The following is a 52,723-nucleotide window of genomic DNA, read 5'->3' on the forward strand; positions in this document are numbered from 1 at the left end:
GAACCGTGCTGTCATTTACCTGCTTCATACAGCTCACTCTCACCTGGATGTTTGTGGTGGAACTGTGAGAATCATGTTAATAATCATATTAAAGCTTTTCTGTTGAGTGAGGAGCTGTTACTTTCTCCTGGACTTCTGCCTATAGGCTCGAATAGGCTCACGTTGGTTCCACTTCGGAGCTCCCACTGTGATGTGATGTTATTAACACAGGGTCGTCAGAGGGTCTGGACTGTCTGAACCCTGACACTGCTTACAAGGAAGAGATGAGCAGACTCTACTTTCTGATCTTTCAATGTGTATGCAGCAAGAGGTCAATGTGTGTTAATGAAGGCCATCCACAGACTGTGGTCTGCAGGGAGAGCAGCATCTGTGTTCGAGATGCCAGCCAGATCAATCAACTCCTTCTCATCACTTATCAGATTCTGGGGACTTGATTATTTTCTGTCAAATGGTAAAGGTCACAGCACGGGATCAAAGTTTTGGCCTAATTAAGCCGAGCATCATCAACCAAATTATCCTCACAAGGGATGGAGCTTAGTGACTCTTGGCTATAACTCTTGTGTGTTGAATTAGTGCAGCGTTTGTTCTAAGCCTGTCTGCTTAGAATGGTCTGTACTCTTGGCCTTTGATAATTCTAGTTGCAGCTTTCTCTCTGGAACTGTAATAGTGACCTGCAGTAATTGAGCCACAGCAAGTAAAGACTGGAAGTACTTAGTCCACAGAACCTGACGTAAAGACTGGAAGTACTCAGTCCACAGAACCTGGCATAAAGACTGGAAGTACTCAGTCTACAGAACCTTAAGAAAAGACCGGCAGTACTCAGTCTACAGAACCTGGCATAAAGACTGGAAGTACTCAGTCTACAGAACCTTAAGAAAAGACCGGCAGTACTCAGTCTACAGAACCTGGCATAAAAACTGGAAGTACTCAGTCTACAGAACCTTAAGAAAAGACCGGCAGTACTCAGTCTACAGAACCTGAAGGGGCACAAAGGGGTCGGAACAAATCACACACCTGCTACATATTTATGCGCATGAAATAAATATATTCTGCCAATCGAGTGTTACAATCTCATTTAACAGTGACATTATCTATGGATTATTATTTTGCAGCTTTGCTGGCTGAAATTGACGTTGCATAAAACAAACAAACAAAAAGGTAATTTTGATGCGTGACAATTATGTCCAAAGACACTGGATCCAACATCCCCCATGATGCAACCATGACTGGTCATTTAAATCAAGCCACTGTCCCAACTTGTGACTGTCCGCTGCAATTCACTTTCAGTTTGGTTTTTTTTTCGGGTCCTGGTGCTTTCAGCCTGAGTTCCCCATCAGTGGTGTTTGTGCTCCACTTCTCCACTCCACTTAGTTGACCGTGGTAAAAGACCTGGGCTCCAGGCTCTGTTTTAGAATGGACATCCACACCAGTCCAGTGACCAGGAACATCAGACCCACAGAGAGGAATAGGGGTCCCAGCAGGTAGGGGACATTACCCACCTGGGTGAAGAAGAGCAAGGACAGTACTGTGCCAGATCCAAACAACAGCATGCCAACACTGATGACCACCATGGCCCTACAGGTGAGGGACCAGCCGGATGGAGGCACAGCATCCTGATAGGGAGGCGAGTCCCCGTCCTGGAGAGGGAGGAGTAGGGAGGATGCTTCGAACTCCTCCCTGTCCTGAGAGGAAGGATCGCTGTACGTGGTGACCTCTGTGGAAAGCATCGTGACACTGGATGGCACTGCTGGGGTGAGATGCCACAAATAACACCACAGGCTAAGATACAACAGATACAACCACTTTGGTGTTAATAGAGAAAATATCTGAAAATCTAACTTAACCTTAAATTCAGGTGCAGTAAAAAAAATATGGTTTATTGATTTATATATTTAAGAAAAACATATAAATCAACAGGGAAACTAAAATACAGTTTTCTTCTCTTGAAAAATATTAAGTTTCTGCAAAATGAAACTATATGTACAAGAATCTTCAATTGAATTTAACCTTATACAACAGCAAATTCTCTATGAATATTCTGCATCGCCTCAGTCTGACAGACAGGGAACAGATTTTTGTCTGGACTTTGTGAATTGTTCTGGATGCTCAGTTCAGAACCTCCCTCTCTGATTCAGTGGAATTACATCATATATAATATACATGGAGGAAAATTCGAATTAAAGTTGTCTCCATCTTACCTAAAGCCTTTCTGTGTATGTCCCTGTTAGACGCTGACCGCAGACTGACTGGACAGCTGCTCACATTGAAGCCATGCCCCCGCCACTGAGCTCACCCTCCACCCACCATCCTCATCCCCTCACCCATCATACTCCAACCACCATCTATTCTGCTGCATTCACCTTCATTTGAATTCAACTAAATTCATCGTATTACTTACACGTGTGCTAAAACCCTTGATTTGAATCAGTTACGAGCCATTAACACAGTGATGTTGGTGTGTGGGCTTGAAGTGAGACGTGAACACATGTGCTTCATACTCAACTGTGAACTGAAGTGAGTTGTGGTGGGAGTACTTTTGGAACTTAAAGATGAGGAGGGATGCCTTAGCATAATTATTACAATAATTGAGCAAGCCCATTTCATTAGTCGCTGCAGTGCAGGGATTAGACACCACCTGCTGGTGGATTCTCTCCATGATGAAATCATCTGGGGCAAATGAGTGAATATCATGAAAAGGTTTGAACCTTCAGTTCTGTTAAATATTCAGAAGTCTCCATTTATCTTCAATGTTCAGCCTGATGCAACACTAACAGCACATGATGTAAGTAAAGCAACAGTGCCACACCGATACTGGAGCTGGACAGAGAATGTTTAAAAAAATGATTTATTTGAAGAATTGTGAGTTGGATATTGAGTGGATGGGACACAATGCTCCCTGATAGACAAACTATAATAATGACATGGTTTTAAATGACAGTCGTTGTTTTGTATATATATATATAAAACTATACTCTACTATATATACTAAATGCAAATAAAAACAGTGAGTATCTTTGTCTTTTTGTCTGATGAGGATCTATAATGAACAGAAATAAGTGCTGCCCATAGATGCACTGTATGAAAGTGTGTGAGTGGGTGAATATAAAACTATACAGTGAAGTGCTGAGTGGTCATCAAGACTAATAAAGCACTAAATCAACACAGACCATTTACAGAAGCTGAATAAATGTCTGACTGTTTCTGCTGCCAGAGCAGAGAAGCAGCTGTCGTGATGACAATAAGCTTCAAAGCATCAACGCTGTCAGAAACTGTCAGAATCAAAGGACTCCATTGCAGTAATTCAGACGCTGGGTGATAAATGCATGAATGAGGGGTTCTGCCACAGAGTTGGGGAGCGGGCCGGAGTCTGGAGATGTTTTTGAGATGAAAGAAAGCAGATTTCGTGACAGATTTGATGTGAGATTGGAAAGAGAGGATGGAGTCGTGAATGACAGCCAGGTTCTGAACCTCTGGGGATGTGCGTATGGAACAGCTGTCAACGATGAGCACCAACCCTCCAGAGCTTTTGAGTTAGTGAAGGTTAAATGACATCCAGATTTTTATGGCGTGCTGGCAGTTGACTGACTGGGGGAGGGCTGAGTGGATGGATTAGTGCTTACAAATGGGTGACGTAAACGTGGGATTGGACGTTAAGACCATTTTGACGGATGATGCGACCAAGCGGGAGCATGTAGATGGTGAAAAGAAGGGGGTCAAGCTCTGAGTCTGGATGCGTTATGTCAAACTTAACCTGGTAATAAGTGAACCAGCTTCGTATTTCTGAGGTTTGGTTTGTATGATATGGTGAATCCTCTAAGGGTCCACGCATGAACTTTTCTTTTGCTCACTGACGTAGTCGACCGGCTCATTTCAGATTTCATGGTCTTCCTTTAGAAAGCAACCAAGTGTTAATGTTGGCAGACAAACCACCTTCGATATCGTGGACAGAGTTGTACATATTATGTTCTTCACTTGTGTGGCCACCTCTTCATTCCTCATATTGACAGAAAACTCCACCTCTATCGAAATGACGTGTTAGCTGTTTCACACTAATATTAAATGAAAAATAATGCAGCTGCTTGAGAAATATTAAATTGTTACTTTTGAAACATTGCGCTCTGGTCAGTACGTGTTAAATGGCTGTATCTACCACACACTTCTTTCTATATTGACGTAACCCTGTTCAGATTAACGCTGAGACTTGACACTTTAATGTAGTAACCATTATTTTATTTCAAACTTTATGTGCTGAGGCTCAGGGGCTGAAAACAGAAAAATATGTAATGGTCCCAATACTGGAAGGTCTCTTGTAGAAATACTACAAGTTGTATTTAAAAAATAAAATCCTTTTTATGTTAAGCAGTAGTTTAAGAATAAAACAACCAACATGTGCCCAGATAATCCTTAAAATGAAAGCTCCATCACTACTACTACATCATTCATTAGAACCTCTTGACAGCCATCTGCTAGAACGTGCTCTGTGAAGGAACACACTTAGGTTTCCCAATTTATTATTTTATTGTCATAATTGTTTGCTTTGATAACATTTGAAGACGCTCAAGCACACTGCCAGAACGCCACGAGAAACCAAAACTGGGTAAAAGCAAAGAGAAACATGTACACCCAAGATAAACATTTGGTTTCAACTGGGTAGGTTCTCTCAAACAATTTATTTTGCAGTTTTCTTCTGAAAATCATTGTTATACTCAGCCAGCAAAAATCCTGGTCCACATCTGTTTACAGATATAACTTCTGCCATTTCATTTATGAAAAAAAAAAAAAAAAAACTAGAAGAAAAATATGTAATGATGTGTAGACCAGAGTTGGGGTGGGAGAGGTGGAGGGAGGTGCTAACCCAGAAATGGCATAGCTGAGCTCTCAATATGAGAAAGCCGACTCGTGTGGACTTCATCTTGGTTTGCTTTAAAAACAGGTTTTCTTTTTCAAGTTTTTTTTGTTTTCTGAAGCTGATCTTCGGCACGCGGAAAGGGGGGCGTGACAGGGAGGTGTCCTCGCCGCTGACAACAATGTGGGCGGGTTTCGACCAAGCTCTGCCCGTTTCCTTCTCATCAGGACTCTCGGACAGCTCTGTCCTCTTCAGTCCCGCTCAGCGACCAGCTTCAGCACCTTACCGATGGCGATGGTCTTACCTGAGAAGCAAGCACATAACAATCACATTTCTGTTCACCAATACATCAATGTTAAATAATTGTGGATCCCCTTTAAGTAAAGGTGAAAATACCTACAACTCAAGATGCTGAACCCCGAATTTCCCCTCATATAAACAAAAGTGCTGCTAATAGATAGACTGTATGAATGTGTGTGTGAATGGGTGAATGGCAAACTGTACTGTTAAGTCCTGTGAGTGGTCATCAAGACTAGAAAAGCTCTATATAAATACAAACCGTTTCCTTCTCTGTCAGTGGCAGATGCTTCTAACTTAGTCGTCTAACTAATCCATCTGTTGCCTGATATACAGACAGCTGTTCACTGGTGCTTTGCTGAATTAAATAGAATCCACATGTTGTGGACAGAGATAACTTCTCCTAAAACAAAGAAAGCTCTCAGATCTGTGTGGAGTAGGGTCGGCCATCGTTTAGGTTTTACCGATACCGGTGCAGACACTTGCAGTGACGTTTATGTAATCAGAACAACTATTTCAGGACTGGTAGTGAGTCTTTTCAGTCTGTCCCTCTTGAAGACGTCTCAATCAGCTACTCTGATCTTTGATTCATTTACCAAATTGTAATGATATAAAATTTCCAGAAGGTAGACATCATACACTTCATGCATGCCAATCAAATCCACTTGCAACAGGATAAAGCTGCACACAGATAAAAGATCCATCTCAGGCTTTTAAGGACATTGAATCATTCTAATTAAAATACTGAATATTGTTATTTTAAGCTCTTGACAAAATACATGACACCACAGTTGTGCTGGGTAGTTTCTTCACTGGTTGCAATTTGAACACTGTAACCAGCGCACTTTCATATGTACTTCCCTTTATTTTATCTGTTGATTCCATTTTATCTTATTGTATAAGTATTTACGATTTGACTGTGTATGTATTTTTAGTATACTTACACAATGTAAGGCTTTTTTTTACTTTCCAGTATGTCGGATAGATCATAGCCATTTGTTTTATGGAAGTTTATATTACCATTTTGAAGAAATTAACATTTGAAGCTATAGAGACTGGTATAAATCACATTAATGATAATGAGCCCAACGGTGTAAAGATGGTGCTGATTATTATTGGTTATTAGCTTTGTGTTTATTCGGAAGGAATCTGAATTGGATACTTTGTAGAACTTGCAGATAAACTGTAGCAGGAGAGAAACGGCAGAGTGATAGCACCTGATGCCACACCAGATTTCAAACCACCCCCCGGGTGTGCAAGTGCAAAGTACCTTCGTCCCGTAAGGTAAATCGTCCCATCTGAGGAAAGTCTTTAAAGGTCTCGAGGCAAATGGTTCCTGCTGTGCGCAGACGGGCAATGCAGACCTGGTCCTGTTTGACGAATCGTGGTCGTGTCTTACTCTTCTCTCCTGACTTCTTGTCCACCAGACAGATTAAGGCCTGCAGGGGAGCAAAGAGTTCCAGGATACCATCACATAATGGACACGGGTAAGATTAAATATCACATTGACTAAGTGGTAACCACAGCTTCATGTGTTATTAAATGACAGCATTCTCAATCTACTACATATATTGAAATAATATATGAAACAACAGAAACAAACAATGCAGCTAAACTTTTGTTCAAGCAGTTCCTCAACAAATTACCATCTATAATAGTAATGTTGGGCAGCATCCACACTAGCAGGTTAAAAACCATCTCCATCCAGACAAGGGTTTTAACTCTGTATCAGCAAATCTCAATCTAACACCAGTCACATGACAGCAATGTGTTTGTTTCTGCTCCTCCAGACTATGGACAAGCAACGTTTCCACAAGCCTCTGTTTTAGAGGTTCAGAATCTCTGGAGTAGTGTGGAGGCCAGGTGGAAATGTAGCAGAAATGATGCTTTCCAAAACTACAACCTCATTAGATCTTACCGTGATTTGCACTTCTTCAATGCAGGTGTGAATGTGAAGGACTGCGTTGTAACCTGGACAGATGATGGATTTGTGTTCAATGATGACGATCTGAAGAGAAAAGAAAGCGTGATGAGAAGACATCCCAAAACAACATGTCACTTTAATGAGCACTACACCAGCCAGCTCAGTGTGTGCCCTGATGGCCACTGAGGAGTCCACTGCAGGTATTAACACAGAGGCATTGTGGGCAGGATGAAGAGGGTGTGCTCAAACATGCCATTTGAACTCCCTTCTGGGCGATATGACTCTTACAAACAGGACACGGCCCTCACAAGCTGCCCACACACAGTCACCGCCTTGGTCATGTCTTGGCTGGGGCATCACCAAGTGTGATGAAGAATTGTTACGAAGTGGACCGAGATCTTTACTTTGGTGGGCCACTGGGGTCATTGTGGCAAATTACACGTTTGTCTTTTTTGTTTTATTTGGTTTTCAGGCTCTGAGAAATGAATCAATTCAGAGGGTTGTGATGAGCCTTCTGGGTGTCATGGGCACACTTAATGAGCACAAGTTGTCATTGAGTGGGACTAAGTCACAGCTCTCAGATGAAATTGCCTCACAAGCTTATTAGACCTTCGAACGTAGCTTAGCCAAAGCAAATACAGTGCAGATATGAGGCTGGGTGATGTCACCAGGTATCTGTTCTTTGCTTGGCTGAAGATGGATTCTAGAACACTTTAAAGTTGAACTGGGTGAGAGTGTAGATTTTCACCTATACTGTTCCTTGTAACTACAGGTAAACACATGCTAAGCTAGACAACTGTAAATGACATCAGAAGAAAACATCAAGAGTGCATGTTTAGCTTTGATTTCCATCAACATAAAATGAGTACATTTGAATCATGGAGCTCTAGTCTGCTCATGGATACGCTGTCTGACACTGTTGGTTGGTTACTCCTTACACATTTGTGTCTATAACATTTCAAAACATTGTGTAATCATTTCCCACAGCCCAAGGTGATGTATTGAAAGAGCTTCTTTTATTGATATTTGAGAGCCTGGAACAAGGTCTTCTGTCAATGAGCTTACTGATTAATCCCCTAATTATTAATTATTGCCAATTAGTGTGGATCAGTGAGAGTGGAGCTGCTATGTAGACTGACCTGGGCGTCAAAGGTGCGCCCTGAGTGGCAGAGGTTCTCAGCATTACATAGGATAAAGCCCGGCAGGATCTCCTCCTCCTCAATGCCCTTCAGCCGCAACTTGAGGTTTTCCCCCGGCCCAGCATCGTCCGTTTCCACATCATCCGACAGGAGACTCAATACCTCCACAACATGCTGCAAGAGCAGAGAGAATAGGGGTAGAAACATGGGATAGGACCAGGAGAGAAATTGTTTCTTTAATCAGAGCAGACAGAGCAGTAGTTTCAGTAGAGAACAACCAGACAGACTCATCTCTTCATTGCAGCGTGCAAGCATTTTTTGCAGAAACAGTGGCGACAGACCAATGTTCTCAGACACATGTGTTGAGAGCAGAAAAACACCTACTAACCAATTATTTTGATGCTGTATTTGGTATCTGTTATTTTATTCTATAAAAAAGTAACTTGTGACAATAAGCAATTACTCATTTTCAGTAACTTTCAAAAAACTCAGTGGTATTTTAACAGTGTGGTCCAAACGTTTTGGGCTTTCACTGTGTGCATGATGATTGGTTCAGTATGTGGACACACATGAATGAAGCAGTGACAAAGAAGTCATCGCTAATAGAAAATATGCTTGTTTTAGCTGTCAGTATGAGGCACTTTCCTTCTGATGGTTTCTATAAAGTTTCCATTAACACTCTTCCAGCAGATGGAAGAAAAGGATTGTGGGACATCTTACCCTGTTTGGCATCATGACCAGCTGCTGTGCTTTACCGATGGAGCCCGACTCTAGTTTGCCCAGAATCACTGTGCCCATGTCCTGTTGAGACAGAGTGACAGAGAGCAGGTGAGAAGAACAATCGATAACATGGTTACAGCTCGGCCTCCAAGAACAATCAGCTGACATTTCCACTGCAAATAAAACTCATTTAGCTTCATGTCTGCACCTTACTAGAACAACATGGCAGGAAATTACTTAAGTCAACTGTCAGCTGTTCACAGTGTGAATGTAAACTGAGTGTCTCAGTTGGGACTCAGAAAATATCATCCAATAAAAGACACTTCGTCACCTCTGAGCAGTTGACTGGTGTCAAAACAAACAGTGCCAACTCCAAGGGAGTCTATTTTTAACAAAGGGGCTGTAAATGGGCTCATTTTACAATCAGAGTACTGATAATAACAATATATAACATACTTCACTCATTCAAGACATATGTGGGTGCAATTAGTTCATATCACCTATACCCAGGCATTGAAATCTTTTCTAACCACTGGTATTTGAGAATCTACAGTTACCCAGAGGTACTCCTTTTAATGCAGACTTTCCTTTGGACAACACTGCGACTTAAGAGGGGGTAACTAGATTCTTACCTTGTATTTGTCTACAATGGGCAATCTGACAGGGCCATCGCTGGATCTGTTGAAATTTGGCAAACTGTCCAAGTGTGGAATGAATGGTAAACCTCTGCAATGACATCAAATATGGACAGTAGTTAGTGGGGAAGGATGGTAAGAGCATTGGTTTGAATATACGATTCTCACGGTGTCGGCAGAGACCTGCTGAGAACAGGCAAAGGGACTTACGTGTACCAGGAGCACATATCAGTGGGCTCCTTCAGGTTTGCTCCTGTCAGCCCGGAGCATGGCATGAAATGAATGTCTTTCTTTGGGTTGAAGCCCACCTTCTTCAAAAATGGCACCAGTTTCTCCTTACACTCTTCATACCTGAGGGCACGGACAACAGGGGAGACGTCAACATCATCTTCACTGGAGGCAGCGCCAACATTCAGACAGACTTAACACATAATATTAGATGAAGCAGGTGTAGTTTTTACCAGTTAACCTTTAAAGACATGGGTGAGATGTTTGTGTTAATGTGTGGTAGTGACAGGAAGTGTATTTACATGAACGGAAAGAGAACTTTGATCAGATCATAAAATGGTTTGATACCAGCATATGCTCTGTCAGCCCTCTTTACTAACTTCAGCCAACCGTCCCTCATCACTTTAATACAATTTAATCTAATTTACAATCTTCAGTAAAAATAATCCATGTGCTGTGTGGACCCCTGTGCACATACAGACCACAATAGGTGACTGTGTGAATATCTGCCCTGCATGCACACTGCTCATGCCAGTGGAGGGATCAGCAGGGCTTCACACATAAATTAAACTGTTATTATCCATCTCCTCACCTCTCAAGGCTCCAGTTGACTGTAGGGTCATCCATTTTATTCACCAGAACTATCAGGTGCTTGACGCCAGCCGTTTTGGCCAGCATGGCATGCTCCCGTGTTTGGCCACCTTTCTCAAAACCAGTTTCAAACTCGCCTTTCCTTGCAGAGATCACCTGAGGTAGAGCACATTCGTTCAGATTTAGTTTAAAACATATGACACTAAGTGTCAGAGAAAATCATATCTGAAAAACAGATGTTAAAAAACATCTTAACAAGATGTTATAGGTTAGACAAAGAAAACTGTTCGTGGACATTTAGTTTAATAGCAAGTGCTTTTCATGCTCTTTAGTCACAGGAACCATCTGCATGTCCATCTCCCAACACCAACCAAAAAAGTAAATATCAGCCTCGCTGATTTGTCAACTCTTGTCAAAATGGAGTTGCTTTAGGGGCTAATTAATTCATGAACTTCTGTTTCTATGGCTACTAGTGAAGTGTTAAACTGATGTTCCACTGTAACTCAACAATTCAACACGCCTGTATATGTGGTAAACTCACCAGAACAGCCAGGTCTGCTTGTGATGCACCTCCAATCATGTTAGGCACAAAGCTTTTGTGGCCTGGAGCGTCTAGGATAGTAAAGTGCTTTTTGTCTGTCTCAAAGTACGCTCGGCCCACCTCCACCGTCTTGCCTTTGTCTCTCTCCTCTTGATTGGTGTCCAAAGCCCAAGACAAATACCTGAGACAAAAAAAAAGTTTCAGTCTATTGAGAAACACACGCACGCACAAATGGTTCCTGGCAAAAAAATAACAAAACTCACAGATTTATTACATTTATATTAACTTTACTTATGCAGCACCTTTCTTCAACTTTAGTTACAAAGAGCGAAACTATTTTCAATGAAATCTATTCAGTACAGTAATACGTCCACTCACCAGGTTTCTCGGTTCTTTTCCTTGGCTTCTCTCTCGTACTTTTCTAAGGTTCTCTTGTCTACCATGCCTGTTAGATACCTGTTGGAGAGGAAGGGGAAATGCATATCAGCAGGTCAAAGGTCTGATGCAGTTAATATACCCTCATGAGAAAATGCAGAGAACACAAAAACACTCACATGATTTGTCCGCCAATGGTGGACTTTCCAGCATCTGGAGAGGAAGCACAGAGATTATATTTTAGCCAGAACCACAACATCATTGAGTGGTGTTGTATTTGTCTCAGTGGTGACACTGATTGTTCATGAGACGAATGCACAGAGTCCAAGCCTCCAGCACAAGTATGAAAGAGGGAGGTGTTGTCTCCTCGTCAGTCAGAGCCTGCAGTGACCACAAAGTGAAGCATATCCACGACTTGAGGTGTTCTGTAATTCAATGCAACTCCCTTTACTTCTGCAGGTCAGTGAGATACTTATGGAGGAGAATCAATTGGTTTTTTTCTTGCTAAAACGGTCACCTCTGAGCTGCTGTCCTAAGACTGTGATTGGCAGTATTAGCATGGACTGTTCATATGATGCCTAATGCTCACACTTTGGCCAAAATGTCATTTTATCATGTAGTGAACATAGTTTATGTTGAGTGACAACAGACCACAATATTAATGAATGCACTTCAGACCTGCTGGAAGTTCCATTGCTTGTGAGTTACTGTGAAGTTCAGGTGTAATCGGCTGTTGACAGATATCAATGTCTGAGTAAATGAACAATGGACTTAGAACTTAAATCACGGCAGCTGCAAGAGCTGAGCCTGACTGAAACAGTGCGCTGCTTTGCTTCTTCTGTTTTCTGCTGTAACAAACATGGCTGAGCATTCAGGCTGCTTCTATGTAAAGTGCCTTGAGATAATGTATATTATGATGGCGCTATACAAATAAAGTTGAATTGAACATTTTGCATGTGATTACATTTGTGTTTGTGGTTCATTTTGTTATCAAGAACATTTTGACTACACAGCTACACATGCATTTCTTTAAAACCGCTCCTGTAAACATAGTTATCCGTTGACTGAACTACAAAAGACAATTGTTTGCACTCACCTACGTGTCCGATGAATACAACATTGATGTGTTCCCTTTTGGGGGCATCTGGCTGTGGAGGTGGAGCCTTGGGCACTGGCATTTCCTCTTCCTCCTCCATCGTCTCTGGAGCCGTCTCCTCCGTTGTTGCTGCCACTGCTGGTCCCCGGTCCCCGCCTCCTGGCTCTTCGTCATTTGGCTCAGCTTCTTTCTGGTCCCATCGCTCCTCTATGGTCATATCTGTGTCACCGTTCTCCACTGGAGCTGTTCAATCACAAAGATGCACACTATTAAGCATTTTTTCCAATCATATTATACACACATTACAGCAACTTAACTGGGTTAAAATACACAGAGGGTTTAATATATTATCATCCAACTTAATAACCCAGACCCAGCATTAAAGGTCCAGTGTGTAAGATTTAGGTGAAAGGGATCTATTGGCAGAAATGTAATGTAAAATAATCCTCATGATGTTTTCACTAGTTTGTTTCATCTAAATTGTATGAATTATAGTTTTCTTTACCCCAGAAAAGACCCTTTATATTTAAATACTTTATATTTACATGGAGGGGACCCTCTCTACAGAGGCCACCATGTTTTTTACATAAGTCCAGACTGGACAAACTAAACACCTTTTGAGTTTTTATGACAACTGAAGCTACCACAGGTTCTTTTTCATGTTTGGAAGGAGAGGGTGAGGTGAGGGGTGTTCAGCTGCAACATGACACTTCAACACTAGATATCACTAAATTCTACACACTGTACCTTTAAAGCATGTTTTAGAGAATCAGACTATACCATATGCCAATATTTTTTGAGAGTGCATGATGTGCAGGTTGTTTGGGTGCCTTTCTGGCACTGGTACTGCGTTGAAAGAAGAACTTAGTTTTTACAATTCATTCAGCATTTCAGTTTGGTTTCAAAGATTAAACAAACTCAGTGCTCCATGCTTAAAATGCAAACCAGGCTTCCAGAAAACACACCATCACATGATTTTCAAAAAGCTTCATCATATTACATCAAGCTACATCATAAACATGGTAACTCATAGGACGCCACAATAAAATAGATGTTGGAAGTTAATTTAAAAATGCATATAAGTTATATAGTGTCTTGTGATTAAAAGGTCAAAAGACCTGATGACACTAAGGTACACAACTGAAGACATGTCCTAAAGATCCGCTTACATCAACTGGTGGTAGGCAGTAATTAGTGCGGGAGAACATCTTATCCTATATTATAAAATATGTATCTGGTTGAATTTTATATTTATTTATAATTACTATATTTATGGTTTTACAGTAATATATCAAGCCTCAATTACATTTCTTTGTCATAACAGTAAATCTTCACATAGAAAGTAAACAGAGTGCTAGTCACCTTTGCATGATGTTAATTTTAAACAGAACCACAGAAACATTTTCAGTAAAAAAATAAGGAAATAAGGGGTAAAGCCACCATAGTGCTGCAACAGTATTTGATGGGTTATGGACCCTAATTCCATAGGCAGATATCATTCGATATGCCAATATATTCATACTGATGGGAAACATACATTATGCATTGTGTGAAATTTAGATTCCAGAAAATATCACCTATCCAATGCTGGGATCTACACCCCACACGGGAAACACTTTGTGGGAAGACACACAATTCCTTTGTATTGTTTGTGATTCAGACAGAGGCATCTCTGACTCGATGAGGTGGCATCTTATAAATGGCCTTTGGTTGAATTTTGAGGATTGTTATCCTGCTAAATAATGAGATGTTCTCCATTGAGTTTTAATGCATTTTGGCAAATCTGAGCACAGAATGCTGTTTACCTCTGCATTCATTCTGCTGCAATCCCAGTGTTCCGGTTCCATTGGAGCCACAACTATTAACATGTTTGACAGATGCGACGGTGTCAGCCTTGGGTCATTAACTCTTCCTCTTTTAATCCATACTTCCATCCTTTTTCCATTATTTTGATGGATGATTTTCTCACATCAGTCCTAAAAACTTTGCTCAGAACTTCACTGGTTTCTGCTATTGTGTTTTTTTTAACTGCAGCATGGACCCTGTTTGTGGGGTTTAGTTTATGTCTGATGTCTTCTAATCCTCTGAGGTTCTGATTGTGAACCTCTCATTTGATCACTGACGAGGAAATCTTCTCAACTTGCTGCACAGTCACACAGGACTTTTCCTTCACCATACAATGATTTTCTGCTCGACACAGTCGACCGGCTCATTTCAGATTTCATAGTTTTCTTTTAGAAAGCAACCAACTGTTACTGTTGTCAAACAAACCACCTTTGATATCATGGACAGACTTCTGTGTTTTTGAGCTTCAACTTCCTCACATGCCTGGACACCTCTTTTTGAAATGCTCCCCTCCGGCAACCACAAAAACAGTTTCTTCCCCACCGCAGCCGGACTCGTCAACAAGGCCCGTGACCCCCGCTGACACAAACTCTTCCCCCCTCCCACGGACATGATATGTTATATTAACATCCCTCTACCGTAAATCCTTCTCTGTACATTATTCAGGATAATGTGTTTACAATACGAGTATTTAATATATATTTACTTTATTGTTCTTTTTTTTTAAATTATTGACCGCTATGCACCTAGCAACACCAAGTGGAATTCCTCGTATGTACCCTGTTACTTACTTGGCAATAAAGAAGATCTTGATTCCTCTGACAGAAAAATCTATCTAGATGATGTGTCAGCTATTTTCCACTATTGTTAAAAGTAAATAATTTAGCTCCTCCAGAAACTTTGGTGGAAAAGTGTCCAATTACTTTGGAACAATTTAGCAACATTTAGCAATGTAATATCCATTATTTTATATCCAGTTGAACGTCCTGAACTCCAGAAGCTAAACTACAAAAATATGTAACAGACCAAATACTTCAGGTGTGTGGATTTATTATCACGACAGTAACAAGGTTCTGATTCAATACATCATTGATTCAGTTACAATACTAATTATTTGGGATATGAAAGATACTCAGAGACATATTGCTGAGAGTTGTACAAGGAGCCATCTAACCTGGTGATATTAAAATATTAAAGTTTGTATTGAGAACTGACCCAAAAGCAGTTTAAATTGTATTCAATGTGACCAGTGCTTTCTTTAGTGAAGAGAGTGCAGAGACAGCAGAACTGTGCCAAGTCAACAACCTTGAATAAATAAACAAACCTAATATGCGAACCACGTGAACACACATGTAGTGTTTTATAAACTACTTGAACTTTTACATGGAATCAGCAGGCAGCCAATGTGAATTAGACAAACTGGACTGAGTGTCAGCGTCACTAAAACCTCAATAAAACACACTGAACTGGGATTGTCTCAACAATCTTCTGCGCAGCTCTAGTGGTTGTGATTATACAAAAACACACAACAGTGTGAGACACCGTGATTCGTAAGCATACCTGTTTGGCATGGTCACTTCCCTGAAACGTCTGTGTCAGTAAAACAGAAGGTGGCTTTAGTTCATTAATGAGACCAAAAGCCTCATTTTCATTGAAGCTTCACATGTGTTTGCATATGAAATTTAAAAAGGCTCAATTTTTCCAAAGAAAAATTGAATTGTGATTTCTATGGCTGAACCAAAGCTTTGAGGCTTTAGCTGTTGCCAAGGTAATCAATGTCCCAATCCTAACTTTTTCCCCTTCAAATTGGGGACACAGCTTTTGTCAATTGGAACAGCTGCCCGAGTTAACAGGTTTTTAGTCTGTCTACCCATGGCTGCCAGAATCAACAGAGAGAAACTTATGGGTCTTCACTGGGGCTGTCACCTTTCCTAAATTGGAACAAATTTGATATGAGGCGCAATTCATTAAAATGCCAAAAATCTACTTGGAAATAAACCCTGATCTGATTCAAAGGTAGCACATGACAGAAACTAACACAACTGCCATTGATGTTGATTCGCTGGTGTGTGTGAGAGGTGCTCTGTACAGAACATGCTCTGTATGAATGTGTGTGTGTATCTGTGAGTTTGAGCTGTAAAGTGGTTGTTAAAAAACAGCTACTCATGTTTAACATTAACAATATTTCTTTAAAAAGGAAATATGTCGGCAAAAGATGAAACCTTTCATAAAGCAGAATTGTTTTTGTTTGCTATTGTATTGATTATCTCACATTTATCTTGTGACAAAATGGCAGGTGCTGACCTGCAGGTGTAATACAACTCCCCTAAAATGACGCCGATACAGTAATATGATTGTAATGTGCATCTTGTATATGTGTACCTTGTATTGTTTTTAATGTTACAGCCCACTGCCCATATCTTAAAGGCAACACAGACCTTTAGTGAATCAACCAGATGTTACCTTCCTGCATCACATAAAGTTTTTTTAAATAAGAAACTCTTTTACAGTTTGAGGTTGATTAAGAATGACCCAGGTATGAGGTTTTACCAGCTGCTGTTCAGATTTGAACAAGGGCTTTAGAAGATTTAACCACCTTTAACCAGTCACATGACTAAATGTTCTTGAAATGATCCCTATACAGTGTCTTTTGCAGAAACCTGCCCGATGTGTGCACAGCCAACAAGCTGTAGGACCCAGTCTGCTTCCTATTCTACTTTCCCATGTTTCCACATAACAAGTGTCAACCCAAGACTACAGCCATTTGTCCTGGTATTTCTGTTTAAATAAATGACCTTATAAGCAGCAGCTAGCAGAATTGCTGTATGTATTGCTACACTTGATGACAAATGTTCATGTAATGTTACCACTGTTTAATATTTTACTGTTGGCTGTACACAAGATGTCTTAGAGTAATATACTCACATTTCACCAGTTCACAACTCAGCTGAACGTTGTGTTTATTGTAGTGCTATCTCCCGCTGAAATAATGCCATGTCTGTTTCAAGTGATAATGAAGCACTGTCCCTGTGTATGTGACACAGCATCACCCACACAACCTGGGACTAAACAGAAGACAGACTGATGCTGATCTATAACAAAATTCGCTATTCACACTGTGAACTCAGTTTTAAGAGGCACCCTGTGGCATAGGTAGATGCACAAAGCCAATACTACAAGTCAACACAGAGAGCTGCAGGAACTCATGATGTGAGAGTCACTTTGGGCTTTGTTAACCGTCTCTGTTCAGTGTGAGCCTGCACGAGTCAGGACAATGAGGTGAGCAGCAACAGCGTGTGTGTGTGTGTGTGTGTGTGTGTGTGTGTGTGTGTGTGTGTGTGTGTGTGTGTGTGTGTGTGTGTGTGTGTGTGACCCATGGCACAGAGGGAACCCAGCTACAACACAGACTCCATACATACCAGTGCTCTCAGACACCTCCATGGTGGATATTTTCTCAACAGCAACTGGAAAAGAGAATGACTGAGTTCAAGTTAATTTGCATTAAGTCTGACCACATGCTAATTCCTGTCAAAACTAAGTGGGAGTTTATAAAGTGACCGTGGAAACAAATCTAAAAGTTTATGTCTCATACGCTGGTTTCCCTCGTCATACTTCAGACGCTCCTTTAAGTCAAGACTTGAGAGATTGTATGGAAACATCAGAGTCTGTTACACATGTCCAGGACTTCACTACTTTGTCCCTGTCAAGCAGCTCTACATTGTGGATCACTAGGTTCCATAAGGAGACAGTGTCCATGAGCAGTCTGTAAGTAGTGGGAACTCTAGTAACCAGCGGTGTGTTGAATAAGATCAGGGGATATGGGACCAGCTACTGTAAAGAACGGTTTCCAAAGGTGACACAGCCGCCAACCTCGTCCAGGTCCCTCGTCCACCCTCACCCGCAGTTCGATGACACATCTCGCTCCTCTCTTAACCAACAGTGCGTCAGAACATCCACGTCACACACACTGACGTCCCCTCTAATTTCCACCAAACTCAGGGTCAGCTTTAATCACCGGGTGAAGTTCGTTTGTTTATCAGCGACCTCGTGGAGGTCTGCGATGTATCACTTCATTTACCGTGGGTGAGACACAGCAGCTGCACATTGTGAGCCATCACTTGAGCCCCGTGCGGCACAGGAGACCGCACTACTCACGAACATGCTAGGCGGCTACCGGTTCTAACAAGCTAACGCCGGCTGTGTTGACTTTGTGCACAGTTATGACAGAGCTCCACAAGGCAAAAGAACACCAGTCTGCTTCAGAAACACTCAGTAAGGTTAGCTGGAGGTGCAGGTTGTGGTCAGAGACTCGCAGCATGTGCCGCACTGTGTCGTTTTCTGCCACGGGAAACATCAGCTAGCGGCTAGTTTGTGGCGCTTCGAGGAACGCGTGTCTCTAAAGTAGCTAGTGAGCTAGCGACTGCGCTGCCCGAGCGGCACTTAGCGGCTAGCTAGCTGCTAGCTAACGTAGCCCCCCCCCAACGTGACTGGGAACTTACCAGCGGAATCGAGATTTTCCGAGGTAGCTTTCGTGGCGAATGTCGGAACGAATTCGGCGGCGTTGACATTGGGCACAAACGGCTTCGCGTTCACATTGAGATTCGTGAGGGCTTCTTCAAGTCGCCTGTCGATCGTGGCCTCCACATCGTCCTCTTGTTCCCAGGAATCAGGGGCAGTGTCTCTCGGGTCCATCGTGGGTCTTGGGTTTTCACTTCTCTGAGAGGTTCGAGCGCCGCAGTTGACGGTGTACCGTGGTGTCCGCCCGAAACCCGACGCTAAGCTCACACCTCGGAGTGTTCGAGAGCCTCCAAGCCTCGCTGGGACGTTGTCTGTCGGTCTCAGGTGAAGCGGGGACACCGGCTTCTATCGCCACGGACGCCAGAGAGGATCTTCGACTCAGCACTCCCAGAGACGGTCCGCGTGAGCTAATGCGCCCCGGCAGTCGACGTGCTCGCCGCGCTGGCCTCTGGGATATGAAGTCCAATTCAAAAGGAGAGCGCGCTCGCTTGGGAACAGGAGAACTACAACTCCCTGCGAGCGGTGCTCGGCGCTGTACGTCAGTGGTTTGTGACCTTTTCAGGAACCGCAGATTCCATTCACGTTTTTGTAGCAAGCGGAGAGCGAGCTTCATGTGTTTGCTGATGCAGAGGAGTTCTCCCACTAGTTCAGGTGGAACACATGCTCTGTTGAAAACACACACTACATTCAGGAGCCACACTTTAAATCTAATTTGGGGTTTGCAGAAGTCATTTGAAAAGTCTGAACTTTTGTTTAAAAAGTTTTAGTTAGAAATTAAAAGAGCAACCAAAGCTTTTTTTTTCCATTAGCCCTGTTGTCCAAAGTAATGAGGGGAAATGATGACAATAACACAACAACTTAAATAGTTCATGATTCATAATAAATGTTCTATATATGTGTGTGTGTGTGTGTGTGTGTGAGAGAGAGTGGGGGGGGGGGGGGGGGGGGGGGGGGGGGGGGGTGAATATGCCCTCAGGCATTACAGTGGTCAACCACAGAAAGTGACTATTCTTAAAAACAAGAAGCCAAAGGTGTAAACCTCAACATTAAAAGACACAACCAGTCAGCTCAGTCTTTAGATTATTAGAGAAATAAGCAGTTTGATGTGATTATAATGAACTGTTACATTAAGTTGTATTAACAGACTCACACCATGTGCATTAAAGCTATGAAATGTAATGTAGTTGCCCTCAACACAAACATAATGACAGTATGGAACCAGCGTCTCCGAGCTTCACAGCAGTAGAATTTGTTGCATTTGATTGTACATGGGTTGTGGTATCTGTGTCCATTACTGATTTGAGTGGATTGCTATTGGTGGGACTCAGGTCAGGTCAGTTTTACAAATCGCAATTAAGTCTGAAGTCTTAGCCATACCTGAATCAAGTCCAGTCTAAAACTTATATGGACCTACAAGTCTGAACTCAAGCATAACTAAGTAACTAACAAACAAATATCACAGACCCAACAGCACCCATAAATCCAATTGACTCATAGAGATCAGTCTTCTGAATATGCCTAAACATGCCTGTCTGTTTTTATTCTCACCAAGATCCATTCATTATTTCCTGGCAATAACACACATCCCCTTTAGAAAAACACTCTGTTCAAGGAAGTGAAATCTTTTCTGGATACACACCTTTGTTTGAACCGGCCTAATGTGGTTATAATAACGGGTTCTTCCTGTACCCATGTCCCATGTAACAACACCATCATTTACAACTTCGGAGCTTGTTGTTGCACTGATTACTTGGTTGATTAGTACATCTCATGTTGATTCAAATTAAAATAAATAGATAATTTCTGTTACACGTCATTTTTTATGAGGATATGAAGTCATTCCTAGTCCACTGGCTGCAGTCTGCTCATGACTCTGTACTTGTTTTGCTTTGACTGCTGTTTCATCCTCTTCTGCTGATGTTTTCAAAGCCTCAGACTGCACAGATTCTGAAGGTAGGTTATAAACACACTGTTCCTTCAGTTTAGTTTGAGTCAACATCATTCCACAAACACTGCTGCCACAAGGCCAAAACACTTGACGCTCAGGTGCACAACTGAAGCTATGTCCATAACATCCACTCGTGGCCACTAAAAACATCTAACTAACATTTCCTGGTAGTTGGAAACCTTAATTGTGCAGAAGACCTTCAAACGTACAAGTAATATTTAACATCTCATTCTCTATTCTTAAAAAACCACGACCACTGCTGCCTGACTTTTACTTTACAGCTAAAAGCTTATTTGGGCCTGTTCCATCTCCATTACAGATAGGATGCAAAATAAAATAGGAATCTTAATGATGCAAAATAACCCATTTAATTCTTAAGATTCAAAGCACTTCTCCATGATGTAATGATCTCATTTTGTTGTATGCACTTTTTGCTTCTGATTTACTCTTTGGTTTTCATCTTTTGCTGTGTTTGTCACACATCTGGGACTCAAGTCCAGAACATACTTCTGTCAAGTCCATGTGTGTAGGCCAATCCATGTCCTACACTCACAGATAAGTCCCCTAAGTATGCCTGATTTTTTCAAAAAATCTTTGCACAACTTGTTTAGAAAGTCCTAAAATGTTGAAAAACCATCCTATATAGCAATGTTTTAGAGTGTGAAATAAAACAATTCCTGGATGTAACCACTAAATCAAATCAACTACAAAAGTGAATGGGTTCTTCCTTTGGTCCTTGACTCACCCTTCCATCAAGTTTCAAGTTGGAGACATACAGCTGCAAGTACAGAAAACCAAGACCCAACAATAAGATTAGAAAACTTAGAATTTAATCTGTTGAGAGACAGAATTTACACTGATGAAATGTAATCATTCAGACAGAAGCAGGACGGTCCAGGACATTTCATATCAAATCAAACCAAACGTTCTTCATCAATATCTATATCTTGCATTACGATCAAATGACAAAAATAATCACAGAGGAGACATTGCTTCATTTACACCATATAAGAAATTAAATAAAGAACAGTAGTAAAGTTGACAGAGCAAGTGCAATAAAGCTGAAATCTTTTGTAATCTTCATCGCCACTGTGTTCCTTCCAGTAAATTATCCACTTAGACCTGACATCTTATAGCTTTCATCCTCAAACATCACACATTTTACATTCCGGCATCATGACAGATGATTCTACACCAACTAATGAGGCTCATTCACTCCCATTCAATTACAGTTGTAATATAAAACAACAATGATCGCCCTCTGATTCTGTTGTTTACAGGCGTTTGCATGTTTTGCAAGTTCCAATCACAGTTTCTTATTATACAGCCCATAAAAGTCAGCAGATATGAGCCTGTCACAAAAGGGTCAGTGTTAATACAAGCCCATATGAAAACTTATTTCACAGAATATGCAGATTCTTTTTTTTTTTACATATAAAATATGTTTATTTTCTTTATTCAAGTACTATATATTTGATTGGGACATCTTAGGAATGATATAAACTGTTTGCCAATTGTGTCTGTATAGTAAATTTTCAATCCCTATTATGGGTATTGCATCGGCTCTATTTCTTATCATATACTGTATGTGTGTGTGTATTCATGACACCCTATTGCTGTTCTTCTTGGGTTGCCTTTGCTAAAATGAATTTCCATTACCATCAGTGAAACATTAAGGATCCTACCAAATCAGCAACAAGAGTGATCTTACCACTTTGTTACACTGTGAGAGATGTCGACTAGGATCTTGGACAACGTGTGTACAGGCAGTTAAAATTATTTATGGTTTTTGTCATTTCATACTATCTTCTGATTGGCTGCTTTGTGCTCATTACACAGTGGAGCGCCATTTGAAGTCAAAACCACCATGTTGCACTTATGACTGACTGACTTTCATTTGGGACAGGCCAAAACCGCACAGTGTACAGCAGTCTTCAGGATCTCACCTGCAAAATGTCTGTGAACTTATCCTGGTGTGACAGACACATCAAACAGTTATCAACAGTCATGTAGAACAGAATCAGTTATAAAAAACATTAATAAAGTGCACATAGCATGCTCACAATCGGCCTGTGCTGCCCGAGATTATTAATATTATACAAACAAGAGCAAAAGATGGGCCATCAGTGTCGGACGAGAGAATTTCATAGACACACATAATCGACTGAGTTCTTCAAAAAATGTGAGAAAAAGAGAAAACTGGTTGGGCCCTCTAATGTGGCACTTAAAACCATCTCAACAGGAAGTGGTTTGACTCAGGTCTGTCTATGTTTCTGGCAAAAAAGAAAACTTCCACATACAGTAAATACTGTACATGCCAAGCAATGCTCCTCAGGTAGCATTACTGGCAAACACAACAAAACATTCACACGGAGATGAAATTCTGGGTGTGTATCTGATTCTGATTCAAACAGATGTTCGGACTTCTCACAGAATTTGGACTGAATATTATATTGAACATTTCTTCTCCCTCCAGCAGGGACTCTGATGCTCCATCGTCGTGATGTGGGGCAGTGCATACGCGAGGGGAGAGTTTGGAAGCAGCTGATGGCTGTTAGTAGTCATTTAGATTAAATAGATGATATTCTCTTCCTCATACACAGATTGATCATTTTAACTTATTTTATTGTAGATGAGTAATTAGGTATGTTAGATATATATAGCGGGTATATTATTTACAGTGAGGACTCTAAACATTTGCAGTAAACATTTCCCAAACAAATCGTAGTGATAATCATTGCATTCATTTTGATGAGTGCTCAAGTGAATTTAAATTCTCATATTTCTCTTAAAATCAAATAAAAAATAATTTCATCATCAGTGTGTGATATGGCTAATTATTCTGCTCGACAATCCAGTAACAGAGTGATCAAGGTAAAGAGCAGCACAACACCGAGCTGAACGTTCTCTGAACTCTCCTCCATCCAATGTTTAAAGGAAAAATCCATCCCAAAGCATGTACACTTCCATATGTGTACATGTGTTCCTGAATACAAAGCAAATCAGAGAAGACACGAGTCATGTCGTGCCACAGTGAAAATAGTTTTAGTGCAGCCAGAAAGGACAACAGATCATTTACCATTAACATGAAAACATGAATGTAAAGGCAACTATCACACATGGGGAAGAGTGAGCACACAGGAGGCAGGTGCAGTATACCTCAACAGACTACGCCATGGACCCATAATTGCAAAACAGCAAACCACACGGCCATGTCCCTTTTTAGGAGTGATTAAAAGGAATTCAAAATTATGTTGGAGTCGACACTAAGCCACTGGCAGAGGAAGAATATCATATTAAAACACTTTGCCTACATAAGTATAATATGTCAGTATATCCAGGGGGACTTTTCCTTTAACAGACATCCTCTAGGGCCTGAAACATACAACTGAGACAAGCAGCCCATCATCTCAGTCTAGTTTTTTTCCTTCAAAACTGGAAGAGTTAGATTCACAAAGTAATAAAGCTTTTTTATTAAACATCTCTTAGGCTGGTACCATTTAGAGGAAGACTGGAAAACACCTGCATCGAGGGTCGTCCTATCTCCTGCTCTGCTCCTCCTCTTGGCCTTCAGGCGTCCTCTCCTCTGAGGCCTCCCCAGGCTCTACATGTGTGTCGTGCGTGTGCTCACATGACTCCTGGACTTTCTCTGGTGAGGCATCACTTGCAAGGTGCAGTGAGTCCTCCTCTGGTTCAGGTGCAGAGGTGGTAGGGTGGATGCTGCTGCTCACAGTGGTGCTCTCCTCCTGGGTCTTCTCATCAGACGGTCCAATGGAGCTGGTCTCACTTAAGGAGTCGGAGCTCGCCCCTGAGCGCCGGAATAACCTCTGACCTGTGAGGAAATGTACGAGTCAGGAAGAGAATGAGCCGAGTGTGATGTTGCTTCAACTTCACGTGTGTCAGCTGCAACGTGCAACGCTCCAACATCATGCTCATCAAACTACTGTGTGTTACTCATTGAGTAGTAAATGAGGAATTCAGGCAGACATGAACAAAGATGAAGAGGAAGAAGAATGAGCTGAAGAGGGCCACCTACAAGTCAGTGTTGTAGTAATTAGAGTGTAAATGTTAAAGTTAGCTACAAAAGTACTTTGCATACACAGAAGAGCCAGGATTCTGCTTGTAAATATATAAAAAGCAACTCTGGAGTTTTCAAACTAGTACAGGGTCCACAACAACCCTGACAACAATCTCCATTTTAGGGGCTAAAGAACTCCAAAGTACTGTGGATGATAACAATTTAAAAAAAAAACAACAACAGGGAATTAGAGAAAGAAAGTGAGAGCATGACTGTTACTGTATTTACAGAATTAGTGAAGTAGAAATACAGTGTGCTGAATTGACTTATTTATTTGAGATCTGGCTGTGACCTGAAAACCAGCTTGTACTTGAAAATAGTCAGCGACAAAGATGGACAAACCCACCTGGCATTCTCTTTGACGAGGAGGTGGGAGTTTCCTGCTGGGACGGCCTGTCCGTCTGGGCCATCGTGGAGTACGTCTTCTCTGTGGAGTCCAGGGAACCTATTGACATACACCATCACAAGCACATGTGCTGACTTACTCTGACAAACAGTAACATGCTTTGATCTCTGTTTTTATAAGAGCTAGTTAATATAATGGACATAATAGTTACAGACCTCTAACACCAGACACACATTTAAATTACACTCATACATTCAGTGGGTGGCATCTTTTACAACATATTGTTAAAAGCACTTTCTTGGCAAAATTCTGAATCCAGACCTTGTATGAAGTGTGTACTACACTGCATGTCATGTTTCATATTTGCTGTATAACCAGAAAGAATCTGACTTTAGGCTTGTGGCTCCGTGGTTCAAAACATTACCTGAAGTGAAAACCTTTTTATTATAATTTATTCTTCTTCTAGCCATGGATTTTTATTATTTTTCCTGTGAAGCACCTTGTAACTTTGTTTAGATAAGTGCTATACAAATGCAGTTGTTATTATTATTATTAATATTATTATTATTATTGTGTGCGCACAAAACACCCACAATGCAAGGACAGACTTAGGTATTACACATCTAACTTTTGAAGCTGATCAGTAAAAGGTCAACAACAATAAGATAAACCCAGAGATAATAGAGAGACAATCAGCTTACTCTAATGCAGCAATCAGTGAAATGATAGCACTCTACCACTGTGTCACAATTCAAACATTGTCAACTTGTCTGTTTGGGGTATACACAGGACATACGTCACCACACAGGTGCTTTTCATTTACATCATCAGTGACAACTTACATCAGCTGATGTGTTGATGAACTCATCCACACTACAATGACACTGATACGACCATGAAGCTCCTTTTTGTTCTGTGGTGCTTCACATTCTTCAGAGGGTTTAAAAGTTACACCTGATGTAACATGTGGGTGACTTCAGAGTTATCTGTGTTATTGGTTATTGTCCCAATAGAGCACATTTCCCATGATGTAGCAGCACACAGTACCTGCAGCCAGGTTAAAGGTCCTGCCCTGTATGGAGCTTTCAACTGGAGAGAACCAGTTTAAAACAGAGCCGACCAGAGGAAGCTGTCTCAGCATCCCCTAAAACACACACAGAAGAAGACACACAGTTCAGTGGATTGGTTTTTGTGTGGTCTCACACACTCACACACACAAAAGCACACACACACCTCTTCCATGAGTTTCTCCTCGTTGGCCTTTTGCAGCTGCAGCTCAGCCTCCAGGATGCCTTTCCTCACCACCTCTGTCATGTTCTCTAACAGCTGCACAGGAAAGAGTCACAATGATTCAGAAATGTAAAACATTTTTCTGGAACAAGAATGATTGTTTATCAACCAAAGCTGTGTGGTTCAGGGTTATTATAGTTAACGAAAACTAAAACTAAAACTAGCAATGAAAAAATAATTTAGTTAACTGAAATAAAAATAAAAACGACAATTAGAAAAAAAACGAAAAAATTCAATGAACAATGCAAAACTAACTAAAACTAAACTGAATTGCAGATAAATTCAGTTTTGTTTTCCCCCTGGATCACTGCCTGTCCTGCAGGTGATGGTTAAAGAATGAAATTAAAGGACTTGATAAACCATATTTGGTGTCACACATTGTTTCAGCTTCTACAAGTCGAAGCTTTCTCTTAATACCTGGAAAAACTCAAACTAAGACTAAAACTAAATAAAAATTTAACTGAAACTAGTCGATTCCTCAAAATAAGAACTAAAACTACAAATCACTTGTTGAACTAACTAAAATTAAACTGAAATGAAAAAGCAAACTGAAAAACTAAATAAAAATAAAAACTATTGAAAATTTCAAAACTATAATAACCTTGATGTGGTTATGCCAATTTATTGTTATACTTTGGCCAAAGCTGGAGGACAACTACCAGCAGGAACCACTGCTATCACAGCCTCTGAAAATGTGACATCTCTTCACGTCGATAAGACTGTCAGCAGCAAAGAGAAAAACTAATGCCCAACCTGTTTAAAATGAGGACACTGTGTCAAACTGCTAACAAAAATAGCTAAATAAAGTCAAATTCTTCCAGTGGAAGCAGTTACACGTGTAACCCAACCTAAATATTTCTCAGTCTAAAGAGGCAATGTTGTGATGTGTGTGTGTGTGTGTGTGTGTGTGTGTGTGTGTGTGTTGCTGCCTCAGACGCTGCAGCCTACAGTGTCTTACATGACTGTGTTAATTGCTGTCACATTTTGAGTTCTATGCTGATGAAGCTTGTTTGATGGTTTTCCCTGAGATACAGATAAGCTCTGGTTACTTCGCTCCGCCTGTTAAATCCTCACTCAAAATCTAAAACGTCACTTTTGAGTCTGCACTGACTCAGGACCAGCAAGTTAAGATAAGAATACTTATTATATATTTGCCTGGATGTTGAATAGTGTATCTGACACACTGAAACTAACAGCCGTAGCCATTTCATGCTTCTGGACACAAATACTGAAGGTCCTGTTTCAAAAGATTCACACAAATACTGAGCAATGCTGTAGAGCCTGGTTTTAGGGAGCAGTGCTGCAACACGCGCAGGCTGAGGCACAGAGCACAGATCTGCCTGCTTCTCCAGTCAGGAAGTCTCAAACCTTACATTTTTCATGCACTCCTGTTTTAGAGATATTTTCCATTGCCTTTTTATTCTTTCCGGTCAAGACCACTAAAATCCTATATCAAGACATCTCGTCTTCAGCCCTGAGGGTAGACGTTAGAGATCATTTTAAATTGGCAACTGTCTCCTCATGGAGCTTAGATTATTATTTGGTGTTTACTTATGATTAACTCGTTATTAGTCGTTTCTATACTGAGTCACTTTTTGATGTCATTTGTTGGTTCTTTATTGTGAATCACTATGATGTCTGATCCAAACAGATTCCATCATCATCAGAAATAATCATTACTTCTTACAAGAGATGCAATTGCTTAGTTAAAACGATTGGCTGCCCTCACTGAGTCTGGTTCTTCTAAAGGTTTCAGTTAAAATTATTATTTTTTCGTTGTGGGAACTGTTTCTCTATCATTTCTCAGGTCCCAACCTTACTATGACAAGTGCCTTGAGATAACGTACGTTATGATTTGGAGCTATAAAATTACAACTGAATTGAATTGTGTTGTCTAAATATTGTAGCTGATATTTAATTACACAGGTAGAATTTGTGTCAAACGTAATATTTAAACATGAGCTGTAATCACACAATGACTTATGTAAGTAATCAAAGACTGAGAAACTAATAACTGACTTGAACTATTGATTTAATATCTGCGAACAGTTTTTGCATTTGTCTAATGACCACATAAATGAATTTAGCAGTTACCCTTCCACTCTCCTCGATGTCCCTCCCTAGGGCAGCGATGGTATCCACCAGCTCTGAAACATCGACGTCATCAGTCACCATGCCCACGAAGATACAGTCCTCCTCCGCTCCAAACTCAGGACCTGGGGACAGAGGATGACACAGAAAAGCCACGAGCGTTTGATGAGACCCTTCCTGTCAGTGTCATTGTTCGATGCGAGGCAGTACTAACCAGTGGAGAAGATGATGTCCGTGTCAAGGTCTTGTAGCTTCCTCAGCAGCTCAGAGTTGATTTTTTCCAGCTCCTGCTTCCTCCTGCTCTCATCCATTCCGTCAGCCTGTGGTTTGTACCTGAGCATCAACACATCGGTTTGAATCCCACAGGCCACACGCTTAATGGATTTACTAATGGCTCATAGCTTTCTGCTATCAAAGCTATAACTAATGACCAATATCGTAAAGAGGGAGGCTTAGCTCCTGTTCTCACTCAACAAATACATTTATCACTTTATCATAAATACTTTCATCACCCATAATCCCACCTGATCATCACCACTGATTCTTACCTTACTCTACCCACACTCATTCGATCCCTCTAACATCCATCCAGCCCATTACCCAGCTTCCCTTCCACTGAACCTCTCCCGCTTACCAGAGTCAGATGCACACATGACCTCACATCTGAACCACCTGATCTACCTGAGGAATGTTCTTATTGATGGATTCAACAGTTTATCAACTTACTTCAGCTGAATATAAGTGTTTACACTAAGATCAAACCCTCATCTGTCAGTTGCCATATTGGGTTTTGTTACCATGAATGAAAAGAATAAACGTAAGAAGGTCATGCTGCTCTGGATCTGATAAGAAGATTGTGCCTCATTCACCAATTGTAAGTTCACTGGGATAAGAACAGAATCTATGCACACTCAAGAGCACTCTTACACACACTTGACTACAAAATTATCAGGTATTTTCTTCAATGATTGAAACGATGTAATATTTTTCCGATATGTGGTTATTTAATGTTTAGAATTAATCTCAAGACTGAAACACACCGTCTTAAAAAACAGGTTAAAGTGCATATTGTCTTGGAGATTTGAAGGACATGGACATTTTGAAGAGAATACTTCTTTAGGTTTTACACTGATGTTTACATATTCAATGTATCACATGGTTTTCCAGCTACAGTCCTAGTGTAGCCTGTGAACGATGAAAAACAAGCTTGATTCTCAGACGGGAGAGGACCCAGAAGCTGCAAACACACCACACAGTGTGCACCGAAACCCAGGACCCTGTCCAGATTTTTTCTTTCTGGACCCGTCTGAGCAAGAGAGAAAACTAACCGAGTCCATTCCAAACCCAGCAGGCATTCTGTTGTTAGTGTCCAAACCAGACCTGAGTCTGATGTAGTTAGTGTAGCTGCACTGCACTTGTATGGCTGGGACTCTGGTCCAAAAGCTCAGCTGAGGGTTGCAGTGCTGTGTTTCCAATGATGCGCTGATCCAGCTCAAATTTCTCCATCAAGTCCATCCCCCTTCCTCTCCCTTCCCTCCCCTCTCTTTTCAGTGACTGACAATATGTGTTTTGACCTCAGATTTAATATCAAACCACTTTTTTTTTAACTGTGTGACTTTCTCTTGAAGAAGCTTTCTCTGAAAGTGTAACTGCACCCCATGTATAATTTCTTGTGTTTTCTTTTATATAGATTTTCATGTGAGGCATTCTTAATTTCTTCAATTTGTGATTTCTGTGTGAGCACACGGTTCTGCACTCTCATGCCCCTTAATGGCCATTTATGGGGTATTGACATATGCTAATTAGGAATAACTGGTATGCAATTTTTACTTAAGATAATGGAATTCATCAATTTGTTTGAACAATTCTGCAGTTTAAGAACACGTCATGAATCTGAGTTTTCTTAGGAATTTGCTTAAGTCCAGATAAAACTACTGGTATATACAACATATTTGTATATGAGACTCAATGTTCTTGACAACTTCAAGGTTTAAGGTTCATTAAGTTGATTTCATTCTCTGTATTCATAGATGATGATATACAACAGTGTTCTTTATAGCCTCAAGCCTATTCCACCTTACCGCACAGCTCCCAGGCCAGGCCAGCTGATCTCCTCTACATATGTGAGCGAGGCTGAGTGTCGGTGGCTCTCCTCTCTGAAGTCCTGCCTGAGGCTCATAGTGGAGCTCATCACAGGCACAAGCTCAGTCAGCTTCTCCACCAGCTCCTCAACATCCTCCTGCTGGGTCCCCAGGACTGGGTGGGAAGAGGAAGTCACAGTCACCACTGATTCCTGGTGACTTTGTTACGCTTGCTCGCAACATTTAGCAATAGTGCAATATGTATCATTTATAGTACAAGCCAGAATGTTGTGTTCGTGTGTCTGTGAGTTCACGTTACCTGCAGCCGTCAGGAGGGGACTGAAGCGAATGCAGATACCCTCGTCGTCAAGCTCCACCACATCTACTCCACTGGTGGGAACCAACTGTGCTAACTGTTCACCCAGCTGCATCCAGGAACATTAAAAAAGGAATACACGTCATGTTGTCAATTTAGGACTTAAGTGCTGAAACCACTGACAAAAGCAATGCCTGACTGTACAGTGTGTTCTGATACTGTACACAGAAGTGCAGAAAGCCATGGACACAAAAACAAGTGAGATTAAGTCGCATCTGGACAACGAGCCCAAAACACAGCGTCATCACAAACTATCCTCAGAGACAGGAAGAACAGAGAGTCCTGAAGCAGAGGGTCTGGACCTCAGAGAGGTCTGAACGCAGCTTCATTGGGGTCAGAGTGGGATCACATGAGGAGACAGACAAATGCAGCAGGTGCTCTAAGATTGAAGCAACCTTCCTGCTGTGCTCCTTAAAGCTCTTTAAGTGACTGCAGCTGTAAGTGTACTGAGGAGATTCTGTGCTGTTTTAAAGTGGCCACAGAAAATACTGATCTGATGTTCAGTTTTATCAAGTTACATAAAAATAAAAACTATTCATGGTCTTATTTTCTTTTGGAGCCTAAAATCTGTGCACTGTACTGTGCATATATATATATATATATATAAAATAACATTTAATATTTACATGTACAGGGAGTACAGTTGTTAAAGACTAAAACATGATATAAGGTAACCAAGTAAAATACACAGCAAAACAATGTAATATGGCGGCAAAGGTTTATGTGTTAAAGTTCAGCACTAGTTGAGCTGTAAATCAAAGATATCATTATCGCCAGTGTCTCTTTAAATGAGCTGGCCTGAACCACACTGTTCTCTTCTCCTACACACAGTGGAGGGGAGGGGGATTGAGTTTGTTGCAATATTCACTTTTTACACTAGAGGGCAACACTCAAAGCTTATTACAGTATAGTTGAATTCACACATTCATAGAGTGCATGAATGGCCTTTTTCAATGAGGGGAAATCAGGGTTCAATTATCTTGTCCAAGGATACTTATGCATTTCGGAGGACTGGGATCGAACTGCCGACCTTCTGGTTAGAAATTTCCACCAAACCTTGAGGAAAAATAACTTCCGCTTACAGTTGCTTCTCTGTGTTCACTAGTGTACATTGGGTTTATGAGGCTGGTGAGATTAAAGTTTGCAGGTTGTGAAGTCATAGATGCTGAATTGTAAGTTGCTTGGGATAAAAGCGGCAGCTACTGTAAATGACATGACGTAATGTAATGTTATAATAATGAGCTATAAGTGAAACTCGCTGGAGCTGAGAAGAACTGTTTAGTTGGTGGTAATTCTCTGGATTTTTCACATTAGTATTTTCAATACTAATCATCCTTTGTTAATATATAAAATATTGATTAATGCAGCACTAACATGCATACACACAGAAATACAAGTTGCAACACATGTTTACACTCACCCATCTGTTGAATGTATCAAGGACTTCTTTCTCCCCAGCACAGTATCCCTCCACTGACCCTCCACTAGATGCTAGAAGAATGGGGAAAATAAAGAAATAATTAGAGCCCAAACGATTTATCTACTGGCTGATAATATTCACCGATATGAGCCTTTCACAGACATATTAGTTTCCCAATATGAAATGAAATTTGATTTTACAGAACTAAAAATGCAGGAAAATTTACATTTTATATGTTTCTTCATTCAAGTTATTCATGTATTTGGTTGTATTTGTATTATATCGTTACTTATAATAATGTTTATGGTTAAACGATAAAACATCAATCAATCAATTCAATTTATTTGCATAGCCCATAAGGCTTAATAAGGTGCGACATCCTCTGCCCTAAGTCCTCAACTAGAGTGAGGTAAAACTACAGACAAAAAACATTTTAGCAGGGGAAAAAACATAAGGCCTCATTCACCAATATTTTAAAGAATTGTCTTAAATTTGTCCTGAAGAAGTTTTCTATAAAAATTATAAATTATGGTAATGAAAATGTTATTATACTGTAGAATTAAAAGTAAAAAACACAATAACTGATTATTTTACACAAGCTTTTCAGTTCTTCAGTGTGTGTAGATTCTGTTCCTACATAACAAAAAATCCCAGATAAGAATATACTGGTGAACGTCAGAATCTTTGTAAAAACTGTGGGGTTTAAGAAGAAATTTCTACTTAAGAACGGTTGGAGAATGAGGCCCATAGATATCAAGTCTCAATTACATTTCTTTTTCTATGGTATTGCAATTGGCCCCAACAATGCATATCTGTTATATCTGTTGGGCTCTGGCAAAAATGTCACAATATAATAAGATTACAACATTATTGGATCTAAATAATAACTGATCATTTTTTGAGCAACAAAACATAAGTTCAAAAGTTCAGGAAATGGACTTTAAGGTGCATCTTAACAAAAGACTGGAATGTTCAGGGACCCCAGTCATACAGTCATACAGACGTGTGACTCTAACCTTTTACATCCGTTTGGACTATTTCTGCACGGAGCACATTTTATCAGTGAGGAGTGAGATAGAGAGAAATGCAGCAGGCCCAAAGGGCTCTGCAGGACAGCAGGATTCCTATTACATTGACCATTTAGTGTATTAAAAACCATTAACACATAAAAAACACATTCAATTTTATATTACTGCTCCAAAGTGATTCAAATTGAAATAAAGTCTTTTTTAAATGGTCTAGAAGTGAGACCCTTACCAGCACTCATTTCCTGGGAAAACTTGAACAACACCACGGGAGAGTTGTTTTCATCCTCCACCTGTTGGACACACGAAGACACTAATCAGACATCTGAGACAGACACTGTTTCACTACTAACACACTGACATTTTTTATGACATGCAAAACAACGATCATAAGTTGAAAGTGTGTGATGTAAACATGTATTCAAGAGTTTGCTCTGTGTCCATGCCTACTGAAGCGACTGCATGTTATGCCCATGGTAACTGTAACTGTACAGTATGTCACATACAGGTTTTGTTTCAGTTGTCAAACTGCTGTGCATGGAGGTGGTGGTGCCCCCTGGTTCAGACCCGGTCTTAACATCGGCCTCAGCTGATCTGATCACAAGTGGTCAGCTCTTTAAGTTCCGGTGTAAACACCATGAGGCACATTGAGAAATGTGATCACTCAGACCACATTGTGAGGTGGTCTGTGGCCACATTCTTTATCAGTATCAACTCAAATGTGTCCTGGGCCACATATGAAGGTCTCAGCTAACATCCTCTGCTAGAGTTTCATAATGAACCCAAACTATTGTTACACAATATGACGATTAACTGCCTTACCCTAAAAGCAAGTCAGAATGTTCACACTTTACCTAAAAGTCCTCACTCTATAAAGTGTTGACTAAAAATGGTCCTGACAAAGATATCTGTAGTAAAGTACACACACACACACACACACACACACACAGGTCCTATCTGTACAGTCAGACTGGCTAAAAACAATATGATTTGGTCTTTGTGGACAGAAATGATGTACATGTGTATCTGCACTTTAAGGTACAGTGTGTAGAATTTATTGATATCTAGTGTTGAAGTGTCATGTTGCAGCTGAACACCCCTCACCTCACCCTCTCCTTCCAAACATGAAAAAGAACCAGTGGTAGCTTCAGTTGTCATAAAAACTCAAAAGGTGTTTAGTTTGTCCAGTCTGGACTAATGTAAAAAACATGGTGGCCTCCATAGAGAGGGTCCCCTCCATGTAAATATAAAGTATTTAAATATAAAGGGTCTTTTCTGGGGTAAAGAAAACTACAATTCATACAATTTAGATGAAATGAACTAGTGGAAACATCATGAGGATTATTCTACATTAAATATCTAGTTCCCTTTCACCTAAATCTTACACACTGGACTTTTAATGCAGAGAAGTGAGATCTGATAACAGGAGACATTTAGTGGACAGACAAACTCAGAGCTGTGATCAGATCTCTCTGGGCAGATGATAATACCAGGTCTGAACATGGCCTCAGTGGTGCAAAGTGACCCAAACCAAAGCTCCAGCTCCAGGATTTAGTGGTAGAGAAGAATTGGCTGCCACATACTTGACTTAAGTCAAAACGAACTGAGCAAACAATCAAAATATGACAATGGAAACTTAATTTACACATTACTCTATTATCACTTCACAATACTCCAAAACATGCAACCAGGTTATTGATGCAGGCAGTGCCTGGACATTCAGTACCTGAGTCTCCTCTTAGCATCATCTTAATATTTGAGTCAAATTGAGCAATGTTATTTAACCATATTCAGCAAACAACCAATCTCAATGGAGTCTCAATGTCAAACAGGAAGACAGAAAATAAAACCCATAGTGAGGACTATTATTGATGACATCCAGGTGAAAGGTAAAGGCAAGCATCATGTCTGGGTGGAACTGAAATGAACGTTAGTGTTTCTGTGGTGTTGATGTGAGGGTCATGAATAATTCACCTGCATGTGAGGTATGGTCAAGTTTTAAACTGAATATGTTTTACATATCGTAAGACACAAATGGTTATCTGATCCAGGCCGGGGGCCTGTACAATGACGCAAGTTTAACATATGCAGGATATATTTTCGTTATCCAGTTGTAATGAACCCAACATCAGCTGTCCTGATAAAAAAATACTGAATTGAAAGTACAATCCCAGTGACATCCAAAGTGACATTTAACTAAGTGAAACTTAAACGATGATCACAGGACTAGAAAAGAAATTAAACAGTTTGCGAATTTCCATTATCTAAGCATAAGGCAAAAAATAAACTGTAAATCGACAGAGGACATTTATTAAGGTTGTTACTGAGTATTTTTAATTTTTTGTCAGATGATAAACAAACTATTATGAACATGTGATCCAGATTTGTTTTTAAGTTAAGTATTGTCAGACTGTTGTGGCAGAAGAGAAGTATAAATGTGTGATGAGCTCAGTCTGATTGAAATGTTCATTTATATCATGAGAAATATTGAAGTGTGTGAATTATTTGATAATAAAAGTTATTCAAAACGTTAATAGCTATCTAACCTTCTCTGGAGCAGGTTAGCGGTTCAGCATAAATTAGATTTATCCCTGTAAGAAGTGAACAAGCTTTGTGGAACTGAAAACCTCAGTATTAAACCTGACGTTACCTCCATAACCACAAATCCTGCTTCATAGTACATGACCCAGGTTTTAGCTTCAGAATGCAACAGTATTTTAAGGCCACTTCTCAACAATTTCTTTTCTTTCCAAACCAGATTATCTGTCATTCACTCCTACATTACAAAGTGACTGGCCGGTGTGAAATTAGCCAGTGTTTGAACACTCAGGTTCAGGTTTATCTAATGTAGTATCTAATGTAGACTGTTGCTGGGTTGAGGCAGAGGCAGCTCAGACTCTTCTCCAGGTGTTTTTTTCCTTTTGGACCCGACAGTCCAGAGGGCAGAGGCTAGTGAGGAGTGGCACAACTAATCCATAGGTATATGACCACAGGATGAACCCAGCACTAGATGAAGCAACAGCCTCAGACAGGTGTTAACAATAGATAAATGAAGGCTCAAGTCCAGAGCATGGCCCCTTCATGTTGAAAGAAGCCAGTTGACATCTTTGGGGCATCTGATTAGGAATCTTCTAGCCACCTCCCTGTACAACTATTTCAGGCACCTCCAAGTGGCAGGAAACCTTTGCATGTTACTCATGGTGGTAGCAATACAATACAAGAATACTGGAGCCAGTTAAGTACTTAAACTATTGCTGTTGGGTTAGGGGTTGGGTTGGGTTAGAAATCCACAAACCTGAGGAAACTCCTTAAAGAACCACAGAGAAACTAAGGTTCACTCTGTGTAATGACTCCAGTCTCACTTCCTTCCATTGTTCACTCTCCCGTCACTGCACTCACTACCATCAGTCAACAATCACTCACCCAGTAGATATACTGTGCACCTGCTCACACACCTCTTCCCTCTTTCATTCCTCGTGTAGCCCTCCCGTGCATTAACATTGCCTCTGTTTGTTTCAGAGACTGTAACTTTTGCTACCTTGTTCTGGTTTTTGCTTGTTTTTAGATTTTGTGGGATTCCCTGAAAGCTTTGTTTCGCCTTCCTGTGTGTGACCTCTGCCTTGACCTAAACCTCACCCATTAAAACCGAGACTGTTGATTTGAAGTTTCGCACTATTTGTGAATGTGCAGGCTCTTGGTCCAGGCATCACAGTACAAAACTACAGGCTAGTTATAAGGTCAGGCTGCAGTGAAAAGGCCAGTGACGTGTCCTGGCTGGAGTTTATCACAGTCGCATTTCAATAAACAGACTTTATTAGAAAATCAGATTTGGCTTAACTCATCAAACGTTCGGTCATCTTTATCTTTTTTTTCGTACTTTTTCCAGCTCAAATTTTTTTGCATATGTTACTTAATCTGGACAGAGCAACTCTCAAGAGGAACATTACCACAACCTTCTCCATCGTTGCCATGTTTGTTGTCAGATACTCCAGTCTGCCCCAACGTAAAGGACACATGGAAGTATGTGGGCCATGACAGTTACAGTGTTTGAAATGAGCCTGTGGAAAATATCCTATGAGGGGCATCACCACTTTTTGTGGGAACTGCTCTACTCAGGACCATAGAGCCGTGCAGAGAGTGGTTTACTATCAAGGAGGAACCAGAGACAGGTGCTACATAGACTGGGGCGTGTTGTTTAAGGACACAGTAAAATAATAAAAAGCTAGCCTGGAATCCCAGTAAGAGATATATTTGCTAAAGCCTAATCAAACAGCAACAGACCGCACAATGGTTTACAATACTCACAGACACGTCAGTGACAGGGTCTGTGGTGATTAGAGCCGACCCCAGTGTCTGGGTGTTGTCGGGACACTGACGTGATCTATGCAGCAGAATTAATGAGTTGCTTCCTGCCTCTGTCTGCTCCACCTCTCGCCTCAATAATGCGGAGTGGATGCATCTGTGCAGAGGACCTCCTTTTGTGTTGTGCATGTGTGAAAAGCAAACTGCGGGTAAACTCTGTATCTACTTCTCCAGACTTAACCAAAAGGCCATGTCTGAAAACGGCTTATTTGTGCTTCTACAGCCACAAGTCTAACATATAGAGACTCAACCATCAGCATGTTGAACTGACTTCTGAATGCCCCTGACTCCTGGAATTCTCACACAATGTCCTCTAAGAATCTTTCACACTGCCCTGCACATTTGCATATTTGTATGGACACAAGTAAAAAATTGCATTGTACATAAGTATAGTTACATAAACATAATTCTGTATTCTATATTATTTGTTATTTTTGTTGTCATTTCGAATTCAAGGAAGTGCTGGGATGCAACAGCATGTGACACATTAATTAATTATTCATGACCCTTGTATTTCTTCCAAAGGCAACAAGACATAATGAGTGTGGAGAGGCATTCGCTGAAGTACCTCAAAGAACATGCCTGAGGGGTCCACATCCTAAACAATTAGGAAGAAGTGAACAGTCCATCAGCCAATGGAGACCCAACACCGCTGAGCTGATGTGGGTGAAGGAAAATGGTCAGGAGTGACAGCAAGAAAGAAAAGGAAGAGAAGGTAGGACAGAGGGGAAGGCGCAGGGGAAGGAGGAGTGAGGGAGCAGGCAGAGGCTTGGTCCCACCTACAATAGAGAGCATGAGAGAGCCCAGAACGTCCCGCAGTGAAGCCCCGGAGATGGGCGGGATCGGCGACACCACGCCCTGGAACCAAGGTAACCCACACTGACTATAACTATAGCTATACACACATGTTCAGTAAAGTACAGACAGCTGCACACTCATACATATGTTACTAACACAGTGGCACTAAACACTCAATCTGCTGCATCACAGTGAATGTCATCGACAAAACGGAAGTTCCTCCTTCTTTTACCGAGCTGTAGTGAGGTTTAGTACCACTGTGCCATGATTCTGACCCCATTCTGGTTGTTCACGGCATCTTACTTGCAGTAGTTTAATGTGTCAGTTTATGTAAATCAAATCTCTGTGGTTGTATGGTTACAGTTTAGCCTTTAATAGATGCCAGTGAACAAGCTTTAAGTGTGTAGCCCTCGATCTGATTCAACACAACTCAGATGTTACCATGGTCAAAGCCTCGACGAGAGAGATCTCCGTCTCAAGTACATCCTATAAACACAAATGGGTTTTGTCTTTGAACATCCAGAGGTCATTTGTTCATGTCAGAAGTTCCACGTGTTATATAATAATACTGGAAGAGGTTCTGATCCCATGTGGCCCTATACATTTCTACCAAACATAATATGACAGCTGTCCAGCTGAATATCATGCAAATCATCTCATTAACCTGTGTTTATAAGTCAACACTTGTGTTTGAATGTCACATGTGAAAGCAGGTGAAAACACAATATAATGGATGATTACTGATGAGCCAAACTGTAGCAGAATCTAATGAGTTCATCTTTATAGGGGTGTAATCACAACATTTTCCCACATGCTGCTCTTGAGTTAGAATCTAAACAGACACAAAGGCCTCTTGTTTCATGGTGGTGTGATAAAGCCAGCAAGGTAGGGCTACTAAAGAGTGATGACCTCTTCCATCCATCTCAGCTACTGAAATCATGTGAAATCAGTTTATCGACTAGAGTCCAATGTCAGATTATCAGCATACATGTGAGCAGCATGTAAATTGGTACCTTTTTTAAAATGTTTTGTTGTAAGTCTTAGATCATTGCACCTACAATGTTCTTCTTTGTAATGGATAATTACATTAATTGGTATAATTTGTCTGTCAGGAGTATAGTTGGTTACTTGACGATTATTACCAGGCAGGGCAGCATGTAATGGACAGTGTTGTGAACAGGTGGCTGCAGCACTAAGACACACACAGTGCAACATTTGAACTCGATGTATAAGCAAAGGTGCATAGAATGAGTGCACACAGCACACTGACAGATCTGTGGGGACTCATAAAAGTACAGTACAGTATCCTTGAACGTTTTCTTATAAAACACCTGACACCTGACCAGACAGTCTATTGACCTTCTATCATTATGCAAACATTATCTTATTATTGGCAGAACATATCAAGAGATCACATACCGATGTTTTGATAGAAGCCAGAGATTTAAGTTTCTGCAGGAGTTGCTGGCTCTGGAGGAGAGAAATAAAGGTACAATGTAAAGAATGTGCATGATGATGTACCTAAATTAATTTCAAGAGATTTTATTAAAATGCAACAATAGCATAGATTGCTAAATACAGAAGGTTGGCACATGTTTTGATCTCTGCAAAGGCACAACAGGACCATATCTGTGCCGGTTTGTTATTCACGAACAGTTCCCAACCGACATGTTGTGTTTAATTTGTTTATTCTGTACACAAGCAGAAATGTAAAAGTGACCATCTGAGGTTCAGGGGATTTTAAGTGATGCTCACCAGAGTAGTGGCGTGCTTGATCTTCTGGACGATTCCATTGTGACCAAGATACTGCAGGGAGAGCCAGAGAGGCAGCGCTCGCAGCTTCTCCACAGGTTGGCTGGAGGTCAAACCTGCTGCCAAAGACTGAGGGACAAAACACAAACACACAGCAGTGAGTCAGTCAGAGAAAGACAAACACAACAATTACAGGCTGAACAAAATGCACTAATAAGAATACAAAAAGAAATAATCTAGTTCAAGTTAACATTTATTCTTCCTCATATGATAACAGAGTCAAACTGCAGGTTAAAAATGCCGCCAGATCATTTTGATAGTTCGATTTTTTTAATTTCCCCATATGCCCCATGCACTGACACAGCAAAGGTGGTGAGCTCTGCCATGGTAACCACAGTCAAAGAATCACTTCCTGTTTGGCAATTTGTCTTCAAGGTAAAAGCATAACATGAATTTAGTTACTGCAATACTTTATACAGAGTGGAATGGTAGAGCTTTTATTTTAAAAAGTTGGGAATTTGGGTATGAAATAGCCATGCAATGTATGAAAAATGACAGCATTTAACTTAATCATTTAAAATTATATATAAACCACACACCTCTACCATTATTAAGCAAATTATGTTTCATTTAATAAAAATCAACGACTATAAAATCTTCACTGCATGTAAACCACGTTGGATGAAAATAATGTTTCCTATCTCTGTGCACAATGTCACAAACAGAAAATTGTTGGCCTACCAGAGCTGGGTCCTCATGCCTGTAGAGGGTGACAGCGGATATAGCAGGCAGTCCCAGCCAATGACCTGGTGTCAGTGTCATACTATCACTTCTGGTAGCTGCCTGGAGGGGGAAGAACAATATGTTTCAAGACAAAGTAAACATAAAATGGCATTTCCCATCTGACTTCCTAAGGTGAGACCATAGCACTTAGTGGGATGACAGATGTGGACAATGGAGACTAACATTGTTGACTACTTTTTCTCGTCTGTCTCTCTCCTACAGGTAATGAAACTGTGCACATGTGATCAAGGGTATTTTTAAAAGGAGAGTTCACAGAAAATGAAATTCACTCTGAAGTGTTTGAGTCCACAAAACACTGAAGTTTCAGGGGTAAACAGTGTTGCAGCAGAATCCAATACAATTGAATTTAATGGTGACCGAGACTTCAGACATAATAAAACAACAGAAAAAACACAACATGCCTCCATACTGCTCGTGCGGTGTCATCAAAGTGTCCGCAAGTCCCGACATTTATATCTGACTCGTGTGTTAAGCCTAAATGTCCTCTGATATCTTCCTATGAGGTGCATTCACGGACACACCATCATGTAGCTATGTCTGCCAGCTTAGCCACTTCTGGTGGACTTTTAAGATTAAAACACAGTGTAAATGACCTTGTTTCCAGTCAAATAAAAATGATGGGCTTGCAGACACTTGGATGACACCACACGAGCAGTATGGAGGCATGTGGTGTTTATTCTGTTGCTTTAGATCTGAAGTCTACGTCACCATTGACTTCAGTTCTATTGGATTCTGCTACAACAAAGTTTACCCCTGAGACTCCAGAAGAGTTTTATGGACTCAAATACTTCACCGGCCCCTTCATGGGCATAGTGGTGAGAAGATAATGAATGAATTGTCATTCTTTGCTGAACTATCCCTTCTAGCATAGAATATCCCTTTGGGGTTTTGATTCCCAACTACATAACTATTCTTTTATTACACTGCACTGAGTAATACTTAGGAGGGAATCTCCAGATGATTAAAATTTAGAGTTGATCAGTCTTGAGGGGGCAGTGGGGATGACCCATGCACACAGTATGCACCTACAGAGCAGGGTCGATGTGGGATTGAGGTTTGTCTGCTGGCTGAGGGCAGAAATTTCACAGTGACAACTAAAGCCATAGTTGCCTCTGCTCTGCTGTCACACTGTCCCTCTCACGCTCTTGATTTCTCACCTATGATGAGCATAAAACTTTCAGTAGACAGACAAAGGTAGCATTGCCTGCTTGGGTTATATAGACAATGCATGCAGGGTATGCACCACCCCACAAATGCTTTTCATTGCTTTATTCAAACATAGCAATCAAAGAAATGATACAAAGGATTTGAACACTTATTTTGATGCAATGACATAGTTTGGTTTATTTTTTCTGTTCTAATCTGTAGTAATTCACAGTAGCCTTGAGCGAGTCCTAACCATTCAATTCAGACAAAGTCATGTGCATGAACTAATCCCTTGGGTAATGTAAACTTTTTCACCCAAAACATAGATGATGGTATTTAAACATGATTACCATCACAGCAGAGGTGACCTGACCCAGTGCCAGGGTTGCCAGGTTGACCCTGAAGAAAAAGCAAAAAATATATAACAACATAACTAGTGACTCATGCCTTAAAACATCAAAGTTCTTATTTGGATTAAAAAAAATTAACTTTCATCCTCAACATTTCATCAAATCCTGTTGAACGTCTCTCATTACACACATACACAAATATATTTACTGTATGTATATATGAGCCCCATCTCAGTTGTTGTATCCACAATCACATTCTTCACTACCCAAAGCTCATGACCATACATGAAAGTTGGAATAAATCAATTACTAAATCAAAAGCTTTTCCTTCTGCCCCAGCTCCTTCTTCACCACACTGCTACTGCAGCACAGAGCCACCTGTCCATCCTCCTCTTACTAGTGAACACAACTCCTTTACAAATTGTAAATATTTTATTGTACAAATTGCACAATCCTTTTTTTACAACTTTTTACACAATCTCTTCTCTAGTACATTTATTAAAAAAATGTTTTGTATTTTTATATATCTTTTATATTTATGCTTGCACAAAACACATCAAAGCAAATTCCTTATATGTGTAATCCTGTTTGGCAATTAATCCCGATTCTGCTTCTGCTTCAGCTAAACTAAGCAAACTGTAATTTGTCTCCAGCTTTGTTCTTAACAACTGATACTGATCTGACAGTTCACTCTCTGCAAACAGCAAACAAGCACATTCTGGGAAAAGTTGAACTACTTCTTTCAGACAAACTATTGTAGAAGAAGAAAATGGACTCACCCCTCCACATGAAGCCACATGTTGTACTGGTCACACAAGTCCTTCAGACGGCCCAGCTTGTCTGTGTGGCCGGCCCCAGGGGTGCCTGGGAAATAAACACATATACAACTTACTCCTCTAAAGTCCAAATGAACATATTTACACTGCAGAAAAGCTGATTATCTGCTGTTAAATGAATATTGCTGAAATTGTACTACATGCATACAGATTGCAAAGTTAAAGGACTGATTGTCTTTCACCTGCATTGGCAATCAACAGCAAGGGAAGCTTTCCAGCGTCTATGTCCTCTTTGATGAGTTTGTCCAACAGGGCAACATCCTGACAGTGACAAACAGGTTATCATTTTCATTTTAACCATCTCACCTACATCTGGATATGTGTCTTTTTGTACTCTCCTACCATTTGGTGTTGGGAGCCAAAGATGGTGTTGCATGGGACTGTGCACAAACTGGACAGAGGCAGGCCGAGCTGTCGACACAGACACTGACATTAAAATCTCTTTCTATTACGTATGCAGAAAAATAATACAATAAAATAGATTTGACTACAATGGGTTCCAGATTTTACCCCACTGTGTATCAGTCACACAGTAATCACACTGCCTCCAGGTACTTTAAGAAGCCCTGAATGAGAATGCTTGTTTTTAAATCCCTCTTTGTAAGAGATGTGAATATTCACAATGGTAGTAGAAGAGTTGTTCTGTGTGTGCCTTTGTGTTTCATCTTTCCTACCTGGCTGCACAGGTGCTGTCCCAGACCAGGCCTGCAGGAAGCACTCTGGTAGATGACGGGCTGTTTGGAGGTGAGAACTGCATAACCTTCAGAGGCATATTCTTCATAGCGGTCATTGATGACCAGCCGGCACACTTTGACTAGGCCATCTCTGTCATCCTCATGGAAGCAGGCCGAACCATTCTCATACCTAAGAGACAGATTCCATTGATGTGGAGGAAAATACAAAGAATGAGACCTTAACCAAGATCCACCAATGTGTAGAGTTGTTCCGACTTATTACAAGGAAAACTAGAAAGGCGCATGGGGAACACGTACCTCGGCCAAGGCTTAAACCCTATCTCACCATGTTAAAGAAAGAGAAAGAAGATTCCCAGCTCAACCCATTTGTAACAGATCTGAATAGATGGGCGGATCAGGAGTTTTTTCACTTTCTTTAACATGGTGAGATTGGGTATTAGCCTTAGCCTGAGCATGCATCTTGTTCTGAATTATTTATAGTAATCAATCAAAATGAAAATTATTTTTTATCATCCCTTCTACTCTGTAGCCAAGAATGAATGTCTATGTATATCACAGCACCTCGACTTTATCTAAGCCAGAAGTGCACCTTATACATTTTTGGTAATTGTCTGTAGTAGTAATCAGTAGTTTTGTTGCTTAATCTACTACTGTTTTTGTATTTTTAATGGGTTCATTTACTTTTTAACTTTTTGATTTAAATTGTATATTATTATACAACTGATTGTTGGTTTGCACATGTCCATCATGATAGTAATACAGTTGAAATCAGAATAGACAATAATGAAATCTACTTAAAGCTTAAAACACACCACACAGGTAAAGAATAAATTATAGCTGCACAATACTGCCACAGTCAATAGCTGTGCAACTCAAGCCATGAGAAAAACAAAGACTCACTGAAGTCATTGTTGAAATACAGTTGTGTTTGTTGTAGGTTTATTATCAGGAAGCTGAGAGTATACTGGCATCTACAGCAAATACACACTGGCAAACCCTCCATTGCCTAAGTGCTCATCAGTCTGAGACTTTAAAGAGCTGGTGTTACTGGCTGTGATAAAAAGCTACTGAGCTCACACTGGTATTCGCTGTGTAACCATCATGTCACCAACACATACAGAAGGGAATTCTACAGACCATAAGCTGAACTGCAAGGCTGTTGCCACAGTGGTACCTGAAAAGTCTGCAGAGCCAGAGTGTGGTGTCCGACAGGATCCGAGTAGTCAGCTTCCGCAGTCGCTCTCTGTCCAAAACTGAGATGTAGGCTGCCAGGCTGTGACCCAGCAGCGCCATGTGACCCTGTTCACCCACATTCTGCATCCTACTGGAGACAACAAATGGCAGCTTTGTCATGCACTTTATACTAATACTGCCTTTACACTTTCTACTGCCTCTGTTTATCTGTTTGCATGTTGCAGTGTGTGTAGAGCTCTCATAATTTACATGCAAAGCTAATGTCACACAGCACAAACTGTTCTACTCACTGTGCTTCTTTTACTTCCTTGTAGTAATAAGGTGTTGTTTCTACAATTAAACATTAACTTTCAACACATCAACTTAACTCATAGTTATAAATAATTCTTTATTGTGAAGAATTTTTCCAGATGAATTTGATTTAGAAAAGAGAAAAGTGACCAAACACAGGTCAGTAACAACAGTAACAACCTGCTGACGGTGCAATGCAGAGTTCAGTATTATGTCTCTACAGCAGCAACAGTTGCAGCCAGAGGTTTAATGTTCTCAGGTTGTCGTCTGTCCCTTGTGGACATGTCATGTCAGGAACGCTGTGAGAACTTTGCTACAGAGGTTGCCTTGGACTCAATAACTGTGTCTCAGTTCTGGGCCTGCGTCCTTCGGAGGCTGCATTTGAAGATCAATTGCATCTCAGCGGCGTGACTAGACTGTCATAATTCGAAGGCTTGACAAATGTGTCCATCCACTCCTGAGCAATAGAGGCTCCACCAGGAGAATCCTTCCCTGCTCAACTATTTTTTAAGAATAATTTATTTTAACTGTAAGAACTCAACCAAACAGCTAATGGTAAACATGTTAAAAAAAAAAAAAATGTATTATTCGTCTGTAGCTCTGTTGCTTGGCGACAACTGTAGGGCGGGACAAGCTGGTGATGCAATAAGAAGACCAGACTGTCTCATTTTGATTTGGTCAACGCAATCTACGCGCTGATGAAGGACCATGTCATCCGTAGGATGCGTCCACTAACTTGATTCACTTTGTGATCACAGCACAAAGATCACTGTGACCTCATAACAAATGTTGTTGGCAATAACTTCAAAATGTACATTCTAATTATGACACATGAACATCTGAGTGGTTAAAGGGACGACATTCATATGCAAAAGGTCAAAGACCAACTTCCTTTGTAATGTCATAATGTTCTGCAACACCACTTTATCTGGCAGCATAACTCAAGAACAGAGAGGGAGACTGCTCTTTGACTGGTTGGTGGGGCAAGACAACCACAAGAAGGTAATTCTGGTTTAACTTCTACTTACTGTCGGCTGGGCTGGTCCTCATTCTCTTCCTCTTCATGAAGGAGGTTGTGAACTAAGTGCAGTATAGTGGCAACATCCTGACCACTGCACAGGAGACACAAGGGAATCAATTATCAGCTTTCCAACAAACCATATTAAATGTACTACCAATCAAGTGTGTACATGTACTTTTTTTAGTATTTTCAAGCATTACGGAAAAACAATGGAACTGTTTTTATTGAAACTTGGTGGAAGGCTGCGACACAAAAGAAGCTTTTAAACGTTGGCGTGGATCGGGTCAAAGGGGCGGATCCAGGAATCTTGTAACACTTCAATATTGTGAGATTGGGTGTTTTTGACTGATTTCTAATGCAATAATTAAAGCAATTTGGTGCAGGTTGATTGGGCCTTGGCAGAAGTCTGTGCTTTATTGAGTGCCATTCTAGTTCTACTTATAAAAAGGGTGGGGCACTTAGCTTGCATAGTGAGTGTATAGGGCCACCCAGCTCTGTGTATGTTCAATTATTGGCACACCACTGTATAAACACTGTTCTACTGTCGTGTTTTCTTTTGGAGAGAGCAGGTGCCATGCACCAGACTGGAGTGGTTGCTTTTTCATCACCATGTGGACACCTCCCATATGTTTACATGTAAAAAAGAGGAGGTAAAAAAAGTGTATACACGCCCTTGGCCTACGTGAATATTTGCCTTCGTGTCCTTAAGTGTCTCTTTACCCTTCAAATAGCCTACATCTGGATCTAGCTGCCAGGTCCAAGCTGTCACTCCCCCCACCATTAGAATCCCGGCAGGCTTTTCAGGCCTTTTTAATGGTCTCAAGTTTCTCACATTACCAAGTGAACCAGTCAGAGAGCTAGTCTGGCTGTGAATCACTTTAAATTCCATGCTGGCCTGTTTGCTTGTCTGTTTGTGAATGTGTGTATGTGTGTGCATGTGTGTGTGTCTTACTCTCCCTGCAGGGGTCCAGGGATGCTGGTTCTGCTGAAACGTCGGATTTCTGTTCCCGTCTCCAACTCTCTAAACAGATCAACACCACAGACACACGGAGATCTTAAGTACAATCAGACATTATATAATACTGCATTCATGTGCTCCTTAGCTGGAAATTCAACTCAATTGAAGTGAAGTTCTTTTGTTTACATCCGTTATCAAGAAGACTAACAGAAGCAGCATGGTCAAAGTGTGTGAAACACAGAGTCTAAGATCTAAGATTCACAGGTTCATCAGAAAGTCATTTGTGTAACAGTTAATTTCCCTGCTCAGACAGCAGCGTCTTATCTTACCTCTGTCCGTCTCCCAGCAGCCTCATAGCTTCACTCAGATTCTTGCCCACTTGAGCCAGTGTGAAGTCCACCATCATCCAAGGTGTGTGTGTGTGTGTGTGTGTGTGTGTGTGTGTGTGTGTGTGTGTGTGTGTGTGTGTGTGTGTGTGTGTGTGTGCTAGGAGAGAAGTAAAGAGAGTTTTAGGACAATCATTTAAAAATCAATCAGTTTACACAGTGAATATACACACACATTTAAATCTTTAGAAACACTGGCATTGTATTCACAGCATACATCTAAATGCCCTTCAGGCCTCAGATGAACCCATCCATCTGGACCTTTCCCATTGCATTTAGTTATATGAGATGAAATGAGAAGAGACAAGCAGCAGTAAACTACCTTTTGTCATAAAGACGGTGACAAAGGTTGACAACGCCTTCGTCTAAATACAAAGGTAAAATACACAAGAGTACTTTCTATGCAATAAAAATTAAGAAAAGCTCAAAAGCTTTTTTGTGTGAGTGGGAGTAAAAGGCTAATCTTTCCCTCATAGCAGTTTTATATATATATATATATATATATATATATATATATATATATATATATAGTGTCTTCAGTTTTCACATCATTGTATGACTAAAGCTGGTCACTGCAAATATTGAGTTGATAATGCTCGGTTTCTCTGTTTGTCCAGAACTTTGCTCAGTGTTGTACATGTATATGAACAACACTTCAAATCGTTCTGTGTTTGAGACTGTAATGAGGACCTGGTGTATACAGAATGGCTGTTCTAGTAATGAAACGTTACCTCTTACTTTCAATTCAATTTTATCTGTATAGCGCCAAATTGTCGAGACTCGAGACAGTTCCCAACAGTTCCCACAATGAGCAGCAAAACTCATTAACTGGAAGACGGCTCGAGCAGAGGCTAAAACTTGGTTAACTTCTGTATGTGATATTGTGAATTCATGATGAATCTGTTGCAGTGAGTATGTTCACCAGCAGTTCAGCGTGTTCTACCTTCTGCGTTAATGATGCTTCTATAATACAAGAGAGAATTAAAGTCTCAACTGAAGAAGACATCAGACAAACAGACATAAGCAAAGAACAATTAATTTAAATACAGTTGGCTTCATTGATATTTTATGATGTTCTAAAAAAATCGAATGTTTTTTCATTGTTTGTAAGAGAAGTGGAAAATGTAATCAAAAAAGGGGAAAGAGGGTTGTGAAACTTAAGATTCTATTTATGAATAAATTATTTTCCAAAATATATTTTTTTATCAACATATTTTCGGAACTTGTTATTTGTTTGTTATTTGACACTGAGATGCTGCCTCACGTATACACTATTTTAGTACTCACAAATTCTCATTTACATGTTTTTCTGTTTAGTGTCAGTGACAAACATAAGCGATTAAGACGACATGTTAAACATGACTCTTTGCCAATAATCAATCAACAGATCTGAAATGTGGATGGATTAGTTTCATTGTAATTTTCAATCTCTCATAATTACAAAGCTCATCTCCTCATTACACTGGAGAATAAAAGCTGAGCAGGTTTCTAAGCTTGATGGACTGGAATTTCGGGCTTTGAGGGAAGAATACAGTGGAGCAAATGGGTGTGGACACTTCATTTGTAAACACATTCACTGCATTGACTTTGGACAGTGGTACAATAACCACTGAGACATGACCTGCTACTTAAAACTGTCTGAGCCTGCTTAGTGATTGTCCCTAAAGAGAAAGTTCACTGAAAAATGAAAATTCACTCATTATCTACTCACTACTGTGCCGATGGAGGGGTGGGTGAAGTGCTTGAGTGCACAAAACACTTTTTGTGTTTCAGACGACTTCCTCAAAAAACAACAAGAATAAACCATGACATGCCGCCATACTGCTTCTGTGGTGTCATCGAGTGTCTGTAAGCCCAGATATTCAAACGTGACTTGAAAACAGAATCATTCACCCCATGTTTTAAGCGTAAATGTCCTACTGGAAGTACTGGAACTAACAATGCTACGGGTACTCATTGCGAGTTCTGATCTCATCGCACGCACCCTTGGATGAGAGCTTGTGTGCACGTGGCTCCAGGCAGCAGGAAAAACTGGCTAAACGCAGTATAGAGGCTTTATTTATTTTTTTAATGTTTGAAGAATTAGTCGCCATTTGCGGAAATGGTATCAGCTGCAATGCTGTTTACCCCTGAGACTCCAAAAGTGTTTGTGGACTCAAACACTTCAAACATTCCCTCTTGGTGAGTAGATAATGAGTGAATTGTAATCGTGGGGTAAACTATCCCTTTAAAACCTCTAAAGCCATTTTCAGACATGACTGACAGAAGATGTCTGAACAATTGGGTCCGCACTTTCTCTGGAGCTGGCACTCAGACATGTTCACAACAACAGAAATCTCTGGTCTTATTCTGCTGCAGGGTTTTTGTTTATAGCACATCGACATCTTTGTGTCTCTGTGTCTTCTACGTTTGTCGCTCTGCTGTTTTATTCTGACATATTTCTACTATTCCTCATTTTTGCATCTGTCACGTGTTAGACACACATCATCAACACGCCCCTCTCTCTCTCTGTGAATTCTGCAGAGGTTTTACTGAGCAGACAATCTCAGCAGAAAGTCCAGAGGTTCTCACTCTGACATTTGTGTTCACACATACAGCCCCTCTGGAGAATGTCCAATCAGTACATGTCTCAAAGGATTTTATTAAACTAATAAAATGAATTAAAGTAAAATGAGGAATATGGATACTTTCTGAAAAGAATATCAAATATATACATGTTTAATGGTTCTGGTTTTGTATTTATATAGATAACCAGTCAAAGGGCAATTCGGGGTTCAGCCTCTTGCCCAAGGACACTTCGATATGCAGATGGGGAAGACTGGGGATTGAACTGCCGACCTTCTGGTTGGGGGACGACCACTCTACCCCACAACGGCTGTGACTGAGGGGTAGAGCGGCCGTCCTCCAACCAGAAGGTAGGCAGTTCATTAAGCATTGGCTAAAACAACCACTCTACCCCTCAGCCACTGTGGCTCATTGTGTTGGCTAAAACAATATTTCTCATTCCACACTTCCCTAATATGTCAGCATAGGGCTGGGCGATAAAAAGATATGGATAATTATTGTGATATAACTTTTCCTCGAAAGAAATTTGAGACATAACATATAACATCGATAGAACTCATAATGAGAATAGCACTGCGCCGAACCAATCATCCTGTCGGAGCTTCCTCCTCACTCTGACCCCTCTGACCTGCGTTCACTTTAACAATAAACACCAGCACTGATCACAAGTGCTAGGACATGTACAAGAAAAGGAGTGGGCCGTTGAGCTGCATTTTGTTTTTCAACAGATTTGATTCTGTCCCCGCTCCCTCACCCACCCACATGAGCCCAGACCTGTCACTGCAGCCACTACACCCTCCCTCCTCCTTCCCTAGGTCAGCAGGGACATCATCAGTTGCACCCCCCCCTTCCCTCTTCAGGAATTACCCCACACCGTCACCATCCCCATAAAGGCAGATCAGGTGAAAGGGGAGCTGAAGAGGACAAAGACCAGGAAGGCTACAGGCCCTGAGGGCACCTGCTTCAGACCACTCAGGGATTGTGCGGAGCAGCTCTGTGGTGGTACTGCACGTCTTCAACAGAGTCTCAGTCTGGAGTGAGAGCCCCAACCTTGTGGAAAACCTCCTGCGTGGTCCCGGTACCAAAGACGGTTCACCCCAAGGAGTCAAAGCACTTCAGGCCGGTGGGACCATGGACAGGATTATACTCAAGCACCTCCACTCCCTGGTGAGCACTGAGCCAGAACCCCTACAGTGCACAGGCATTGGTGTGAAAGACACTGTCATCTACCTCCTGCAAAGATCCCTAGAGCACCTGGAGAACACTGGGAGCTCTGTGTTTCCTGACTTCTGTAGTCCTTTCAACACAATTCAGCCATCCTTACTCAGGGGACAGCTGGACAGAGCTGGAGTGGACTGCCTCCTGGGTACAGGGAACATCGACTACCTCACCAAAGCTGCTTTCAGACATGCACTGAACTCCGAAGCTCCTCCATATTCTCTCTGGAGGAGGCGCATGTGTGAAGGCAAATGTCCGAGTGAGATGCCCTGTAGCTACACACAGCTGACTGAGCTCTCTCTCTTTCTTTCTCTCTCTCTCTCACACACACACACACACACACACACACACACACACACACACACACACACACACACACACAGCTACACACAGCTACATTCAACTGACTGAGCTCTCTCTCTCTCTCTATCTCTGAATCTCACACACATACATACACCCACACACACACAGCTACACACAGCTACATTCAACTGACTGAGCTCTCTCTCTCTCTCTCTCTCACACTCACACACACACACACACACACACACACACACACACACACACACACAGTGTCAGTCTCACCGAGGTGTATCTGCAGAGGTGTGATGTTGTATCTTCAGCAGGCTCCTGCAGGTTCGGACTGACACGTATTTGCTGCTGCACCGTCAACACACACCGGACACTTCACTTCCTGGACTGACGCGCTACGTGCGCACCACGCTTCCACGCTGGCAGCGTCGACGTCACGCTCTGTCACAGAGCCGGACGGGTCACCATGGCGACGAGGACGTCAGATTTGTTTTTAAATGATGCATTGTTTTATTTATTACGTTGAGGTCATCATGAAAGGAGGGTAATGCTCAAACCAAAAAATAAATACACATATAGATCAATAAAAACATAAATATTGGTTTGAAAATAAACAGCATTGAGA

At 40.9% G+C, this 52,723-nt stretch overlaps 3 protein-coding genes across 11 annotated transcripts; all 3 read right to left on the reverse strand.

The window, feature by feature from the left end:
* Positions 1 to 1,024: 1,024 nt before the first annotated feature.
* On the reverse strand, positions 1,025 to 2,275 carry LOC138407715 (phosphoinositide-interacting protein-like). Its single transcript, XM_069524945.1, has 2 exons — positions 2,199 to 2,275; positions 1,025 to 1,747 (listed from the first exon to the last, which is right to left on the reverse strand). Exon 2 carries the CDS (start codon positions 1,725 to 1,727, stop codon positions 1,368 to 1,370), a length of 360 nt encoding a protein of 119 aa, XP_069381046.1. The 5' UTR covers positions 1,728 to 1,747; positions 2,199 to 2,275; the 3' UTR covers positions 1,025 to 1,367.
* Positions 2,276 to 4,213: 1,938 nt separating this feature from the next.
* gspt1l (G1 to S phase transition 1, like) lies at positions 4,214 to 19,645 on the reverse strand. Of its 2 annotated transcripts, XM_020104342.2 has the most exons (14): positions 18,737 to 19,645; positions 17,657 to 17,701; positions 12,393 to 12,635; positions 11,476 to 11,509; positions 11,300 to 11,377; positions 10,922 to 11,102; positions 10,382 to 10,536; positions 9,772 to 9,912; positions 9,559 to 9,652; positions 8,927 to 9,007; positions 8,207 to 8,380; positions 7,062 to 7,151; positions 6,414 to 6,582; positions 4,214 to 5,150 (listed from the first exon to the last, which is right to left on the reverse strand). In XM_020104342.2, exons 1-14 carry the CDS (start codon positions 18,927 to 18,929, stop codon positions 5,098 to 5,100), a joined length of 1,731 nt encoding a protein of 576 aa, XP_019959901.1. In that variant the 5' UTR covers positions 18,930 to 19,645; the 3' UTR covers positions 4,214 to 5,097. The 2 variants fall into 2 exon arrangements, with proteins under 2 accessions (XP_019959901.1, XP_019959902.1); XM_020104343.2 differs by lacking the exon at positions 17,657 to 17,701.
* Positions 19,646 to 21,511: 1,866 nt separating this feature from the next.
* Positions 21,512 to 52,477, reverse strand: pdxdc1 (pyridoxal-dependent decarboxylase domain containing 1). Of its 8 annotated transcripts, XM_069525040.1 has the most exons (25): positions 52,372 to 52,476; positions 47,947 to 48,103; positions 47,612 to 47,680; positions 46,667 to 46,750; positions 45,328 to 45,477; positions 44,133 to 44,322; positions 43,801 to 43,869; positions 43,641 to 43,719; positions 43,402 to 43,486; positions 42,623 to 42,671; positions 41,064 to 41,165; positions 40,326 to 40,451; positions 39,990 to 40,040; positions 38,556 to 38,630; positions 33,643 to 33,703; positions 32,386 to 32,456; positions 30,909 to 31,014; positions 30,590 to 30,764; positions 28,723 to 28,841; positions 28,512 to 28,633; positions 26,361 to 26,453; positions 26,175 to 26,271; positions 25,128 to 25,226; positions 24,201 to 24,535; positions 21,512 to 23,689 (listed from the first exon to the last, which is right to left on the reverse strand). In XM_069525040.1, exons 2-24 carry the CDS (start codon positions 48,021 to 48,023, stop codon positions 24,243 to 24,245), a joined length of 2,442 nt encoding a protein of 813 aa, XP_069381141.1. In that variant the 5' UTR covers positions 48,024 to 48,103; positions 52,372 to 52,476; the 3' UTR covers positions 21,512 to 23,689; positions 24,201 to 24,242. The 8 variants fall into 8 exon arrangements, with proteins under 8 accessions (XP_069381141.1, XP_069381142.1, XP_069381139.1 ...); XM_069525041.1 differs by having other exon boundaries at positions 21,512 to 24,535; positions 45,328 to 45,474; positions 52,372 to 52,477; XM_069525038.1 differs by having other exon boundaries at positions 21,512 to 24,535.
* Positions 52,478 to 52,723: the final 246 nt, after the last annotated feature.

Source organism: Paralichthys olivaceus, chromosome 5 (assembly GCF_024713975.1).
Source record: "Paralichthys olivaceus isolate ysfri-2021 chromosome 5, ASM2471397v2, whole genome shotgun sequence".
Classification (NCBI taxonomy): domain Eukaryota; kingdom Metazoa; phylum Chordata; class Actinopteri; order Pleuronectiformes; family Paralichthyidae; genus Paralichthys; species Paralichthys olivaceus.

Excerpts from the sequence above, each read along its gene's own strand:
- gspt1l (XM_020104342.2), bottom strand. The coding sequence starts at position 18,929 with ATGGACCCGAGAGACACTGCCCCTGATTCCTGGGAACAAGAGGACGAT. Across the intron at positions 17,702-18,736 it reads GGAAAATCTCGATTCCGCTG|TTGCTGTTGAGAAAATATCC; the intron begins GTAAGTTCCCAG and ends TCTCTTTTCCAG. Across the intron at positions 7,152-8,206 it reads GGCGCACCTTTGACGCCCAG|ATCGTCATCATTGAACACAA; the intron begins GTCAGTCTACAT and ends TTTTCTCTTCAG.
- LOC138407715 (XM_069524945.1), bottom strand. The coding sequence starts at position 1,727 with ATGCTTTCCACAGAGGTCACCACGTACAGCGATCCTTCCTCTCAGGAC.
- pdxdc1 (XM_069525040.1), bottom strand. The coding sequence starts at position 48,023 with ATGATGGTGGACTTCACACTGGCTCAAGTGGGCAAGAATCTGAGTGAA. Across the intron at positions 43,870-44,132 it reads GACAGCACCTGTGCAGCCAG|CTCGGCCTGCCTCTGTCCAG; the intron begins GTAGGAAAGATG and ends CTGTGTCGACAG. Across the intron at positions 42,672-43,401 it reads ATGTGGCTTCATGTGGAGGG|GGTCAACCTGGCAACCCTGG; the intron begins GTGAGTCCATTT and ends CTTTTTCTTCAG.